General features: G+C 36.9%; 5 protein-coding genes, 2 long non-coding RNA genes and 2 pseudogenes across 11 annotated transcripts; 5 read left to right on the plus strand and 4 right to left on the minus strand.

The window, feature by feature from the left end:
• The first annotated feature begins 272 nt into the window (after positions 1-272).
• On the plus strand, positions 273-12,350 carry LOC147517818 (branched-chain-amino-acid aminotransferase-like protein 1). The gene is made up of 19 exons (XM_086589890.1): positions 273-536; positions 2,177-2,275; positions 2,939-3,010; positions 3,568-3,660; positions 3,886-4,023; positions 5,001-5,059; positions 5,244-5,346; positions 6,117-6,305; positions 6,384-6,484; positions 6,697-6,751; positions 6,922-7,008; positions 7,455-7,506; positions 7,949-8,034; positions 8,753-8,806; positions 9,182-9,265; positions 9,827-9,898; positions 10,709-10,789; positions 11,622-11,657; positions 12,161-12,350. The coding sequence occupies exons 1-19, from the start codon at positions 447-449 to the stop codon at positions 12,287-12,289; spliced, it is 1,680 nt and encodes a 559-aa protein (XP_086446016.1). The 5' UTR covers positions 273-446; the 3' UTR covers positions 12,290-12,350.
• Positions 12,351-12,978: 628 nt separating this feature from the next.
• LOC147517819 (glutamine synthetase leaf isozyme, chloroplastic) lies at positions 12,979-17,438 on the minus strand. Of its 4 annotated transcripts, none has more exons than XM_086589892.1 (15): positions 17,314-17,438; positions 16,976-17,065; positions 16,126-16,391; positions 15,571-15,610; positions 15,343-15,446; positions 15,199-15,247; positions 14,974-15,080; positions 14,677-14,764; positions 14,446-14,574; positions 14,272-14,346; positions 14,093-14,146; positions 13,964-14,001; positions 13,607-13,766; positions 13,457-13,517; positions 12,979-13,341 (listed from the first exon to the last, which is right to left on the minus strand). In XM_086589892.1, exons 3-15 carry the CDS (start codon positions 16,374-16,376, stop codon positions 13,202-13,204), a joined length of 1,296 nt encoding a protein of 431 aa, XP_086446018.1. In that variant the 5' UTR covers positions 16,377-16,391; positions 16,976-17,065; positions 17,314-17,438; the 3' UTR covers positions 12,979-13,201. The 4 variants fall into 4 exon arrangements, with proteins under 4 accessions (XP_086446018.1, XP_086446020.1, XP_086446019.1 ...); XM_086589894.1 differs by having other exon boundaries at positions 16,126-16,382; positions 17,314-17,358; XM_086589893.1 differs by lacking the exon at positions 17,314-17,438 and having other exon boundaries at positions 16,126-16,382; positions 16,976-17,272.
• A 4,539-nt stretch (positions 17,439-21,977) lies between these two features.
• Positions 21,978-22,535, plus strand: LOC147517820 (uncharacterized). The gene has a single exon (XM_086593721.1). The coding sequence runs from the start codon at positions 21,978-21,980 to the stop codon at positions 22,533-22,535; it is 558 nt and encodes a 185-aa protein (XP_086449847.1).
• A 2,803-nt stretch (positions 22,536-25,338) lies between these two features.
• On the plus strand, positions 25,339-26,112 carry LOC147517821 (uncharacterized). Its single transcript, XM_086593724.1, has one exon. It carries the CDS (start codon positions 25,339-25,341, stop codon positions 26,110-26,112), a length of 774 nt encoding a protein of 257 aa, XP_086449850.1.
• Positions 26,113-33,143: 7,031 nt separating this feature from the next.
• Positions 33,144-34,241, minus strand: LOC147517822 (uncharacterized). Its single transcript, XR_015211569.1, has 2 exons — positions 34,192-34,241; positions 33,144-34,039 (listed from the first exon to the last, which is right to left on the minus strand). It is a non-coding gene; the product is annotated as an uncharacterized LOC147517822 (long non-coding RNA).
• Positions 34,242-34,761: 520 nt separating this feature from the next.
• On the minus strand, positions 34,762-35,624 carry LOC147517823 (uncharacterized). Its single transcript, XR_015213948.1, has 3 exons — positions 35,343-35,624; positions 34,982-35,031; positions 34,762-34,856 (listed from the first exon to the last, which is right to left on the minus strand). It is a non-coding gene; the product is annotated as an uncharacterized LOC147517823 (long non-coding RNA).
• Positions 35,625-35,693: 69 nt separating this feature from the next.
• On the plus strand, positions 35,694-42,257 carry LOC147517824 (GTP binding Elongation factor Tu family protein). The gene is made up of 12 exons (XM_086589895.1): positions 35,694-36,083; positions 36,381-36,456; positions 36,567-36,659; positions 36,815-36,889; positions 38,348-38,452; positions 38,571-38,661; positions 38,748-38,953; positions 39,883-39,966; positions 40,482-40,547; positions 40,663-40,725; positions 40,964-41,204; positions 41,881-42,257. The coding sequence occupies exons 1-12, from the start codon at positions 35,917-35,919 to the stop codon at positions 41,949-41,951; spliced, it is 1,338 nt and encodes a 445-aa protein (XP_086446021.1). The 5' UTR covers positions 35,694-35,916; the 3' UTR covers positions 41,952-42,257.
• Positions 42,258-46,889: 4,632 nt separating this feature from the next.
• LOC147517825 (uncharacterized) lies at positions 46,890-48,821 on the plus strand (annotated as a pseudogene). Its single transcript, XR_015213091.1, has 8 exons — positions 46,890-46,895; positions 47,665-47,718; positions 47,835-47,965; positions 48,054-48,098; positions 48,197-48,323; positions 48,411-48,495; positions 48,588-48,644; positions 48,753-48,821. The product of XR_015213091.1 is annotated as an uncharacterized LOC147517825 (transcript).
• A 1,820-nt stretch (positions 48,822-50,641) lies between these two features.
• Positions 50,642-52,439, minus strand: LOC147517826 (fructose-bisphosphate aldolase 1, cytoplasmic pseudogene; annotated as a pseudogene).
• Between the last annotated feature and the right edge of the window lie 18,322 nt (positions 52,440-70,761).

Genomic DNA, 70,761 nt, shown 5'->3' on the forward strand with positions numbered 1-70,761 from the left:
CCTTAAATATATATAGACACGATGGGTTTAAAAATAGCCACAGGTCGGGCTGCATGGCTAGTAATCTTTTACTAATTTAATTTAAAAATCTTGACTCTAAGTTACAGTCCTGCTACAGTATTATAATATTTGTTTATTTTGTAATTTGTGACTCTTGGTCACACTTTTTAGGACTGTTTTGCACATATTATTTTTCTATATTTACGATATTATCGTCATTGTGTTAGTCATTTGATTTGTGGATAAAAACTCCGTGTGCTTCAGGACAGCACATGCATCATACTAGTAATGTATTAATAATTGAGAAGTCAACTAAAAACTAAAGTGATCACATTGAGACACTTCGACAAGTGTGCCAGCAACAAACACAACACGATATATCATCAACTTGTAGATAAAAAGAAGCTGTGTCTCAAAGCTAGTAAAAGCTCAGAATCATCGAAAAAATGGAAAATGAAAAACTAAAAATTGAAGTGATCCATTCTTGGTCAGCTCCTAGATCACTTAGTACCAGTCTCATGTACTCTTTTGCTCAGGTACTTATTTCTCTGCTCTGCAATATCTTGCTAGTTTTTACTTCTGCTTTAAACTGTATATTAATGAAGAAGTGAGTGTGTAAGTGAAATATAGTTATGCATGTTGGTTTATGAGTAATGGGTATCTTTTGGAAGTAGCTTTGGTTTACTTGTAATGAAGTCCTTGAGTTGAGTTTGACTTATTCCCCTGTTTGAACTTTATGTGGATCATAACTCTTGTTTAGTAGTGTTCTTTGATTGAATGAATGGTCTGTAAGTAATTTTTTACGGGATGCTAAAAATGGGGTTTCTATGCATGAAGAAATTGAGTTTATGACTGATGTATGTTCTTGCATGTTGATAGTTGAGTAATCATGGGTGAGTTCTAGAGCTTGTTTTGGTCTACTAGAGCTGAATTCTTGAGTTGGGTAAACTTTTAGTTCCCCTGTTTTGAGTTGTCAAAACTCAAACAAGACATTCTGTGGACGTGCATTTAACTTTAAAGAACTAATATTGGATGTATGAAATTTAGAAGTTCACATTTGAGAAAGTCTAGGAAGGAAAGGATGATTTTCATCTTTGTATATATAGGATATTCAATAAAAGGTTTTCTGATACCTGTACAGAATACAAACTTGGTGGGTTTCGCTAAATGGTTGTTTTGAGAAAGTACAATTAGTAACAGAAACTCTAGATTGTGTTTGAATATTTTTAATTATTAAAACTATGGTAAAAAGTGAATGTTGCACAGAAGCTGCTGTCTTGATTCCTTGTCCACTAGAAAAAGTTTCCCCTGCAATTACGATTTTTGACAACATTTCACTAGAGCTAAGAACAATTCTGTAGCTAGCATGACTGCCTGCAACTCTACGTTAATGAGCTCCACACATCTCTCGTAGACTAGGATATCAATAGAAAGATATGGTTTCTTCTTAGCCGTTTATAGACAATGTCGTGTGTGCTTGAAGCGTGAAAGGTATAATACTCAACCAACCATTTGTTAATCTTGTTAGGACTTCTGATCTACGAGGTAGACTATCATATTGTCATGTAGGTGATTTAGGCTTATACTTTGTGGCATTCCGGTTGGTCTCGTTGATGTTGTGTGTGTGGACCAGATTGTGAATAGTCCCACATTGCGTAGGAAAGAAGCTACACTCCAATTGATAAAGTGGGCTCTCACCCTTAATAGCACCATTGCCTTTTGAGTTAAAACCCCAGGCTCAGTGGTGGCTAAGGTTGGGGATAATATTGGGCTTGGGTGAGATCTGTGAGGGCACCATGTGTGGGCGCTAGGCTAGGCTGGCGGTCAGGCCTGACAGTGAACTTCCTCTCCATACTAATTGGTCTTCGTGTCTTCAAAATAGAAGAGTTATATAGATTGTTTCAATATGCATATTAAAATAATAAAATAGGAATGAATTTTGTGGTGGGTTGTTTTTGAAATATCAAATATGTGCGTGTTCTGTTGAAGTGTTTCTTGTAGTTTTCTTTATATTAGTTTCACTGTTACTTCTTCTTCACTATTGAAACTTTGACAGTTATTTATAAGTGCTTTGTTTTCCTCCATTGAGATATGATTCATATTGATGTTTTATTTCTAGCTATTGGTGTCTGACCCTAATGTCAATTGTGTTAATCTCATTGTTGCTTTTGTCTAGAGGGACGATACAGAAGTGTTCGATGAACCTCTATATGCGAATTTCCTTCGGGTGACGGGTGTAGAAAGGCCATATCGGGAAGAGCTTCTTTCTAAAATGGTAAATGGTAGACCAGAACACAAATCTTATTTTCTGCTGTGTTGTTTTTTCTTCCTCATAATATTCTGCATCTTATGTGTGATAAACGGTAGACAAAACACATAAAGTCCATTGGATGAGACAAAAGAATACATTTTCAGTGGTGAAGTCATGTTATACACTTGTACAGATAATTGTAGTGATCCTGCCTTCCTGAAAAGATTGCCAACAGTAATAGGTTTTACATTGTCAAAAGCATGACTAGCAAGAGAACAAAGTCAGTCTTTCACAATTAGGTGTGGAGTAAGCATTTGGGATGAGGACAGGATTTTGTCAGCCAACCCTCAACATTAGGGATGAGGCACTTTTGTTTTTGTTGTTCTTATATTGATCATCTATAATCATAAGAAATTCCATCTACAGAAAATGTGAGAAAGCACAAGGCCTTTCCTACTATATATTTTAGCCTGCAGTATTAAGATCTCAGGCTGCCTGCACTCCCATGCAAAATAGTAAACAGATAAAGTAGCTTCTTATTTTGTCTTTGTTTTTCAATGTTTGAGTGTGTTTTTTCCACTTCTCCTTCTACTTCGGGTTCTTTCAATGCACATTGTGTAGCTCTATCATCATCTTGTATTTTTGGATATGCTTATTTTTTAATCATCAAATGCTTGAAATAATTAGGATGCTGATGGCGATAGAGTTGTAAAAGATGTGATTTTCGGCGCAGGAGATCAGAAATATCGATATTGCAAGGTACCTTTTAAGCTCCTACCATGCAGATGTGTAGACATTTGTAGTGATAATGTAATATACATACTCAAACTTTGTTTGCACTTTTGCGGTGTAGTCTAAGTGTGTTGCAGTGGGGTTGGGTTCAGGCAAGATCAGTTTGAACCCCTTTAGATTGAACTCTTTACTAGCAGTCAAACAGTGGGTCTGCAGCCCTTCTAACCACAGATGAAAATCCTGACCGGCTATAAATCAGATATTTCTTAAATGAAAAGCTTTCAGACATCCAAAAGTGCAATGAAATGTTTGAGGAGATTCCTAATCTCCATTCCAGAACTTACGCAGTTCATATTTCTTTGAGCTAGCTAGTAAGAAGATATACCCATATAATTCAGATCCATAACTCCACAAGTATGTCAGTATGCTTTGGTGAGGTGTTGTGCAAGTGTGCTTCCCATGTGCATGCATATGTGCGTATACATTATTTGCAATAGGTGGTATTGCTCTTGTTATCTTTGGAATACAACTGTTTGGTTATGATACTTATTTGTTTGTTTCTTATGTATGTATTTCCTTTACAGCATATTGCAAAACAAAGGGTACCTGGATTGACAGATGATTTGATGAAGAGAGGGAAGCACTTCATATTGATACGAAATCCTCTTGATATCTTGGTAAAATAATTTTGAAACTGACATTTGAGTTATAAACTTTAACATGGTGTACCTGAAGGTCAAGATGAGACCTGATTTAAAAAGGTGTAAGAAATTTTATATCTGATTGGTGAAAACCATTCTATCAATTTATGTCAGAAGTGGATTAATCTGGGTATCTGGGTCTACCTTTCCTCTTGATGCTGACTTAATGTTTACATTTTTCTTTCTTGGTGTTGGTTTCAGCCATCCTTTGAAAAAGTTGTACCACCGTCCTTTGTTGAGCTAGGTTTGGCAGGCCTGGTTTCAATATATAGTGAACTCTGTGAACTTGGGAAGGCTCCTCCTGTCATAGATGCGGCAGACCTGCAAGAAGATCCCGAGGTTATATATAACTCTCTCCCTGAAGTAGAATGTGCTTGAATACATATACTTGAGTTATCTACTTAAAGCATGGTGTCCTTGTGTTTAACCGTTTCCGCTGTTGGTTATGACATTCCATATCTAGCATAGGCGTGCATTAATATGGACATAGTCTATCTTCGCTCTATTTGGATGGAACAATGACGGAAACAAAAGAATGAAACTTGCTCACTATCTCTAGTAAATAGTTTGAAAGAAACATTGCTATATGCGTTTTAATTATCATGCTGTTGGTCATTTTCATTTGTTTAAGTGTTTGTGGTAATTGATATTCAACCAGGTTTGTGACTTAGTATAATATACTTAAGTAGTACATTTATACTTCACATTCAGCCCAGAAATTAGAGCCCTGAGTGTAAATATTTGAAACCCTAGCCAATTTACTGATATTCATAAAATACTATAGTTTAATTAGAAATCAACATATTCTGAGGTCTGTTTCAGTTTCTACATTCTGTTTTGCTTTATATCAACATCAGTACCATGCAGTGCCAACCAGATAGGTCTAATACTTAATAAGTTGACTTTACTACTGAGTGGTCTGGTCCTTGATTAACGCAATTGTTTCAATGATAATTTCATCACAGGTCTTCTTTATTAAGTTAAAGCCTTAATGTCCTTGCACCTTCTAGGTATATTGGTTCTGTTTGTGCTTCTTTGTAATCTCATTAAGTTATTTAGTTTCACTAGCTTGAAGAAATGATCTTGCTCAGAGATTCGGTAGGAGGAATGGACTGTGATGTTTGAGCTCCTTGATTTTGTGGAATAACCTTTTTTATTTTGGCTATGAAGTATAAACTATATAGAATCATAATGCCTTTCAAACAGGTCAGTGTAATCAAGATATGTTGACTATCTCCTTTTAACCATGCTTTCCATGTATGCAGGCTGTCTCTCGTGTTTTTGTTTTTTTTATATATATATTTTTTCGTATGCAGGCTGTCTTGCGTGGTCTTTGTGAAGATTTGGGCATTCCTTTTCAAGAAGCAATGCTGAAGTATGCAAAACTGACCCCCTTTGTTTATTAAGGATATTTATGTTCAAATTAGTTTCACTTTGTCCATATTCTAAGCTGTGTTAAGTCATAGCAAGTCTGTTCCTGAAAATGTGGGTGGCGACATGTCTACATATTGCTTCGCTTTAATTACTTTTACACTTTTTCTGCATTCCAACTTTTTCAGATGGGAAGCTGGTCCAAAATCAGTTGATGGAATTTGGGCTCCATGGTGGTATGACAGTGTACACAAGTCAACATGTTTCACATCAGCGAGAGAGTACCCCCTGGTACGTTTTATGTAATGAACTGACAAAATAAATCTCTAAACCAAAATGTGATAGCCTAATAGGAAAACTTATATATTGAAAGCCATAAAAATCCAAAATTTTGGTGTGGACCATAATCAGATAGGGGCATTAAGAGATGGGGCCTTAGTCACAAGTTCTATAGATTCAGTTATTTTGGTGCTATGATGGATTAAAAAATAGCTAAGTTACATTGACATGGATACGTGTGCTGTATCATATTAGGATACAAAGTTTATGACATGGCGAAATATAAAAAAATGAGGTATATCACATACAATAGGTAAACTTTGTAAGTCTTACATTCTTAACTTTGTATCTCTTGAATGTAAGAGTATCTGTTACAAATACTCTAATTTTGATAAAATGCACAAACTCCTAGAGGCGTTATCTAATTTTTTGTGGAAATGATCTATAAAATGAGCTGATAGCATACCGCCAAAAATAAGCAAAATCCTAAAGATTTAAGTTCTCCCAGCGATCATGACTTTGTTTGTGTCAAGTTTCCATGTGTCCGCAATCCATCCCATAAGTTTATACCATATACTATTATGTCGATTTAGAAGTTACTAGGGAAAACAATATGGTTAGTTACACAATTGTCCACAAAATAAAAAGAAAAAGAAAGCCAGAAGGCAAAATGGGTTAGGGATTTTTCCACACACACAGATGGAGAGACAGAGTACGGAGAGAGAGAAATAGAGAGAGGACATTGTGGACTTAACATTTCATTATCTTGTTATTCTCTTCAGACTCTTCCCACTTCTCTATATGATTTGCTGGAGCAAAGTCTTCCTTTCTACAACATGCTAAGGCGCAATACTAGGCGCATATCATCAATTACAAGGTCCCCTTTACCTACTCCCAGTCTTCCTGTTCCTGAAAATGAAAAGATTCTCGTTTGGGTTGGTGACGAAATTGTACCCCGTGACACTGCAAAGGTACTTATGAGTAGAACATTTTTAGACTATTTTCTGTAAGAGTTTGATGCTAGTTTATGGTTATGTGTTTGCCTATAGGTTTCAGTTTTTGATTCGGTTGTCCAAGGTGGTGATGCAGTTTGGGAAGGACTTCGGGTTTACAGTGGAAAAGTTTTCAAGCTTGATGAGCACCTAGATCGGTAAGTAATAACAGCAAAGAACATTTCATGGCGTTTGATTCATGCCACAATTTTCATACAATTGTGGCTTGTGGGCATCAAATTTCCTCTGTTAAAATTAACTAGGGAGAAAGGGACTTTATGTTTGTCAGTAACACATATCTACTTATTGTTTTCTGTAAAAAACGTCCATCCATTCATTGTCAGCTCAAAGTAGGGTTTTTCTTTGCCAGGTTGTTTGACTCAGCAAAAGCTTTGGCTTTCATTAATGTCCCAACTCGTAAAGAGGTGAAATTTTTAAAATGATTTACCAATAGTTGTGTACATGTGACGCATTTGTTCCTCTTGATTTTATGGGGTGTGAACTGGTGAAAAGTCAATCCCGTATTCTTCTTCTGGGTGCTTGGAGTTTTTCACTGCATTTAAACAATTCATGTCTTCCTTTGTCAACATTGCAGATCAAGGGAGCTATTTTCAAAACTCTAATTTCGAATGGCATGTTTGATAATGCACACATCCGACTAACTTTAACACGCGGTAAAAAGGTTATTCTCTTAGAACTTTCTAACATATTAACATCAATATAGATGCTCTAAGTCCCTGAATTGCAAATTACACCCATAGGTCTTTCTATTCGTACATTACACAAGCTTGTGATTATATTCTTCATGAGATAAAAGAATATGTTGGTCTAAACGTACTTATAGGGATGGGGTTATTAACCGTTTGACAGTGTAATATAATTTATTGTGTTTTTCATATCCATCATGGTGATGATTTAACTTCAATTTATCAATGTGTCATAATCCTGACTGGTGTCCAAACTTGTAACTCACTCCTTTGCTATGTGGGTGTGAAGTGGGGAAGGGACACTGTTTGTCACGCTTCTATCTTTTCTTTCAAAAGCCAACCTAATGAAGTACATGATGACTGTATGACGGATTTGATATCTCTGTTAAGATTACCAAATATGCATTTCTTCTTTCGTCAGGTCACTTCTGGCATGAGCCCTGGATTCAATCTTTATGGATGCACCCTAATTGGTAACTAACTGTTATAATCTCCTGCTCTTATTTGTCAATTGAACATTTGCTTTTTGGTTTTTGATACGTGAGTGGGAAGTTGACCAGATTCTCCAAGAGGTAGGACGCCACAAGAAAAAATAGTCCAGAGATTGACTCCTACCATACACAACTGAGGAAATTTTTAATGATGAGCTTTCTTTAGCTTCCTAAGGTTACGTATGGTAACAATATGCTCAAAATAAGCACAGTAGGCAAAAGAGAAAGTTTGGAAGGAACTTCGGATCCCTGGATAGTTGGATAAGAAAAATTAGAAATCAGGAACAAGTATTTGGAGGCGAGTAAGCAAGAGAGATTGCTAAAGTTGTAAGGAATAGAGCCATTCTTGCCTGGGATTCACACTCACTTATCACATTTGTGCACTATAATTTAAAAGTCTTACTCTCTCTTTTGGGAACTGCAGTACTTGCAGAATGGAAACCACCAGTTTATGACAACACGGGTGGCATAACTCTGGTGACCGCCACCACACGTCGGAACTCACCAAATGTAAGATTTGCCATGTTTTGAAACTTCTTTATGACTTGTCAATGATACAGAAGAAATACAAGGAGCTAAATTTTGGGTGGAAAGTCTATTCTTCGCTTAGAATCATTGTACTTTGGTTCCTAATGTGACATTCTCGGTCACCCTAGTAAAATTTTGTTTTGCTTTAAAAAAGAACCCGTAAAAGAAATAGCACGGGGATAGCATCACAAGAAGAAGAGATAAGGGAAGAACTATAATTATCATTATCAAAGTAAAATTTTGATGACATAATTGAAGACTCTCTTTAACCCTACACCCAGTCACTCATTGTGCTATCATTAGTTGATCAACTCTTGTATGAAACGTAAACCCGGAAGAAGAGCAGCTACTCACTTAACATGTTCTTGGTTTAAATTTTGGCTGAGAGGGGTTGTTTTTAAATTGAGAACTGGCCATAAAAGGTTCACTACCATTATTATCTCTGTAGCTTTGTTTGTAACACCTTACATTGGCCAGGCTTGAAGTCCATCTATCTGTAGCTATCAGTTTTAGAAACACAAGAAAGGATAATGTATAGAACTGTGCTCAGCTTAAAAGGTTTCTAACAGACATTATTTTACGGTGTGGGTCTACAAGTATTTATGAAAAATAAAGAATAATAAGTGATATAATTTCCATGTTGTTTTGTCATTTTCTTAATCTGTGAATTGATCTTTTTTTGTATTTTTTGTTCCCACAGAATCTGGATTCAAAGATTCACCACAACAATCTTCTGAACAACATACTTGCAAAGGTTTTTCACTATATTTTACATGCCAACCATTTACTGTTAACTAACTGTTCAAAATTTCAAATTGAAACGAAGAGTAGGAATGGGAGTATTAGGTGTTGCCAACCAGCAACTTTTATTGTTGCTTTACCTCACTCTGTAGGTCATGAAGAAGTTCTTCAAGCCTTTCCAATAGGGATGCTAGAACGTCGATTTTCCAGTCCTGCAAAACCCTGGAAACAGAATGTTAAATAGTGGAGGAGATAAATAATTAGGGGCTCCCTAATTCATGGGTCGGTGATTGAGGTTGCTTAATCAGCTGCTGTCCTGATCCGGACCCTTCAAGAGAAAATCCAACAGCAGTTGTATACATTTGATTTGTTTGAGTTGCTTTTGCAGGTAGAAGGGAATTTGGCGAAAGCAGATGATGCAATTATGCTAGACAAAGATGGTTATGTGTCAGAAACAAATGCTACTAACATTGTGAGTCTATGCCTTTGGCTTTCTTTGACCATTTACATAACTTATAAGCTTGTGATTGATAGAAAATATATGCTTACAAACAGATTCGTGGTGCGTAGGGTCCTCCTGTCTTACAAGAGGACCACTGATGTAGGAAAGGAAGGCCCAGTTTGAGCAATTATTAATTATTAATTTATTTCTAGTACTTAGAGGGTTTAGTAATTAATAATTGCTAAAACCGGACCGTTGTTTTTCCTACATCATCCATTCACTTATGAGATTAAATGAGCATAATAAGAAGTCAACAAAAAACTGTTTTCTATTTTTCTGGGGAAAAAAGGTCTTAAAAAGAGATGGTTGTGAAGAAATAATCATCATGAAACTTCGTAATACCGAGCGAAAAAGAAAAGAAACTTTGCTATGAGGCACATCCAAAGATTTGACCACCTACTTGCACAACAATAATATGTCCAGGGTAATGTTAGACCAGCCTTATGGCTTATCATGAAGAACATTGTATTGAAGTTGCATAGATTCATATTTTGCGAACACAAGATTTGAAATGCGTGCTTCGTTATGCAGTTCTTGGTGAAGAAAGGGCATGTGGTGACACCTCATGCTGATTACTGTCTTCCTGGCATAACTCGGGCCACGGTAAGCTGTACATATGTGCCTTAATTCTGTATGGGTTTTCAGTGTATTAAGAGCAAATATTGGATTGTCTTCTTCTTGGAATGTATAGTGAAAAATCTTCATTACCAAATGTGAAACAAGCTAAGACATAAATGGTGAAGTAATCTGTGTAACTGTGTTACTCAAGCAGACTGATTTTAGAAATAGGTTTCACAGCCAATGATATAGCCTGTTAAACTGTGGATCTGATATAAACTTCAATAATAATACCAAACAAAAGGTTTTCAATAGTAATTCTGCAAAAAGTGAAAACAAGTTAAGGGAACTCTGCCATTAAGATACTGTTGAGATGTTTGTTGTAGTACCACATGGGAAGTGTGAAGCCTTGCAGTATAGTAAAAATGTTCATGGGCTTCTCCAATTGACACCAATTAATTTTAAGTTGGATGCTTATAATGTTTAACATGGTATCAGAACAGGCTATTGTGTTTCACCCAAAAGGGCACGTTTACTCTATGTTACCCAATGTATTGTCTACTTGTTAGGCTCAAGTAGTGCCACACGTGAGTCGTGTTGAGTTGTTTGTTATAGTCCCTCGTGGGATGTGTGAAGCCTTGCTGTATATTATAAATATTCTTGGGCCTCTCCACTTATCACCAATTGGTTTTAAGTTGGATGCTCATGATGTTTAATAGATACAATATTAAGGGTAAGATTATACTATCTACCTGTATTCTTACCCTTACCAGTTAGTTCTTTTGCAATTGCAGTCATAAAATCATGTATATATTGGTAATGGAGTTTATGCATCCTTTCCTTGCATTGGTGCAGGTCATGGACCTGGTGGTAAAAGAAGATTTGGTCTTGCAGGAGCGAAGAATAAGTCTATCAGAGTTTCATACTGCAGATGAGGTCATTATTGACCCTAAACTAGCAAGAACTAAATAAGGACTTTCGGATGTGAAGTAATGAAAATACTATGAGAATACGTCTACAGTTGATAGAATGTTATAGGTGTTGAGATTTATAATCCCATATCGGATATCCAAAGTGTTGCTATATATATTATAAATCCTAGGGCCTCTCCAACTCATTGCCAATTTGGTTGGAGAGGTCCAACCACTTATATAAAACCATGTAAGGCTTTGAATGTTACTGATCATCTCATTCACCCTTTCAAGTGTGGCTTTACTTGAGAGTCTATCACATGGACAAACATTACTGGGATTATAAATCTCAACAATAGGATTACAACATCTTAAAGTGGCTTTTATGACACCCAAGATTCTGAGAAAGCTCTCCCAGGGTGATATAACTCCATTGGATTTATTGTTTCCTTTGACTACCCCCCCTCCTGGAATCAAACATTCCAGTGGACAAGCAGCAAAATACCGATTCTTAATTTTGGACATGCAAAAGAATACCTTCCAGAAGGAAGTCAAATAGTCAATGTATTGCTTGGATGGTATCATCCAAATGGATTGTCATTTGCCATAGTCTAACTATGCCATGCATATGTGCCATGGTTACCACTCAGCAAGTTATTTAACTGTCCTGATGCTTTGATTGTATATGCACCTTGTGCTGTTCATTCACCCAACCTCCTAATTACAGATGATGAGTTACCTTAGGTATATTAAGTGGATGGTTAGATGTACAATGTGTTCCTTATCCCTAGAACTTTGGTATGTTGTTAGTTTCTGCCAACTGTATCTTTAAGTAACGAAATGTATTTGTTTTTTAGGTGTGGACGACGGGGACAATGGGAGAACTCACGCCGGTTAGTTCCATTTGAATAGAGAACATAAAGTTTATTGTAATTTGTATAGTTTCCATTGCCCTTTCTCTTCAACTTTGCCAAAAGGATTATAGAACGTGAAAAGGACTAGATGAGCATCAATCATGCTCATATTCAATATTCAGACACCCTATTTCCGGAATTGAAATTAAATATTCAAATTGGAAATCTTGAATGCTTGGAGTGGGTGATACTGGTAACCTTATAATATATAATAATTATAACAACAGCCAAGTTACACATGGGTGTAAAATCTTATAGGATTCCATTAGATAACAGATGTATATAATTTGACCCATTCAGAGACACCTTAGTCCTTTGTTAGGTCTTAACTATAAGATTGCGCTTCTGATCCCTTATTCATACTCATTGCACTATCTTTGTTTTGGTACGTCGCCCACATATTAAGATTAAGATGCTACTTGCAACATATACTTTCTCTTGATGACAATTGTTGTCTTATTAAAGGAAGTTCTATTTACTAGGTTGTCAAGATTGACGGACGCGTTATTGGCGACGGAAAAGTTGGACCTGTAACTCGGCAGGTGCAAAATGCATACAAAAACCTGACGGCGGAACTAGGGGAGTCTATACCCATGTATTGTAAGACTTAGAGATATTACTGCAGTAGATGTATTTAAGCTTGAAATTCTTATAAAATATGATTTGCAGCTATTAGAATGGCACTCCATTTTTAAACAGTATAAAATTCAGTTAACAAAGGTCATCAGAAATAGCAATATTCTTAACTACAAACTATAAAGGGCAGATTAATCCATTTCGACCACCATGTTCACCCATCTGATCCTGTTTTCAGAGCCATTGATAATCAAACGATATCAGACATCTCTCTATTTCGGCCCCCCTCCCCATGCGCGTTCTTTTCTTCCATACAATGGATCGGCCAACTAGAATGATGATTCCAAGAGAAGAAAAACTAGCTTATAAGCATGAAATAAACAAACGTGAACAAAGCATGATTTTTATTGCCAGAAAGAACTATCAGCTCGTGCCTCTAGGGTCATCAAAATAATTATCCGGAGGCAATCTTCAGGAACAATTTTTAGGATAGATAAGAGTGACTCGTCATGCCGTTAAAAGGAACAAAATTTGTGATCCTTGAGAAGGGACTTGTATCTAGGCATGAAGAAGAGATTTGTTATTGGTCACATTGGATGTTTGCGTAGTCAAGTAGAAGCTGTCATATATGTCCGCATTACTGTTTACTCAAAACTTGCCTTGTCGCTGTCTTTCTGACATAGAATGTGAGAAAATGGCTAAAATGTTCAGAAAACTCAAGGTGTAGCAAAATGTGAATTTCCGTAGAAAGAAAAATGTTCCTAAAGTCATCTTTTGTGGTTAGTTTCCAATCTTGGATACCCTGCAATTATTTACACAAGAATCTCTAGAAACCATAAGAAGTAGAAAAGTGAATGGAGGCAATGAAAAGAAGAGGGGCTGCATCTGTCTGGCGTTATCCCAAGTGACCATGCTTCAAATCCATTTGAACAATCTCAATCAAGGTTTCAGACTTTCAATGCCAACTTTTGAGCAGCAAGAGCTTCGGCCTCGAGAGTTGGTTCCCACAATAAAGTAGTTTCTGCTAGCAATGCGGTCACAACATATGGGTCCATGTTTGAAGCTGGACGACGATCTTCCAAGTAACCTTCAGAAAAAAGAATACAGTATAAAGGATCAGCAAGGCTATAAACGTCTTGACTCTGCCTAGAAAATGATACATTTAAGACCTATTAGTAATGGCAGTAAGAGAGAATACACACCTTTGCCTTCTTTCTCTGTGTCTCGCCCCACACGTACTGAGCATCCACGGTTAGCCACTCCCTGCAGATTACAATCACAAATTTGTCAGGATTTTTAAGGGGGAAAGGATCTTTTGGACTAATAAAAGGTGTTTGTGTTCTGAAGCATACCCAAGAGAATGAGTTAATGTCAGCTGTTTCATGTTTTCCTGTCAACCTTCGCTCATTTCCTTCTCCGTAGGCACTGATATGGTCCTGGTGGCGAAGCGACATATTCAGAATTGCCTTCTTTATCACATCAAAACCTCCCTCCTCTCTCATGCTCTTAGTACTGCAGCCGAATTAACCATTTTTATGTATAAGTCATAAACAAATACAACTCAATTAGTCTGTTAGACGATTCTATCTATCGATAGGTACACACTTCGATCTGTAAGATACTTCTTATATTAGACGATACAGATCTTGAGATCTCAGGGTCGTAAATAATATGCTTACATGTTGAATACTAAATATAACTCAAATTACCTGAAGTTTGTGTGACATCCTGCACCATTCCAGTCACCCTGTCAAACACGAAGCCAGGACATTTTAGTCTTAGATCGCCCAAATGGATACTACACAGACAATAAAAAGGGAACCAGGGATGTAAAGTACCTCTATTGGTTTTGGATCAAGAGACAGTACAACACCAGCTTGCTCAGTAATTCTCTGAAAGAAAAACAGCTGAAGAATCAGAAGCAATAACTCAACAGAGAATATTTAGTTTGGGACTTCCTATTTATCTTTCCAATCTTCGTTATCTAACACTTAAAACCTAGACAGAAGTAAATTACCTCAAGAAGGTATCTAGAACACCAGACATGGTCACCAGCTTCAATGCCTACACTTGGACCCACTTGATATTCCCACTGCATCGCGATTTCAAACTTGATGATGAATAAGATGAGCAATGTAACATGGATACACCGACTAACTTGTACGCAAATGAATAAGGAAGAGAAGACAACCTGTCCAGGCATAACTTCTCCATTAGTGCCACTAATATTGATACCAGCATATAAGCAAGCCTTATAGTGAGCATCTGATATGTCACGCCCAAACGACTTGTCCGCTCCCGCAGCACAATAGTACGGACCCTAAAATATTAGAAAAAGAAATTTAGACGACTTGATTTGATAAAAATATCACCCAAAAACAAGAAAAAAGAAAAACGTGTATGGGGCTTGTAACAGGGATACCTGGGGACCAGGATAGCCTCCCACAGGCCACCCCAGTGGCCACTTCACATTTGTTTGAAGCAATGTGTACTCCTGCTCTATTCCAAACCTGGTTTAAAACATTCATGAAACATAAGCAAATCTATTTCTGAACTTCACGCAATATTTGGATCCATAAAAATTACTCAACAAGCTCTGGAAGAGGATTGTCTTGTTTGCTAATTAATGCTGTTACTTCATAATAGCATTAGCTAGATACATGTATATGTCATGAACATATAAGCAATACAAGTATGCTTAAGCTTGTAACAAACCTACCATGGAACTTCACTAATGACCTTTTCATTACTAAATATTTGAGCAGCCCTGTGGCGTTTGTTTGTTGGGATAGGCTCTCCTGCTGGCGTGTATGCATCGCAAATTACCTTCACAAGGAAAAAGGTAAAACTTCAATAAGAAACAGAGGTCCAAGCCATTCCCATTACTAATTCACAAAAGCACAGTACTATGTAGTCTCTAGTTTCCATGGTAGCTTAGACTCACCAAGATATTCTTACCACCTCGGAAAGGATCCTTGAAAATTGCTTGAGGACTGTTGAACATCAAGAAAAGACAATAAGTAACTATTACAAAGAGTACAATCTATGTCATGATATGGAAATTGATAATTTTCTGCCAAGTTCTTACTATAGAATTACTTCACTGTCTTCCCCTGGTGCTTGCCCAGTGCTTGATCCATCATAGTTCCACTTGGGAAGCTCAGAAGGGTGTTCAACCGGCTTTGAGATTGTCTGACATGAAAAAAAAAACGTAACACATAAGTGCTAAGGAAGGGGAGGAGAGAGGGGTTGTGTGTGGCGCAACAGAAGGGTGTATATCATGAAAAGTCGGATTAAAGGAATGTCATCTACATACCCTTGATTTGCTACGTACATCAATCCCAGTACCTCCAATCCTGGTTCAGAATATGTTTCTATTGTTAATATCTAGGCAAATATACAACTGTTCAATTGGGGTTTTGCGCATTGATATGCCAATGCAGTCAGTGGCCTATCTCTTCAACTGACTACGCACAGAACTTATATTACATACCCACAAGATCCTAATCTTCTGACTAATAACCTATTTAAAATTATGCATTGCATGTTGACCACCTAATATGCTATGGTGTCACTGGTCAGACACCTTTAACCATTACTTAGATTTTCAACTTGTTGCCATTACATTACTTAGGCTAGACACTGACCAATCAAATTTATTTCTGCAACTTTTTTTGTGTTCACTTTTCATGTATCTTCTCGTAATTTCTTTTTCCAGAATTATAATTGAGTTTTCTACAGTAGTCAAGAGAACCTACATGAAAATTCTACAGTTCCACCTGCTATTACAGTAATGCAGTACTGTTTCATTGGTTTAAGCAGATATAATCCTTCATAAGAACAATGAAGATAGATATATAAAGAAATGTACCAGATGTATTCAGCTATGATTTTATCGGTATAGGGTGTGACATCCAAATTTAGCAAATCTTCCATCCTGTTTATGGTGCCATTATCCGACTTAACAGCATATACTCTAAATTTGGTGCTTCTAGCCATCCCTTTTCTCTTTGGATTCAATACTAAGGAGTTCCACATCTTTGCTGTCAATGGACTTGCAATTGTTGAATTTTTCATAATTTTCATCTGCCATTGCATTGACGGTGCCAATATTTGCGCCATCTTCACCTATCCAAACTGAAATGTCATGTATAAACAATCTGAAAAATAGAACCAAATCTTGTTTTCTTCATGGCCGAAGCAAGTGTTATCCAAAGACAGGGTATGGTATAAGGAAATCGTCGTAGATTGATATGGATGTACAGGACATTCTATTTATAATGGAAAATTTTGAGTCCTATTATAGGAATCCTATATGCATGAATCAGGATTCACTTTAAGTATCTACATATTAAATATTGCTGTGTACTGAAAGTTTAAGTGACACTGATGCAGTGTATCGGTATCAGACACGTGTACCAAGTATCTGACACAGTGAAATACCAAAATACATGACTAGGGACTATATATGTTGTCAAACAATTCTTCAACATGCAAATGGCCCAAAACCTCCTATATTCATTTTGACAACCCCTGAGAGAGTCCACACCTGACAAAGAAGTTAAACTAATATGTGGTTGAGCCAAATGATCAGTGTGCTAATACATTATTTTCCAAGTTATAAACAACAAAACTAGATATAGCAGCAACTATTCAACTTAAAACATTTCTCTTCTTATTGCAAAGAAAACACCACAATGATAAAATATGAGAGTTCTTACCAGAAATGTGGGGGATAGCCGGAAACTCAAAGAAAGAAAAGTGGTACAGTAGGTTGTCCTGATGCCCTTGAGGTTACACTACAAAGAGCACTAAGAGAAACAGGGAAGATAGTGTAAGAGAAAAAGGTTTCAAAGAGTTATATGGTGTTATAGTACTAGGTGGAAAAGATTAAATTTATACTGGCTTTTGCTTAGTAGATAGGGATGTGCTATGTGTGGAGGAAAATAGTTTTTCAACTCTTTGAGGACATTAAAAGAGCATAGAACTCCATAGAACAATAAGATAACCATTTCTCTATCTAGAACAAGGAGACTTTTGTATTTATCTAAGCACTTACACAGAGAACACAAAGTATTGCCAGAAAGTTGTCGAAAATATTTTGGACAACCTTTTTGTATGTATAGTAGTATATGATTCTTAGAACAATGTCAATGAGATAAATGTTTTATATAGTATATTGATTCTCTGAGTTGATTCTGCAGTGTTTAACCCTTTAGTATTTTGTCGCATGAGGCAAGATTTAATTATGATGAGTCATCCTTGTTGGTTCTATATGGCATATATTCCACCTTTTTGAAGTTGATGTTTAACAACATGAAACCTTAATGAATGGTTGGTGAAAACTACCTCCATTTTACGCTTCGATCGGGTCCATTGGATAAGAAAGTGGGAGAGAGATGTAGACATATTTTATGACTGGTTTAAGCTTTAAATCGACGGCTAAGAAAAATTGTAACGTTGTTTAATATATTGCTCAAGTACTCGTTTTTTACAACCATGAAATCGTTCTCCCCATTCATCTCAAATTGAGAATATATTATAAGAAACAATTTGGATTATAGCTGTGCTCAAATTAATTAAAGGCCAAATTGTGGAATTATGGGCAGTATATATATAAGCCGTCGACAATAAAAATTTGAGTTTTCTACCCTTTGGAAAGTTAGAGATTTTGAACATGCATTAGCAAGTATCAAAGCAGCCATGCAGCAACAACAGCTCAATAACTGGAGAAAGTACTATTTTTATTTATTTATCAGTTTTTTAGCTTTACCCTCCAGAACTTAGGCCAATTAGCTTTACTCCCAGTTCTTTCATCTAGAGGTTTACCCCCCTCCCCCCAGATCACATCATATCTAAGTCAACTGTTATCTTTTTGGTCAATGCATGTAAAAAGACTTTATTGCCCTTTGTCCTTTTAATAGTTTTCTAGCTTTATCTCCCATAACTTAGGCCAATTAGTTTTACCCTCCAGTTCTTTCATCTAAAGGTTTACCCCCCAGAATTTAGGCCAATTAGCTTTACCCCCCCTAGTTCTTTCATTTAGAGGTTTACCCCCCAAGACCACAACACATCCAAGTCAAATGAGTTTGACCGTAATGTATTTGGTCAAGACAAATGAAAAGACTCTAATGCCCTTTTCTAGGTATAATTATATAAATATCCTGTGACTTTGACAAATACAAAATTATAATTCAAATCATCTATGACACATGTCATTATCTTGTGAACTCTATCTGACAGTCATACACTACTCTAAGGGTGTGGATGTCATTTAATAAGAATTGGTATATAACAAAATATATAAAATATATAATTTATTTATTTATTTTTTATTGTATAAAATATTATATAAAATCATAAACTAATAATATAAAATTGTAATAACAAAATAATAATAATAAATGATAAATATATATATTTATACTAGTTTTTATAGTGGTAAAATGAATTATTCAAAGCAAATAAAATTTTAATTAATTTTAATTTTCAGATCGGATATTATCCGAAATCGGATTCGAATAAATTTTTTAATATTCATCGGATTCGGATACGGGTTCGGATATCGGTATAAATTTTCGGATTCGAATTCGGATACAACCATATCCGAATCCGAACTTATCCGTTTGCACCCCTAGATTGTAGTGATGGTGTATAGCCATCGGATATAGTTCACAAGATCGTGACATGTGTCCTAGATGATTTGAATTCCAATTTTGTATTTGCCAAAGTCACGGGGTATTTATGTAATTATACCTAGAAAAGGGCATTAGAGTCTTTTCATTTGTCTTGACCAAAAACATTACGGTCAAACTCAGTTGACTTTGATGTGTTGTGGTCTTGGGGGGGTAAACTTCTAAAAGAAAGAACTAAGGGGGGTAAAGCTAATTGGCATAAGTTCTGGGGGGTAAACCTTTAGATGAAAGAACTGGGAGGTAAACCTAATTGGCTTAAGTTGGGGGGGTAAAGCTAGTAAACTATTAAAAGGGCAAAGGGTAATAAAGTCTTTTTACAACTCTGTCCCACCCGGTTGCAGTGGCCAACTACCAGTATCCAACTGCTTTTTTCAAGTTTGTTAAACCTGTACGAAGCTCTCCTGCGGCTGAAAGCAGTTTTTTCCTTTGATAGTTTTCCCCCTCTTATCTTTTCAAAATTTGAATTTGAATTGAGAATCACAGATTTAGTCTGGAACTACCACTCACTCTCATTTATACTACTTATCATATAGTTTGTGACCAAGCCTGTTGTCTTCATACCATCAAAAGCCATCAAAAGTCAGTAGTTCTAACAAGTTTTAGAGAATAATTTCTAAAGTCTCAACTCCTGTTGGAGCTTGATTAGGCCTCGGGCACTCCACCACTCTGGGTTGGCTGAGCTGCTGGGCTGCTGGAAGGGGATGGAGGAGATACACAGGGAAGGGATGAGGGAGGAAGAAGACATACAAGAGAGTTCCAAACAGAAAATAGAAAAACTCCAGGCAGACATGCGGAATTTGTTTTGCCAAAAGGAAAAAAAGATGGTTGCGATAGGTTGTAAAAACATGGTGGTGGATCCAAAAGAGAACACGACGCTGGTAGGGAAATTGTTTGGGGGCAAGCACATACCTTTGTCAGTCTTTGCGGAAGAGGTCCACAGGAACTGGCAAACGAAAGGAGAGACAAGCATAGAAATGATCGCAAAAGGGATGTACAAGCTGGTTTTCGACAATGTGAATGAATATAATCACGTCAGACAGAATGGGCCTTGGTTGATACAAGGGTTCATTTTGTCCATCAAACAAGGAAAATATGTAGATCTTTTGGAAGATGATCGGAAGTTTGATAAAGTGGATTTCTGGATCCAAATTTATGGCCTTCCAAGAGATCGGATAAATGAGGAGAACATAACTATTATAGGGATGAATCTAGGCAAGGTAAAGGGAGTAGATCTTTGCTGCTCATCTGAGTTCAAACACCCAGTGGCTAGAGTTAGAGTGAGGATGGATATCAAAGAAAGATTACTGAAAGGAATAGAGTTATGCACAGAGTTGGGGGAAGTTCTTCCAGTGACCTTCAAATATGAAAAACTGGATATTTTCTGCTACTTTTGTGGGTGCATTGGACATGATCTGCATTATTGTGCCTTAAGAGAAAAACTCTGTGTAGAAATGAGGGGTCTGGGAAGATCTCCTATAGACATAAAAAATAATTTTTCCTTCTTGTTAAGGGCCAATGTGTTCTTTAATGGATTGGCTTCAACCTCTCTGGCTATTATTACCATTTCAGGGACCCCTAAAAAGCCTAGATTAGATCAGATACCTGCTAAGGACAGAAGCTCGCTGGGAAGAAGATTCTGGCAAGGGGCAGGGACCCTTACTACACCATCAAGAACATCTAAGGTGGAGGAAGGGGAAGTGCACAGGACAAAGGAGGCGGAGGAGCAACGGTCTGATCTGACAGAAACCAAAAAAGATGGGTCAGTGGAAAGAACCACAGTGTCAGTAGCCGTTGGGAAGGCTGACATGGAAAACCAGCATGGGGCCGAAAGAACCCAAATGATGGTAAGCCAGATCCAAGCCCAAGAGAAAGGACTGATGGAAGCCCAAGGAAACAGGCTTGGCTCGGACCAGGAAATGGGCCATAAGGAACAGGCTTTAATAATTTGGGGGCTGGCTACTATGGAAATGGACCTGGATACCCTGAAGGGACATAAGGTGGATGGATCGGGTCAAGCCCAAGAGGCCAAAGGTAAATATCTGGAAAGCACCAACAGAGAGCTAGAGCATCTAGCTGTGAAAGAGGAATCTTCGGGAATAGGAAGTAGATCTGGGGAGAAGCAGGCCACGCCGTATTGTCCCTCATCTGTCTCCACAGCTATCATAACTTGTCTAGAGAAGCCCAACCACGAGGAGATCTCTCAAAAAAATCCTACAGATGGAAATGAAGCACCTTTTTTCAGATTTGCTGGGTTATCAACACGTGGGAGGGGGTTCAAGACAGTGGTGTCTCGTGGAAGGCGTCAAGGGTCAGCAAAGAGAAGAGCTGCCCTAGTAAATGGGATAGGAGAAGGAAAAAAACGAAAAACTATCTCAAGATCTGAAAGAAAGGAAGGAAAAATGGATGAAGCTGAATGGGAAGAATATTGTCTAAGGAAGGCAGAAAGAGAATCAAAACGAGCAAAAAGAGAGGCTGATGAGCTAAAGGCTAGAGGGCTTGGACACTTGCTGATCCCGGAAGAAGCACCTATTATCAGCATCTCCAGTGATTCTATGGTTTCAACTGAACCATCGAACTCGAATAGATCTTTGGATTCTACCATCCCTTCTAACTTCTCGGGACACTCGTTTCCAGAAGACTAGATCCCCTCATATGCGTTCACAGAATGGAGGGAAGAGGAGCAATCCCTAGAAGGTGGGAGGCCAGAGGAAGTGTCTAAAGGAAATGTGCCTGGGGATCTAGTTCAAGGTAGTTTGGAAGGTGATGGATATGAATCAGAGGAGAGCATATCTCAGGTGCTGGTCTCACAACCAAAACCCATTGCGGTTGATGACTCCTTAGTGGTGAACAAGGGAGCTTTAAAAATCAAGCAACAGTACAAAGGGGAATGTTCAAGAAAGGCAAGAGAGAATGAGGGGAGTGGTAGAACTGGAAATGGAAACAGTGGAGGTAGTAATGAATGTCCGAAAAATGGGGTCCGGTGTCTCCCGGGGTTCGGCGGTGTCCCCAACAAAGAACCTCGACAACTATGATACAAGCCTGGAATTGCCGGGGAATAAGTTCCTCCACGGCAATTCAGAACCTAAAGGACTTAATAGGGAAGTTTGATCCGGATATTATCTGTCTGTCTGAAACAAAGGTTGGTGAAGATAGGATGCAAGGTATTAGTAGAAGGATTAAATATAGGGGCTGCTTTTGTGTTCCAGCTGTGGGCCGGAGTGGAGGACTTGCTGTTCTCTGGAAAGAAGGGGTGGACCTGGAAATCTTGGGGGCTACTAGGAATCAAGTCACAGGTAAACTGAATAATTATTTCTGTACTAAATCTTGGTTTTTTTCTTTTGTGTATGGTGAACCTGTTGCTTGTAATAGACATCGAGTTTGGGCTGAGCTCAGGGATATGGCCCCCCTGATTCCTGGCCCTTGGTATCTGTTTGGGGATTTCAATGCCATTACTTCGCTTAATGAAAAAATAGGGGGTAGGAGTATTTTTGATAGAAGTATGGTAGAATTCAATGGGCTGATTAATGAACTTGGGCTTATTGACCTAGGGTTTAAAGGCCCTATGTATACTTGGAGTAATAACTGAGCACCCCATGACCATATCTTAGAGAGACTAGATAGAGCCCGGCTAATGATGCACAGGTGGTCCCGCTTTCCGACATGCATATGGAGAATGTAGTTAATGCTAGTTCTGATCACTTGTCTATTATGATAAATCTAAAAGCTAAGGATGAGAATAGGACTAAGCATGAGAAACCTTTTCGCTTTTACAATATGTGGTTGTCAAACAATACCTGTATGCCTGTTATAGAGACAGCTTGGAAGGCTATCTCATGAGTTGCCTTATATTAATGTGGTGCTAAAACATAAGATGACTCAGCACCATCTATCTATATGGAATAAGAAGGTGTTTGGCAACATCTTCATGAATCTGAATAAGGTTAATAAAGAGCTGGAAGAGGTCCTTAAGAAACCTTTCTCTCTTGCCAACTATGAGAAAGCAAAGGGCTTAAAGGCTGACTTGCTTGAGTGGTTGGTGAAGGAGGAAAGTTTCTGGAAACAGAAATCCACTGTTCACTGGCTGAAGGATGGGGGAAAAAACACTAGATTTTTCCATTTATCCACCATCTTCAGAAGACAGAAGAACAGTATTGAGAAGCTGCAGAAGGAAGGGGGTGAATGGTGTAAGGGGAGGCCTGAACTGGGAGTTAACATTAACTCTTATTTCAATGCTCTCTTCAAATCTGATAAACCTCAGGAAAATGATAGCATCCTCAACCTGTTTACTCCATGTATTACCGATAGAGAAAATGAGATGCTTACTGCTACCCCTTCTTCTGAGGATATTTGGAGAGTGGTTCAAAAGATGGGAAGCCTGAAGGCTCCTGGGCCTGATGGCTTCCAAGGGTGTTTCTACCAAAACACTTGGGAGATAGTGGGTAGTAGTATTGTGGCTTTTGTGAAGGATTTTTTTCATAAAGGGGTGTTGAACCCTTCCTTTAATGAAACCTATATTGCTCTTATTCCAAAGACTAATAATCCTGAGACTGTAGCACAGTTTAGGCCTATCAGTCTTTGCAACTTTAGTTATAAAGTCATCTCTAAGATCCTAGCAAATAGGCTTAAGCAGCACTTGAATAAGATTGTTTCACCCTTCCAAGGGGCTTTTGTCAAAGGCAGAAACATAGGAGATAATACGGGGCTCGCATGTGAGCTTTTCCACCATATGAAAAACATGAAAGATAAACATCATGGCTGGGTAGCCTTGAAGATGGATATGGCTAAAGCTTATGATAGAGTAGAATGGACCCTGGTTGATAATATCTTTGATAGATTAGGGTTTAGTCAGAGATGGAGAGATCTGATTAAGCAGTGCATTTCCACTGTTTCCTTTCAAGTTTTGCTGAATGGGAGCCCTCTCAATAAGATCATCCCTGAAAGAGGCCTCAGACAGGGTGATCCTCTTTCACCATATCTCTTCATCATCATGTCTGAGGCCCTGTCTAGGATGATCGCAAAAGCTGAGGCAGAGGAAAAAGTCCATGGGATTAAGATCCGGAGGGCTTCTCCTCCCATCTCTCACCTCCTATATGCGGATGACCTGATTTTGTTCACCAGAGGAAATCTTGAGGATGGGAGGCATCTTAAAGATATCCTCCAAGACTACTGTCATGCTTCTGGCCAGCTGATTAACTTTGACAAATCGAGTATCTTTTACAGTCGAAACATCAAGTTTCGTAATAAAATAAAGTTAAAAAGATTCTGGAAAATGAGGCTTTTTTATCCAAAGGACAAATATTTGGGCATTCCAATCATGTTATCAAAAAAGAAGGCTGAGGATTTTGAATTTTTAGTCGACAAAATCCATAAAAAAATAAAAGGTTGGAAGGCAAAGGTACTTTCACAGGCTGGAAGGGCTACCCTGATCCAGTCTGTGGTCCAAGCCACTCCGCTTTATGCTATGTCTACCTACATGCTTCCCATGTCTACTTGTAACAAAATAGACAAAGCATGTCGAGATTTCTTTTGGCATGGGGCTGAAAACTCAAGAAGTGTCCACACCATTGGGTGGGACAAGTTATGCAAAACTAAATCAGAAGGGGGATTGGGGTTTAGAAAGATGAGAGATATCAATGTAGCCATGCTAGCTAAGCTCTCTTGGAAAGCTGCTACAGATACTGAATCTGTTTGGACAAGAACTCTTGCTAGCATATATAGCAAAAACTGGATAGGGGATGTTTGGAAGCCACCTGGACATGCCTCCTTCTTTTGGAAAGGTATACACAACACATTCAATCTTATCAATGGAGGGCTTGCCTGGGGGATACATAGTGGTAACACCACTTCTGCTCTGGATGACCCCTGGGTGATATGTAATGGGAAACCTCAGACTCTGAGAGAGTTAGGGGTGGAGGATCCCAGACTTGAAGGCCTCCATGTGGCTCACCTCTTTCTTGAGGATAGGACTGGATGGGATGAAGCCAAGCTACAAGGCTTCTTCCCCCCATTCCTAGAAACTAGAATTAAAGAGATTATGATAAGACCTATGGGCTTTGGAAAGGATAGGCTGATCTGGAGTGGAGAGAAAACTGGGAGATTTACTGTAAAATCTGCCTACAGGTTTCTAACAAAGAAAGATGAAGAAGGACAGAGCTCCAGCTTCAGTGCAAAAACAGTCAAGAGCATTTGGAAGGCTAAAATACCAGCCAATATCCAAATGTTCATATGGAAAGCATATATAAATGCCTTACCTATGGGAGAAAGGCTGATTTCCTGGAAAGTGGGGAATATTCCCGCCCTTGGTGTTATCGAACCGGAAACAGATAGTCACTGTTTTTGAATGTAACTGGACCAGAACTTTGTGGTTCACCTCAAGCTTGGGGTTAAGAATGGAGACTCAGGGAAGGAACAATACTAAAGAATGGATTTCCAAATTCATTAGGTGGAGCAGAAACAAGAGCCAACAGATAGCTCAGGCAGGAGTTCAGGCGTGTTATATCCTTTACAACATTTGGAAAGCAAGGAATGAGGCCAAGTTTGAACAATGGCTACCTAACAGAGAAAGAATTCTCAGAAGAAGTGAGATGGAGGCAAACAATTGTTACAAGGGCCTTGCTACAGCCAACAACCAGACTGAGCACTCTATCCCCTCTGAAATTAATACTGATCATAATAGCTATGATTTTGATTCTCTGTTCCCTGTGATCCCAAATGAGTGTATTAATATGAGGTATGATGCTGCATTTCAGGTTATAACAGGAGAGGCAGCTGCTGGAACAATAGCTTGGGACTCGGAAGGCAAAGTGGTAGGGGCAGGCACCAGACGGTTTCAGGCCAGGTCTGCAGAGGAAGCCGAGATGGTTGCTGCAGAGGTGGCACTAGAGCTGGCAAAGCATCATGGATGGAAAGCTGTGAATGTTGAAGGGGATTGTTCAGAGGTTGTAAAGGCACTTAATGGCCTAACTTGTTCTTGGCAGTCTGAGAGTCTGCGCGACTATGTAATTAAGTTAAGCTCCGAATTTGATTTCTGTAAGTTTAAATGGGTGAACAGAAGAGCTAATGGAGAGGCACATGGGCTAGCACAATGGGCCATCCATCACCTACAAATGGAGCGACTACCCTTTTGTGTTCAGGCAGACAAGATTATCCCTGTTCTGATTTAATGGTTATTAATAATATATTTGGTATTAGCAAAAAAAAAAAAAAATCTTTTTACATGCATTGACCAAAAAGATAACAGTTGACTTGGATGTGGTATGATCTTGGGGAGGGTAAACCTCTAGATGAAAGAACTGGGGGGGGGGGGCGTAAAGCTAATTGGCCTAAATTCTGGTGGGTAAAGCTAGAAAACTATTTATTTATTACTAGCAAAAGGCACGTACTACGCACGTATTCAACTATGGGTAGCCGTTGTTTAACTTTCTCAAGTGATGAGGAGACCCACCAATGAAGACAAATGGCAAAGTTTTGATATTCAAAAAGAAAGGAAAGTTACAATTATACCCTTATAACGTATGTGAAAAAAAACTATTTTACCCCTATTTGTTTGACTTTTCCAAACATAAGGAGATCTCCAATGGGGGGTGTAAACTGTATAAAGTGGAAATTTTACAACCCAAATGTCAAAAAACTCTTTCCAATGGGGGTGTTATATCGTAGGTAATAAAGTATTAGTTGATAAAGAGGGTGGAAAATTCCCCCTCTCGTTATCAGCTAATAAAAAGCCCGGGTGACACTCGAATAGACATCTGGGTAAAAAAAAATTCGGACGTCACTTGAAATGTCATCCCTATCTATTTCTAAAGTCATAATTTGAAAATTTTAAACTCGGACGACACTTGAAGTGACGTCCCACTTTAATTTAAAGAGGGACGTTACTTGAAGTGTCATCCGAATTTAAAATTGAACTTTTTTACACTTTTCCATTGGGAACAATAGAGACTGGATATTTATGGATTCTACAATAATTTACAATTGGAGTTATAAAATCCTAATGGCACCTATGTGACGCTTATGTGGAGGTATAATTTTACACCCCCCATTGGAGATGCCCTAAGGCCCATTATGATTAGAAATTAATTTTAAAAACTATAAAACTACAATTTTGCCCCTACAAAATGACAACAAAAAGTAAAAAATAAAAGAGAATGTGAAATTACCAAACTGCCCATGTGACATACGTGAAAACACTATTCATCATACCCTATATTTTTCTATATAGTAAGATTCTGTTTATTTTTATTTTTATTTTTTGGATAAACAAATGCCACTACACTATGAATAACATACGAGTATACCATCTTAGCTTGGCATGAAGTTAGACCGAAAAAATGAGAGTCAGTATTGACAGGGCCAGCTTTGAGGTTTGGGTGGCCCTAGGCAAGCCTCCTCAAAATGGATCCTTTTTCTTAGGAAACAAAAAAATAAATAAAATTGGGCTAATGAACCAAATAGGCCTAATCAGATTTTTAAATAATAATAATAATATGGACATGGATAGTGGGTATGTAGCCCATTGGGGGCCCTAAATATTAGCAATAAATTGGGGCCCTAGACGGTGGCCTATGCTGCATATCCCTCAAAGCAGCCCCTGAGTATTGGGGTTAAGTATTAAGAGTCAACGCCTACAACTTTTTAAAATTCTCATTTATCCTCTTTCTGGAGATTTCTTTTGCTCTTGGAGTCTCACTCTACATATTTCTTTGAGTATAAATTTAATTTTAAAATAAGTTTCACTCTAGAATCTTCTTTACTAGTGAATGCCCATGCCAGTAGGCATTCTAGACACAATGTTTGTGCTTGTGCTTCTTTTTCGTGAAATAACTCCCCCAATGACCATCTCCATTGGTAGTAGGGGATCCATGTTATTACTCATTGATTAGGATATGTACTATGTAGTATATCTCCAGTAGTTTTATACTTCATAACCATTTCTCGCGCACACTCAAGTTGGCTTATAGCAATCTTATATATACATTTCATTTCTCATAAGCCAACTCATGGCACCTATTGCTTAACTGTATAGTTTCCTAAAAGATATATATGTGTGTTTAACAATGTTAGATAAACTTAATTTTAGAATAAATAAACAATTTTTTTTTTGAAACATTGTGTAGTAGATTAACAATCTAGATATACATATTACCCTTTTGCTTGAACTAAATCCATAAAGGTTCGAGTCTTGCATTGGAAAACCTGTTCCCTTTATCATAAATTGCAGGTCATAAAACCAAGAAAATTTCATAGTGTCTATTGTACTGACACCATGTCTCCATCGATTACTACTTCTCGACTATCAACCATGTCAAATTGTCAAGGAGCACTTGAGTACACATTCGAATACTACATGAAAGTGCAATGCCATATGTCAAAATCTGCAGAGGTTGAACAGGGGGTCTCATCTCTAATAACACCCTCAAATAGGAACATGACTAGCATCGAACCAGCACTATTAAGGTTCAACAGGGAGGTAGCATGTTAAGAAAGCCACGAATCAGAACATGGCTTATACCCACTTGGACAGTGAACTGGTTTGTTTAAGGCATGTGTTTGTTTGAGGCAACTTCCTCTGCTGACATACCAAGCACCTGCTTCGGAACTCATAACCATGCTAGTCATTGCATAAACAGAGACCGAGGCCAGTAATGACAATGCCTCACCAGCAGGCACCATATGCATGGATCATGAAATAGAAAAATTCTTGGATGATGTCCTACTTGATCTAGCTCTCAAGCTTGTTAGGACCTTAGCGATGCCAAATAGATGCTTCCCTCTCATCCTACCACTATTATCTTGAAGGAATGATTAACTCCGCCCCACTCCAATCAATTGTACATTTGTACCCATACCCTATATAGTAGCAAACCCTACAAAAATTTCTTCAAATGAACCTCAAGTCGTTGTCTCCCATTCAAACACAACAATCAACAGTGCTACAAAAACTCAAGAATGGTGGTTCAAAGCAACAAATGTAAGGGATTGAACCTTTTAATTTTCCTTTGCCTCCTGAAGTAGGTTTTGTGTTTCTCAGTAGAACTTCGAGTGTTAAAATCCTTAAAGGAGTTATAGCAATACCGAAATATAAAATAATCGAATTGGAAGGGGGAAATTGAAAATAATCAAATTGCGTAGATACCTCAAGTGTTTGACAATGATTTGTGAGTTTCGTAATGGCAAATAAAAGTAAGTTTCGACAAATAAAAGTGATGTTTCGTCAGAAATTTTAATGGAAATCTCAGCAAAATAAATTTTGGACTGCAGCTCCCAACCCCTGGTTAAAATTTTCCACGTTCCAATAATCACAGAAAGCTTAAAGCTTATCAGATCAATAAGTCCTAGCATCCTATGTTTGGTTGGACTCGACTAATTCTTCACTATTAAAGGGTGCGGCAAACAACAATACCTCCTCGGATTTGGGGGATTCCCAGAAGACCAGATTGTGATGAAACCAATTCAACCTCCATGCTTTTGAATGAAACAATCAACACAGTGTAATCAATTTATTTTCACGCCCAAAAACTTTACAAACTTATTAGTCCTTAAATACATAAAGACCCACAATCCCACAATCTATAACTCAATAAGAAAAAGGAAAACTCTACGCGAAGTAATGCTCTTTTCGATAGCAAACATGACACCTTCTTTAGTCTTCAAAGCAATTGCAGTAGAACCCAACTACGCAAAAGACACATAAAAATCAAAATCCAAATCCGACAACCCCATTTCTTAAACAATGAAAATTACGGTTATATATAATTTGATTGCTTCAATTGCATATTCAACTCGAAACAACCGTCCTGCTTGAAAGAATATGTTAACCCCTTAGTCCAAACTTTAAGACAAACCCCATATTTTTGGGAGTATTTGAGATCGATTGAACTAATAAGAATGTGAAATCGGAAGATCTGGGTTTTTGGGAGTATTCTTGTTTTTGAAATCGGAAGAGATCCAACCCAAAAAAATTAAAAGTTCGTGATGTGATGAGTCGAACTCGTGACCTGATAGAAACAAAGCCCCGAAAAAGTAAGTGTCTCAATTCTAACAATTAAAATCAGTGCACAGCAACCATTTGATTTCTATCAAATCGATCTGGACCGTCTTTTGTTGTTATTTTGTCATGTAGTGCGAAAAAAAAAACCCTATCTTATTATATATCTTATTATATAGATATATTTTCTATTTTACGTAGATATTTATTTCATATACCAACATATAACATGTATAAATAGGAATTGAGACCCCCACTTGCCGGCATGGGAAAAATACGTGGGTGTGAGTGTTTATGAGGTTCTAAGGAGAGTGTTTGAAGTGTGATGGATTATCATGGTAAAGCCTTCAATACTAAAAGTATGTAACGATGAAAAGAAAATTTAAACTATTTAAAAGTTGGAAAAGAATTGAAGTTTGCTATCCGGTAATAGCAGAAACACTTCAGTTTGTTTATGTTCACCACTTACCCATTTGGTATGCTTAACACTTCAGTTTGTTTATTGAGAATCATAATAAAGCTAAGGCTCTCAAAGCCACCTTGTTAGAGTGGTATGTGAAGGAAGAATCCTACTGGAAACAAAAATCTACAAATCATTAGATAAAGGAAGGAGGGAAAAATACTAGGTTTTTCCATCTTTCTATTATAGAAGGAGAAAAAATAGGATTGAGAGCATCAAAGACAATTATGGTAACTGGCAGATTGGAAGAACTAATGTGGGTAAGGCTGTCAATGAATATTTTGAGAATATTTTTTCTTTTGATTGCCCTGATGATAATAACAACATTTTGGAGCTGTTTAAGCCTGTTATTAATGATAGAGAGAATGAATTGCTCACTGCTGTACCATCTGCTGATGATATCTGGCAAGTGGTGGGAAAGATGGGGAAGCTCAAGGCTCCTGGGCCTGATGGATTCCAAGGTATCTTCTATCATGACTGCTGGGATATTATAGGAGATAGTATCATTGCTTTTGTTCAAGATTTTTTTGCTTCTGGTAGACTGCATCCTAGCTTTAATGAAACTTTTATAGCTTTGATTCCCAAAGTGTCTAACCCAGATCACATGGCCAAGTTCAGACCTATTAGCCTGTACAATTTTAGTTACAAGATTATTTATAAGATTATGGCTAATAGGCTGAAATGCCACATCAATAAGATTGTGTCCCATTTTCAAGGAGCCTTTATTAAGGGGAGGAGTATAGGGGATAACATTGGGTTGGCGTGTGAGGCTTTCCATAACATGAAATGTATGAAAACAACAAAAAATGGATGGATGGCTCTAAAAATGGATATGGCAAAAGCCTATGATAGGGTGGAGTGGTCCTTCCTTAATGACATTTTTAAAAAACTGGGTTTTAGTGATTCTTGGAGAAATCTGGTTTTGCAATGTCTTTCTACTATTTCTTTCAAGGTTGTGTTGAATGGATCTCCTCTTGAAAAAATTATACCTGAAAGAGGTCTTAGACAGGGGGATCCATTGTCACCATATTTGTTTATTCTGGTTTTTGAGGCCTTATCAAGGATGCTTGTACAAGCTGAGAATAGGGGGGAGATCCAAGGTATCAAAATCAGAAGGAACTCTCCAGCTATTTCTCATCTTTTGTATGCAGATGATCTGATTATTTTTTCTAAAGCTACTCCTGAAGATAGTAGTCATCTTAAGGCTATCTTACAAGAGTAATGTGAGGCCTCTGGTAATTTGATTAACTATGACAAATCTAGCATTTTTTTCAACAGAAATGTTAGATTTCGAGTTAAGTTCAAACAGAAAAGATTCTGGATAATGAAGTTGTTTGATACAAAGGACAAATATCTGGGAGTCCCAATCATGTTATCTAGGAAAAAAGCTGAGGACTTTGATTACCTTGTAGATAAGATTCATGGCAAGGTTAAGGGGTGGAAAGCTAAGGTGCTCTCCCATGCAGGGAGAGCAACCCTCATACAAGCTATGGCTCAGGCTACCCCCCCTATATGCTATGTCTACTTACCTTCTTCCTGTCTCTACTTGCGACAAGATTGACAAAGCCTGTAGAGATTTTTTTTTGGGATGGGTCTCATAAGTCTAATAGTGTCCACACCATTGGGTGGGGGCAGCTGTGTAAGCCTAAACAAGTGGGAGGTTTAGGGTTTCGCAAAGCTAGGGACATGAATATAGCCATGCTTGCTAATTTACCTTGGAAATCTGCTACTGACTTAGAGTCTTTATGGACCAAAGTCTTTACCATTATTTATAATAAAAACTGGATTGGGGATGTGTTAAAACCTCTTGGGACAACTTCATACTTCTGGAAAGGGGTTCATAAGGTGTTTAACCTTATAAGTGAGGGGATTATTTGGAGGATTGAAAATGGTTTAACCACTTCAATTCTTCAAGACCCCTGGCTCTGCAAAGGAAGCAAACCTATCACCTTACAAGAATTGGGAATTGACCACCCAGATCTTAAACTTGCTCATGTAGCTGACTTGTTCCTTCCCAGTGGCAGTGGGTGGGATGTTCACATGTTGAATCAGCTATTTCCACCTCTTGTCAGCAGACATATTCAAGAGGTGGTGGTGAGGCCAATTGGTGCTCAAAAAGACAAGATGGTTTGGTCTGGGGATGGAAACGGGGTTTTTACTGTGAAGACTGCCTATAAGTATTTAACCCAAAAGAGTTGGGAAGGACAGTCCTCCAGTTTCAGCCAAAGAACTATCTCTAGAATTTGGAGATCAAGTCTCCCAACCAATATTTAAATGTTCCTATGGAAAGTCTATAAAAGAGCCCATGGGGGATATACTAATGGAAAAGAATCTACATGGGGACTTTGCATGCCCTTTCTGCTAGTAGACCATGGAATCAGATACACATCTCTTCTTTGGATGTGATTAGATCAGGGGTGTGGAACTCATTTAAACAACGTCCCATGAAAAACTCATTTTCTTTGTGGAACTTCTGATCCTTCCGAATGGGGAAAAATAAAAATAAAAAACAAAAAGAAAAATAAAAATAAAAACTCTGTTAGAGTTTATCTTACCAGGTTCGAAGAGCGGTTGAGGCTCAGTCCGATTTTTCCAGATTCTAATATGATATTTTTCCGAATTTGACAATGATATCTGTGATCTGATATCCGATTTTTCCGAAAAATAATTGGATCGGAATTGGATGTATTTTCAAAATCCGATCCGATCTAATTTCCGATTAATTTCTGAATTTTCTAACATATAGTTGTCTATTTCATATAATTACTAAATTAAAACTACATATAGTTTACAAACCAAATAAAAACCCTAGAGAAGTAGAACATTGTTTCTCTCACAATTTCAAGAAATCAATATTGTCATTCTAGTATAAATCTCTTTTTCTCCTATCTTCCTATTTACTGTATTAATTCATTAACACGAAGAAAAAACTTGTTGAATGAATGTGTCAAAAGGTCTAAGTTGTTTATTGAATTAATACATTTCAAAATGATTACTAAATGAATATATTAACTGGATAAAAAAAATGGTTATCCTAAAAGAGAATTCGATTATATAATTCAAATTTCCGATTTACTTTCGAATTTTGCTGATTTCGAAATTTCCAAAAAATTTCTGATTTTCCAAATTTTCTGAATTCGGAAAAGAAATTTTCATCCGAAAAAATAATTAGATCGGATTTGGAAAGGATATTTCCATCCGAAAAAAAATTAGAAATTTTTCTGAAAGCCCTTTATCCAATCCGATCTAAAGTCACCCCTAATTAGAACAGATATACACCTCAAAAAGTAAAAACCTATGGTTTAATAGTTACATAAACGTATCATAGCCCGAAGCCAGAGAAGGTCTTAGAAATGAAAATGAGACAATGACATAGTGCTTGAAGAGATTTACCAACAATCTCGCAGTTCGAGCTCTGATCCTCTTAAGTATGAGTGATTGGCTTCAAGCATCACATGCAGCTCTGTCATTGTCACATGCTTTTGAAGATCATCTTGTATTGCCCACAACTTTTTGCTCTGAGCTTCCAGCTTACTTTTCAGATCAGATTTATTTGGTACATCCCCGACAGGAACATGTTCTTCAGATTTATGGACTTTTGATTTTTGACCATCACTGGTACTAATTTTGCGTTTCATTCCACCTTTGGAAGGTTTTTTCAAAAGTTCATCATCCACATGTGCCTCAGAATTCAAATTTGAAGAGGGCACTTAAGTTTTAGTAAACTCAAATGATGAAGCCTCAAACTTTAAACTAACATTAGCAATACTTTCACAAAATTGGATGAATTCATACCGTTTTTGTTGGTGGAACATCCCTTCCTAGTCAAGGAACTAACAACTTCCCCGATCCGAAGCGAAAGGATCTCCCACCCTAATAACTTCATTCTCTACTTGGGTAGATGGAGATGATTCCATAAAATAGCTTGCATTGTGCCATGCCACCCCCCTTGCACCTTGCCCTTCTGGCTTGGTTGATATGCGAACCTAAAAAAAAACAATAAACCATCTCAAAAGAATGGTAAAGAAGACAATTGAAATATATGGATACTTATGAAACCTCTTAAGGTCTACTAAACCTTCCTTTTCGAGCTTTTGAGTACATTTAGTACCAATCATATCGGACACTAAACCCTATTACCATAAACATATACTACAATGAATCCTTTTCAACTTTCGGTACCCTAAGAAGTAGGTCCTTTTTTATCTGTGACTTTCTAAGATCAAGACTAATTATGGTTTTTATTGTCGGGGAAAATATGACTTACCTCTCCCTTCATAATTTTTCATTTGCATCTCCACGCAAGTAGCACCGGGGAGTTTGTAAAACCTCGACACCACCTACATTAGCGCAAAGAATAAAGTGGTAATATTTGAGGAAGACATACCACCCTCTATATACTTCCTTATCATTTCCGATCTTCCCATCCAAGTGAGTTTATGCCTTGAACATCATCAAGGCTGAGATTATAATGAGGGCAAAGTCAATTACATAAAGGACAATCAAGCATGGAAATCCCATTTATTCATTTTATTTTTAAATAGAGATTCCTACTTAATTGGAAATCACCGCAAATTATACTTACGATTTGATCCGGTTTGTTGTCTTCAATATGCAAGTAGCATGATTCCACATCTGCATCAAAATAGAGATATAACTCAATGTTTTTTTTACGGGACTCGTGATTTAACACGTCGAATGCATGTCCCTTGAAAGAATAAAGACCGGTCGCGGTGAAAATGATGTGATCATTAAGAAAAATATGACGAATCAAACTTCAATGAAAAAATATAAAATAGAAAAATGGCGGAGTTGAAGGAAAAAGTTTATTAGAGGCTTTAAGCCCATCGAACTTGAGGGTGAACCATTTTACCAAAATAAAGTTTATAAAACCCAACGAAGGAAAATTAACAATTTAAAAAATTAAATAAACAAATAAATCGTACCTGTAATCAATTGAAGGAACTTCAGCAGATTTGAATTTTGAATTTATCTTTTTGGAGAGACTGACAAACTCGCTAGTTTTTTTTTGTTCTTTGCGAGTAGGTAAAAGGCGAAAAAGAGACAGAAAGAATAGTGTGCTGAGTGTTTTTGATTAGGGAATGGTTTTTATTTTGTTTAGTTTGAGGAACCATAGAAAATTAAAAATAAATTAGGGAGCTTTAAACAAAGTTGAGGAGGTGTCACTAATTATTATTCTATCCAATTTTTTAGGAGCCAATTATATTATTTGGGTTGAAAAATGGAGCAATATGGTGAGGAGAGAGAATGTGCGCGAGCTTTTATATATATATATAGATTTCAGACGTGGAGGTTTGGGCTGAAGCCTTTTTGAGCCCATAAAACTCGAAATTATTACCCAATCTCATATCTCACGTGATCTCTTCTAAAACCCTTTTCTCAAAAAAAAAAAAAACATTTCACAAACCTCAAAACCCTTGTCACATGAAACTCTGCTTCTACCCATTCTAGGGTTCCCACTCTTAATCTCATTTCACTACATTAAATCTTTAAATCTCAATGGCTTCATTTATTATCAGAAATCCTAATTCAAAACGCCTTTTATCATTCTCCCCTTGCTGTAGGCGTGGACCCATTTCCACTCATGTCTCATTCTTTGAATCAGGAAATGATCAAGTTTCTGAATTTGGATCGCTGTGGAGATCTATGGCCACTTTTACTAGAACGTTAGCATTCTTGTTTTTATAAAGTTTCCATTTTTACATGAAATTCATCTATTGTTTTATTAGTGTATATTGAAAATGAATGTTCGGGTTGTATTGATAATAGTTACGTTACTTTGATAAACACTGCCATTAGTTGAGTCTGTTTTGTGTAATATTTTCACGACTAGTAATGTTTGGCATTTTATTTTTCTTTCTTAGACGAGTGTTTGTTTTGTGTGCTAATTTTAGTTATGTTATTACCTTATTAATTGTTAGCTTATGCAATTGATAGTCTTATTTTGTTTACCTTTACTGCAGAAAACCTCATGTTAATGTGGGCACTATTGGACATGTCGATCATGGGAAAACTACTCTGACTGCGGCAATTACAAAGGTTCGTAATCAATTAGCTTATTGAGACTTTTCACCATGGTTGTTTTTCTTGATCATTTTTGTTTTCTTGCATCTTTCTCAAGATTTTTGTTTCATTTTGTTCCCCCTCAGGTATTAGCAGATGAAGGAAAGGCTAAGGCCATTGCTTTTGATGAGATTGACAAGGCTCCTGAGGAGAAGAGGAGAGGAATTACCATTGCAACGGTATGTTATCAGTGTGCTCTTTTTTGCTTATTATTATTATTTTATATAGATATACACACACTGAGGTTCGCATAGTTTAACGGTCTCTTTTGTCAAACAATATTATCCTTTCGGCATACAGTTGAGCCTACTTCACTTTCCTATGTGTTCAACAGGCGCACGTGGAGTATGAGACTGTTAAGCGGCATTATGCACATGTAGATTGCCCAGGACATGCAGATTATGTGAAAGTGAGCTGTCTATAATTCCAGTTCTAACACATTGCAGATATTAATTTATCAAGTGAATAAATGAAAGAAAATATTCATGTGTAGGTTTTAAGTTTTAACTATTCAAAGCATAAATATCCCTTACTTCCCATCTTACTAATAGACCAAAACTTAAATATCCCTTATTTCTGTTAGCAATAAGGCCACGATTAAGGATCTACTTTCCGCTAGTAAAAACGTTTTGTTCCTTTGATCCCATGATGTAGAACCCTATGCACGGATACGGGTACAGGTACCGATACGGCGATACCGGTACGGGGTACGATACGGCTTTTTTGAAATATTAGGATACGGGTACAGCCTATGGTTACGGCTAATTAATATGAATACTTTAAAATATATGTGTATTCTGAAAATTATATTAGTAGTTTTTTGAGTAAAGTTAGTCAAGAACATGTGAAAAACTATTAGAACACATGTCAAAGTCAATACAGCTTGAAGCCTCAAGAACAATTTACATTTCAATGGAGTAGAACTATCGGATCAGGTCTATTTCAGGGATTCCAGTACCCGTCGTACCCGACCGATACGGGTGCAATGACATTTTAGGAGTATCCGTGCATCATATGTAGAACCTTCTTCAAGTGCATGTGGAGAGCTTTAGTAATGACTTTATAGGTACCTTATTGATAGGTGTATAGTGTGAAAGACTTGTAGTTTCTTTCTTTTTTTGGTAGCAAGGAATTGAAAGTGTTGTTAGCCTCTAAATCAGGAAATTTCAGTTTTCGCGTTCTTTTGCCACGTTGAGAATATCCTCTCCCAAAAGCTCCTACAGCTTTTATCAAACTCCATAGGAAATCCATTGGTACCCGGGGAGTTATTTCCGCATAGAGTGTTAAGAGCACCTCATGGTTCTTTGAATGTAAAAGAATTTTGAAGACATTCTTATCTTCAAAAGGGATGACGTTGAATGGAAGGTCCTGAAACTTTGTTGTCCACGAATAGGTATTTTTCTAGAGTGACTTATAAAATTCAACTGCATTCTTCGTAATAGATCTTTAACTCACCAAACCAAATATGATTAAAAGTAATTAACTCGTTGGACCATCTTCTTTCATTAGCTTGTAAAGTAGTTCTTGCAGATGTTTTTTTCCTTTTACTTTATGTTGTGCTTGTAGGTTTTCTTGACCTACGCTAATGAAAATTTTCACTTTACTGACCCGAAAATAAACTTCTTACATTAGCAACTTTTTGAAATAGCTTTTGTCTTCCACCATTTTTTTTTCTCTTTTTTCTTTTATTTTCTTTCTTGAAGTTCCCTATTGCATTTGTGATTGCTCATATAGTCATATGTATGGATGAAAAAGAAAAGAAAAGGCTGTTTCTGTCTCTCTCTCTCTCACACACACACATGCACCATATGTTATCTTATTAATTAGTCTTAATTTCTCTCTTTCTAATAAAATTATTGATTTTCAGAACATGATCACTGGAGCTGCCCAAATGGATGGTGGCATTCTAGTAGTATCAGCGCCGGATGGACCCATGCCACAAACAAAGGAACATATTCTACTTGCACGTCAGGTGGGGTATATGCCATGGAATTAGTCATTTATGATTAATCTTGTATGTTCTAGAGTTCTCCAGCATGTCATTGATTTGCTTTTTATAGGTCTAATGTTTATATCTTTTACATGATCAGGTTGGCGTTCCTTCGTTGGTGTGCTTTTTAAATAAAGTTGATGCTGTTGATGATCCAGAACTATTGGAGCTTGTGGAAATGGAGCTCAGGGGTATGATGGAAATTGAGTAATATTATTTTTTGCTCTCATTTGATTTTGGGTAGTGTGAAATGGTTACTCTGAATTGTTTGTGGCAGAGCTGCTTAGCTTCTACAAATTTCCTGGGGATGAAATTCCAATTATTAGGGGTTCAGCTCTGTCAGCACTGAAGGGGGAAAATGATGAAATTGGTAAACAGGCTATATTAAAATTGATGGATGCTGTTGACTCATACATACCTGATCCTGTACGTCAGCTTGACAAGCCTTTCTTGATGCCAATTGAAGATGTTTTTTCAATTCAGGTGAGTTTTTCAATAAATACATGAACATAGAGAAATATTAACGGGTTGAAGTATGGATTTGTGATTCTGTGCCTGATACTTGAATTTTTATGTACTCTGTAGATGCTGATTTATTTATAGGTTTGAGTTAACCCACATGTGAAGTAATTATCGTCAAGGCAAAGTAACTATTTAAAGTAAATATATTAGCATAGTTATAACTATATGTAATTGATTCCTAATTATTATATATCTTTTACCTATAAAAAAGACAAGATACCATTCAAAATCTCTTCTTGCCTTTAGATATGCGTAATTACCAATACTTTTGTTTTTGCTAAGGAAACCAATTATTTTATTGCCTTTTAATTCAAAATCTGTTAAGTTTTTGTCAGCATTTATTCTATATTTCTATATAATGGTTAAATCATCCTACTCCACCTTTTGATTAATTGATTATATATGTGCGCTAATAGTATCGTTGCATGAAACAGCTACTGAATACTGGCACATCTTTGTTTGGAAGTCTTCATTCACCTTATTGCAACAAACTGGTCTACAGTTTGAAAGTTATCATGAAAATTTGAATAAAAACCAATTCACTGTGACGATAGCATATGTGCGACATGTGCACACTAACCTGTAGACTAGTTGATTGATATAGCATGGAATGTTTTTTCTAATATTGTTTATAGTATGGAAAAATAGTGGACTTCTAGGACGCTCTTTTGGTCAGTCTAGTACTCTAGGAAATTGCAGACACGTGAAATTGGTTATTTTGGAATGGCAAATTTAATGTCAACACTAAGAGTTCTTTTTCTTTTTTGATCGGTCAGACAAAGCATTCTTTGACAAGTGTATATGAGTTATTCATGAATTGTCTAGCCATTTGGTGAAACAATGCATTAGTGATTTACGACAAATTTCATGATTTATACTTCTTTTTATAGGGACGTGGAACTGTTGTCACTGGCCGTGTTGAGCAAGGGACTATTAAAACTGGAGAAGATGTTGAGATTCAGGGATTGATGCAGGTACTCTTGAGTATTCGATTTTACTGTATTAAAGTTTGTACTCTATATTTGAACGTCTATTTTTTTTTCATGATCTTCTAATATGATACTTCAGTCCTATGAGGAAGTATAGCCACGGATAGGCTTCCAACTTTTGAGTCTTTTTGAAATCCACTGGACCCAGGACAAGAGGTTAACTAGTTTAAGGTTTAGAATGTAAATGACATATACCTTTGGTGTCCCCCCAGACACCACATGAGGATTGGTTTGGGAACTCAAACCAATTGATCATGATGGGCCATCTTTGGGACATTCAAAAGGTGTATGTCGACAAATTTGCTTTCGATGTTCTACGAAAAAATGTCTTGCACTTAGTGCAGGCTAGGGGATGAAAAGCTATACAATGGAGCATTAGTGCCTTACTGTGAATGCTTGGATGTGAATGCATAAACTTTCACAATGATTTATGTAATGTTACTACCTGTATCTGGTAAACTTATGTTTGATCCTGATTTGTGTCTTTTTTGTTGTTGTAGGGGGGTCCTCTAAAGAGCACTGTAACTGGCGTAGAAATGTTCAAGAAGATCTTGGATCACGGAGAGGTGAGTATTTTGTTTCCTTATTTATTATTTTCAAAAAAAACTTCTTTATGTATTGATTGTATTCCAAGCTATTAGATATTTGAAAGGGGGGTCTCACTGTTTCCTTTCTTTGTAGGCTGGTGACAATGTTGGTCTTCTTCTACGTGGTTTAAAACGTGATGATGTACAACGAGGACAAGTGAGTGATTTTAACCAAGTGTCATGTCGGAATGATTTGGAATACTCTAATCCGTATCACTTAACATCGTTAATTTTAGCACTTCTGTAAACCACTATCAGTAAAAAGAATAACTCATTGTTAGAACACTAAATAACTTGAGATCATCATTTATAGAATAAGATTAAACTTCCTTTTGTGCTCCTTATGGTAATGGTTTTATCCTGCTGTTCTATAATCTGCAATGTAATGATTACAGGTGGTCTCTAAACCCGGTACCATAAAAACTTTCAAGAGGTTTGAAGCAGAGATATATGTCCTCACTAAGGACGAAGGTGGTCGCCACACCGCATTCTTTTCGAACTACAGGCCTCAATTTTATTTGAGAACTGCAGATATTACTGGGAAGGTGGAATTACCTGAAAATGTTAAGATGGTGATGCCTGGCGACAATGTGACCGCTATTTTTGAGCTCATATCATCTGTGCCTCTTGAAGCAGGTTTTCCCCCTCACTTGAACCTATTTAGTAGAACATACATATTCTTGAAATGCTTGGATTTATTTGTGTTTGATCTCTATTTATTAGAAACGTTATTTTTTTACTATAAAATGGTGACAAGAGTTTTTGCTAGACTTTTCAGTTGTTCTATTCCATTTTCTTCTTCTATAAGGTTATATATATGAGCACTTTGAGCACTTTAACTCCTGTTTATGTGCCTTTTTATACCCGGGGAAATATGAGCATCATTTGAGTTAAATTACACTGAAACTTCTTCTGTATGAAACGTTACACCCCAGTTGTGTGGAAAGGCATCTGTGCCAGTTGAGAGAGTGATTGTTTGGGTTGGTGATCGGAAGTGGATCACTGATTGTTTGAGTATGACATTTCAATCTCTTAAGGATGTTTTAAATATCTTGTAGAGTTCAAGTATCTTCTATGGCTCATATTTTTAGCTAATGTTATCATTAAGGTTTTTTCAAGGCCAAAGGATGTATACTCTCCCTATTACGGAACAAAATATGTTTTAAACCTTGGTTTACAATTCTCGTGTCATACCACCATGCATCCAGTCCAGTGTGGGACCACATTTAGAGACTGACAATAGCTCTTTCTTGTTGAAGATTATTGGAGCTTGACCACATGCTAAGTTTTTATTTTCTTTTGGCTCTAACAGGACAAAGATTTGCCTTGAGGGAGGGAGGAAGGACTGTTGGTGCAGGAGTAGTTTCAAAGGTGATCAGCTGAGATTGTCCAACAGTGCCTAATATTTTTCAATGTTTTATTTTTTATTCTGTTCACTGCAAAGAAGAACAACACATTACTAGGGCGCCACTTACTGAAGAATTCCTTGTGGTAACATGCAACAGTCTGAGTTGATGTTTGATTTCAGCATTTTCGGAATTGAAATAACAGTGACATAGATTTTTCGAGTTAATGTTGAAGTAGGTTTTTCCTGTATGTCTTCCAATTGCGAAACATTCAATGCCGTCAAGATTGTTCTGTGAAATTCCTATCTGTATTTGAATAAAGAGATTTGCATGTTCAGTATTATGAAGTAGACATTAGACAGGTTATGTTATATATTCTCAGGACTATTCATGGTGGGTATATATATATACTAGCAATCGTGCACATGCGTTGCATGTGAATCTCAACATAAGTAAAGCAAATTAACCAGCATCTTTCCCTTATGATTCAACAGTCTATATTTGCGTACAAAATTACAAACATAGTTCAAGAAAACTATACAACAGCAAAGCATGCAGACACGGATAATTTTCTCTAAATTTCATAAGTTCCAAAGCACAGAACAGAAAACTAGTTGCATCTGTAAATGATATTATATACTTTTTTCCAACTAAGTAAAACTAATATGTTGTGGTAATGAGTTTCTGAAAACCAACCGTGTTTTGAAAACGAATCTACCACAAATCAGCACACAAAAAATGTATGGTTTAGCAACACCAGACACGTCATCATTTCATGCAGAAAGAGTACTGGATTTCACAATTGCTTCTGCTCAGCACAAAAGAGTACATTGTATTCTTAAATGTATATCCTTATCAAGTAGATCAATCACCCAGCAAGCGTAAACCACAATAACTATGGATATTTCTAAATATCCACAAAGGTGTCACAGACCATAAGTCAGTAGCACGACATTATTTTTCAGTATTTGGGCGATGCACGGTTTCACAATTTACCGTTCTTTAGAAATCTCACAATCCGTCAAAGGAATGAAGCTTAGAATCAGCAGGCGCACTCACTCAAACGGCATACCTTTTGCATGATGGGTCAGCGAGGAAATGAGAACAGCGGTCACTTCTGCATAAGCACTGTGACCATTAAACCCAAGAAAAAAATTAGAATTTCATTGAGTTTGATTTCTAGACTATTGATAAAATACAAAGATTCAATACTATGAAGCCAAATTCAAAGTGTTTTTTGTTTCAGCATGCTATTGCCTTTCAGTCTATAATCAATTTTTTGTTGCTCAAAAGTAAGTGCACACTATCTGATTGTCCTAGAAAATTAAATTGTGGTTCATCTCTTCAAGCATCTCATAACAGGGTAATCAGCAAGCTTGCAAAATGCTTGCAACCATCAAGGCAGACCCCTGCAATTACAATGACAAATAACCCAAATACAACAATTATAATTACGTTACTCCGTAAGACTGAACTTTAGAGGGAGGCTCATATTCAATCATATCCAAAGAACAAAAAAACTCACTTATGATGCGAGGGGCTATCAATCATCTAGCTCTCAAGAGCAATCCAACTAACTCTAATCCCCCTAACCTAAGCAACAAATAAGTTATGCACTGCAAAGAATTCTAGAAATAAACCAAAATGCATCAGAAATTTAACAATCAAGAAAAATAGCAAGTACAAAGCATAATGAATTCTCATAATAGTTGATTAATACCAACTTAAGTTCCCAAACTTTTAAGTGGTAAATCAACTCATATTGACTTTTTTTAGGAACCACAGGAAAACTTACACAGGTAGAAAGTTGAGAAGGACAATAACACGGGAAGAAGCAACGCTGAGGTACTTATAATTATTGAATTTACATATCAAGTAGATAACAAATCCTAAGATAACTCCATTAATAAATTGCAGGTATAACAAAAGGGGGGCCGAAAACTTGTAAACAATAATAGATTACATTATAACTATACAATGAACACATAATTCTTTCATAATAAATATTCACTATAGTATTTCTTAATGCACATAGCCACACAAGATATCTATTAACAAACAGAAGCTTCTTTGTAGTGGAAATAAAATTGCATTTATAAGCAGAGTGTAGATAGTCCTTTATACTATCATGTTGTTTACTTATCTCATACTAATATCCGCTGTATGAGATCTGTAAATACTGGAAAACCGAAACATATAGTGGCCAATTTCATGTAGTAAGCTGCACAAAAAACTAACCCTAGCAAATATTCTGATTGACGCCTAAATACCTAAGATAAATTCATCTCCAATGTGACACAATGGTTTTCTAGTACAAAACACTCTGATGGTTTCCGGAAAAATATGCTTTTAGAAAATCCAAATTTGATAAGAAAACAAACTTTTTGTCTCTCCGCCAAAATTTAACCCAATAGCAATGCAACAACCTTGAATTGGTTCTTGGTGCCAAAGGTCAAAATCTCGTCACTCACCTCTCAGATATTTCTGCACATATCGCCGAAACATTGTGATGACACCATGATGGAACACCAGTAAACTAAATGGACTTGGTTAATCAATCGGAATATTAAGCTGCTACTGGAATTTACCTGACTTCAACACTTATGGAAGAAGGTGGACTTTCTCAAGGCACTAATTCTACAACTCTCGTAAAGGAGGCCACATGCTATTAGTTGTGGACTTGTGGCTATGAGGAGAAGACTAAATGGGGGCAAAGAGGTGATTGTATTTTATATTCTATTTGTGTGTGGCATATTGACATGCATACTTTAGTTGCAATGACACTGAGTTGCATAAAGTACTTCATCCAACGCAGGCAGGGGCGGACCTAGGAGAGGGCTGGACCAGGCTTCAACCCAGGGTCCTTTTGCTGAAAAAAAAAATCCTATGCTACCTAAATATAACCCAGGTGAGAAAATAAAACTTTGTTGTATTTAGACCATTTCATAACTAGGTAGCTAGGGTCTGACAATACTGATAGATCATATTTACTATGCATTCTCTCATCGTTCTTTTAGCTGGCCGACTTCCACTCACATGGTTTCCACAAGATTACAAGAATACGTAACCAAGCTCCTCATAACTTCAATGCAACTCGGACAAGATACTGCAAAGGGTTATCTTGGATGAACATATAAGTTAGTTCTACAACGGAAATGCCATCTTTGCTTTTGGCCATGGATTGAGCTACACCACATTCAATTACAATAGCATTTCAGTGACTCCTAAGTTTATTTCACTTGAATGACAGTTATCGATGAGATGCAAACAAGTCGGGTCTTTAAATTGCATTGCTTGATTTGGTGGAATGTAGGCTTTAGATATGTGAAAATTGAAATGTTGATATGGTTCGTTGGTTATGAAATTTTGTATGTTATGTGTGAATGTGTCGTCGTGTCGAGATGTACTGTTTTTCTTTTTTGGATTTGAATTTTGGTGCTTGTTAGAATCGAAATTGTGGAAAGAAATGATTTTGACGCCCGCAAGACCTGTAAAATACCGTTTAAGTAGTTTTACTTTTTAAATAGATTTGTAGTCGAACTTGATTAGATATTTTGATGAATTAGTATATATTTGGCTACTTGTGAATTATGGTGTTTCAATTGTTTATTTGGAATGTGTCTATTATTTTTTTTTGTTTAAGACTCTTGCTATCGTTGTTTAGCCCGGAGAGAGTTGAAATGCTAGATCCGCCCCTGAACGCAGGTTATCGGAGTTGCCGAGTTGGTTAATCACGCCATATGTTTCTTATGAGTAATCTACGTTCTTAAATTCTTTCCATTTACTAAAAGTTGCAAACTAAAGATAATCTAATTGCATAGTATATTTGACATTGATTTTAGCTCAAAGCCTAAAAAAAAGTACTTATATAAACTACAAAGTACCTTAATGTAGATTGTCAAAGTACAAAGCAACTTGCTCACTACTGATCACTAATACAAAGCAAAGTGGTGAGAACTGACCATAGACCGTACTAACTGTAATGAATCACAAAATGATAGAACATCAATTAACGCAAGAGAACGAAGAAGGAAAGACAGAGAAATACCTGTTGACTAATTCCTTATTATCCCATTCTTCAACCATTCTACAGGAAACTCACCACCTGAATCAAACCAGAAATATAATTTACACAAATATTACAACAAACCTATACTGAAAATGCAATAAATCAAATACTTAACAACGTTATATAACAGAATAACATAAATTTCAATAAAATTCATCAAAAACAAACTGAAAATCTCAACTTATCTTAAAATTTAAGCTTACGACGCAATGCCCAAATTGTAAAAACCAAACTTACCTTCGAAAACCATGATGGAACTGATCTCCCTTGAAAAGCTTGCTGAGAACACCATGACGTTTGGGTTTCCAATTGGTTTGATGCTTAATTGATTATGTCCGAAGAGAAATAGATTGAATTCTAATCCTAATTGAGAGAGAGAGAGAGAGAGAGAGAGAGAGAGAGAGAGAGAGAGAGAGAGAGAGAGAGAGAGAGAGAGAGAGAGAGAGTTTTGTTAAGTGACGGAAATGATGAAAATGCCCCTGTGATGGACACAACGTGACACCAAATCACTATTCCTCATACCCCATATTTTTCTAATATAGTAATATTTCAGTGACTGTAAACTATTACTATTCTTATAAATGGTAATAGTCGAATGCTTGAGTTGGCATGAACATTAGAGAATGCAACATGTTGCATCTCTAAATACCTTTTGTATTTTGTTCTTTTTCTTTTAATACATTTTAACTTAGAAAAAAAAAAAAAAAAAAAAAAAAAAAAAAAAAAAAAAAAAATATATATATATATATATATATATATATATATATATATATATATATATACGGTTTGTCTAGAGTGCCACTCTTATAGTGACACTCTTATCTCACACTCCTCTTGAACCGTCGGATTACATCCTGATCTCAAAGGATCTAAAAGCTAAAAATCTTTGGCCCAATACAAAAACAAATGGGGGTATATCGGTCATTTCGTACAAAAATCTCAAATCCAAAATTTTGGTCGACTTCTTCTCCAGCCCAACCCTTCTTCTCCAGCAAAATTTGGATCTCTCTCTCCCCCATCTTCTTCTCCTCACTCACTCGCTCACTCCCTCCTCACAAAAATTTGGATCTAAAAGCTAAAAACGATCTCCAAATCCAAACCCATAGAAAATTGAAAATCGAAACCGAAACCGAAAATGGAAAATGGAAACCGAAAATTGAAATCAACAATAAAACACTGTCTATGGTAAGATCTAATGTTTTTTATTTTATTTTTTATTTAGATCTGTTGTAAAATGTTCAAGATATTAAATTTATATTGATTTAGATCTTTTGTAAACTGTTTAATATGTTAGTAGTAGTTGGAAGAATGTGGAATTTTTTATGATATAAGTTAGTACAATTAGGATTTGATCTGACTTTGGATGGTTTTAGATTGAGTCGAGCGATTATGAATCCATTCAGCTATCTAAGGGTTCAATTCCTTCTATTTTTATGTTGTATCATGATGAATATGTAAAGTTGTGAACCATAATTTAGTTTCGCATTTCATTCATTTAATTTCATTTAATGTATAAATTTGAACACTCAATCCGATTTTAGCCAAAGCGTCCAGTTAACTATTTAGTCAGTAACTGATATATTCTTTCTCCCTTGGTACATGTCATTTGCGACCTCCTTCACACTTGTGTAGTGCCTTATGCTGCTGATAAAGTCCTCTTTGTTCATTAGCTTACTAGCAGTGGCAGAATCTAGACAAGGCTATAGCCTCATCAAATGATCAATTTGATTTTGAGGTTTCCTTCCCTTCACTGCTTCGATCTCATTGTTGTATTGCTATTTTACTTAGTTACATTTCAATGGATAACTAGACTATATTTTACAGGTTAGTTACATTTTCTACGATAACGAGACTATATTTTACAGTCGGTGGCACCCTTATTTCCTGAATCCTTGACTCCAAAAGAAGGTGTTGTTAAGAAAGTTCATTCTGAGGAGAAATTTGGACCTCAATCTGAAAAGAATAAAAGCTCGAATGGTGAGGTTTTTCTTCCGTTCTTTTTTATCTATATATCTTGTGTGTTTCTTTGGTCCAATGCATTTGGTGTTAATGAGGTTTTGAATCATGTAGGTGTTCCGTGGTCATGGTCTTGACTCACGATGTGGATGGGCTCACGTAAGCTTGAATCAAACTTTAATTCCAATCGTTACAAATAGATGAATCAAGAAACCTGTTGCTAAATTAACATTGAATCGATATGCTTAAATATGTAGGGGAAACACTTTAGATAACCACGGACTCATAACATTTTGCAGGGCATCGGGGTTACGATAAGCAAAATGCTCTTGTGGAGGAGTTGCACCTCGGCTATTTCACCCAGGGGAAGTATATAGGAGACAAGTGCTCATTCGTGATCATAGGCCCGACAATGGTTTGCAGTTTTTATTTTAGAAATATTAACAGTGTGACTCTTTGTAACTGATGCAGGGAGTTTCTTGTAGAAGCTGCTAAAAAGGTTGGAATAGAAGGAGCAGCGGAGTTTCTTGATGACCCTAATAAGGGAGTCCAAGAGGTCTATTCTCCATAAACAAATAGGTTTTTTCTTACATTTACACTTATTATTTTCTTTTTAAAACTGACATTCTTCTTGGTGGTTATCTGAAGGTTTACGCTGAACTTGAGAAGTACTCCGACCACATAACAGGCGTTCCATACTATGTGGTATGTGCTCCATCTCATCATTATTCTCACTAAGAAGTAAAAGAAAATTTTCCTTCTGTTGATATTATGGATTTTTTTTTTGCCTTACTAAGACGATTCTTCTGACAGATCAATGGAAAAAACAAGCTCAGTGGCGGCCAACCCCCTGAGGTCTTCGCAAGAGCTTTTCGGCGGTGACTAAATCAATGTAACTAGGGTGCATTTGTTGGAGATTTGTACCTTACCTTTGTTCAGCTTTGAAAAATAAATTGGTTTGGATTCGAGGACGCAGTTGTTTATGTACTCTATTGATCTGTCCCCGGGCATATTATGTATTCTATTGAAGCATTCTGTCTCCGGGCATATTATGTATTCTATTGGAGCATTATGTCTCTGAGCATATTGAAACGGACTGCGCATTTTGGTATGTAATGGTGATTTTAACATGACATTTGTCTATTGTGATATAGTAGCTAACCATAATTCTTAACTTAAATTTAGTCAACTTAAAGATCTTCGGTTCGCATTAAGCCAAGCAAATACAAATTGAACTGCACTGCCGACGAGCTGATATAATGTCATTGATGGCCACTTACGTTCCTGAGAGGATTGTGATTCCAGTGTACACTTCGCAACTACCAAATAGTGCGTGTAATAAAAATTTGAAGGATGTACATGAATGCCCATTGAGCGCCAAGTCCAGAATTGAATAATCTTAGGATGTGTTTGATTTGTAGGAATATAGTTCCGTGGGGGAACTGCCATTTTATATGTTTCGTTTGATTCAGAAACTCAGAGATACAGGACAGAGAAACCATGCTCAAAAATTGCATTTTGCCAAGTTCGACTGTTGAAAACACGTATTTTTTACAATCCATATGCACACTTCGTTTGAGACCAACTTAGTTGACAATGTTATTTATCTTGGATATTCACAAATTGTACAATTTTTTCACTTCCCCTTCAGTTTTCTTTACCCGTTGGTCTTTCCGCGGCCATGCCGTTTGGGACTAAGTCCAAACGGTGTGGCCACACCGTTTGGGACAAAGTTCAAACAGACACGCCATTTTTTTTGCAAGTTCAAAGTCCAAACGGCATGGCCACACCGTTTGGCCTTAGTCTCAAACGGCATGGCCACACCGTTCGGCCTTAGTACCAAACGGTATGGCCATGCCGTTTGGGACTAAGTCCAACGGTGTGGCCATGCCGCTTAGGACAAAGTCCAAACAGACACGCCATTTTTTTTTGCAAGTTCAAAGTCCAAACGGCATGGCCACACCGTTTGGACTTAGTTCCAAACGGCATGGCCACACCGTTTGGCCTTTGTCCCAAACGGCATGGCCACACCGTTTGGACTTAGTTCCAAACGGCATGGCCACACCGTTTGGCCTTTGTCCCAAACGGCATGGCGTGTCTGTTTGGACTTAGTCCCAAACGGCATGGCCACACCGTTTGGCCTTAGTCCCAAACGGCATGGCCACACCGTTTGGCCTTAGTACCAAACGGTGTGGCCATGCCGTTTGGGACAAAGTCCAAACAGACACGCCATATTTTTTGCAAGTTCAAAGTCCAAACGGCATGGCCACACCGTTTGGCCTTAGTCTCAAACGGTGTGGCCATGCCGTTTGGAACTAAGTCCAAACGGTGTGGCCATGCCGTTTGGGACTAAGTCCAAACAGACACGCCATGCCGTTTGGGACAAAGTCCAAACAGACACGCCATTTTTTTTGCAAGTTCAAATCCAAACGATATGGCCACACCGTTTGGGACTTAACCACACCGTTCAAGAAGCAAAAAAATAGATCTTTTGTGTTTTGGCAAAAACATTGCGTACTGCATTAGATTTTTGTGTTTTGGTAAATAACATTGGGATTTTTGTTGATAACATTGGGATTTTTGTGTTCTGCATTAGAGATACTAATAGAGATAACATTGGGACAATGTTCTGCATTAGATTATTAATAGAGATACTTCGATGTGACAAATTAAAATGCGCAAATTGTTGGAGAGCACAACAGTCAACACATACACTATAAAGAGGTTCAAAAAAGAGCAAAACATAAAATTCATCAGAGAAAGCATTAAAACAAGACAAATCACTTGGAGAGAAACATTCGAACTCAACAAACATGCCCCCCAAAATTATTAAATCAGCCTCACTCAACTATGCAGGAAAAAAGATCTAAACACTAAGCCTTAAAGACAGACTTTATCTCCAAATTTTTCCCTCATATCTACTCATAAAATCGCAATACTAAAACACAAAACTTCATCAGTACTTGTAATCCTTGACATGAAGGCCTTTTGAAGCACCATCTCCAACAGCTGCATCACCCTTGTAGGTACCAAGGGTGGCCTCTGAGTTTGCCTTACACCTTGATAGGAAGGCAGCCTGCGCCTTCTCCACATTTTCCACTTTTCCAGACCATGCCTTGAGAGTACTTTGCTGGAGAGCACGTCCAAAGGAGAATGAGAGTGACCATGGCTTCTTTCCTTTGAGCTGGTTCATTGCATTAAGGTTAATTGTGGCTGCTCTTCATTCTCGTCACCGACAAGAACACCACCGCAGAACGGTTTGGGGGCATTGTTTGTCGCAAGGGCACACTGCGGTATTCAAAGAATGACTGGGGCTACCTTCTTGGCATCGAACCGGGAGTCACCATGTTGGGCTTCAATAGAGTTCCCTTGAGCAGAACCTTGTGGTCATTCAATGCCTTGTAACAGGCAGCAAGTACTCGCTTCACCACATTAGCACAACGGTCAATGTCATGAGATCCATCAACCAAGATCTCTCGGCTCAACGATTGGAACCAAACCATTTTCTTTGACGGATGATGGCATACCTGGCCAAACCATTAGCATTCTCATTAATTGATCTTTGGATAGGCGCTTCCTAATTGTTCCAAAGTAGACTCATCAGAAGAAGGATACCCCTTCCAGGTGTACATTGGCAATGAGTTCATCTACAAGATTAGAAAAAGGAGGATTATTAAAAAATTCAGAAAGGCACAAATTAATGGATATATAATCATAGCCTAAAACCTTAAAAAAAGTAAATAAATATTTACAACTCGATTGATTAGAAACAAACGAAATCACCGATTAGCAAACAAAATAAACACTTTGCATCATTTCTTCTATGGATAAATTGGAGAAAAAAAATAAAAACAAATCAAGCCAAACAAGAACTTGCGCAACCAAAGAAAAAGACATTCAACCTACACCTCGAAGCCACTAATAACAACTTAAAAAGCAGGCTATCTGAAATTTGCACATATTCAAGTTTGCAAATTTCCATTTTATATTAGTAACAATAAATAAAATGTGGATGACTATGGAAATAACAATAGATAAAGATGGTCAAATCAACGTTTGCAAATGAACTCTCACAATAATCACTTAAAATTCCACATTCTTCCAACTACTACTAACATATTAAACAGTTTACAAAAGATCTAAATTATAAATTTAATATCTTGAACATTTTACAACAGATCTAAATAAAAATAAAATAAAAACATTAGATCTTACCATAGAGATGGTGTTTTATTGTTGATTTCAATTTTCGGTTTCCATTTTCCATTTTCGGGTTTCGGTTTTGATTTTCAATTTTCTATGGGTTTGGATTTGGAGATCGTTTTTAGCTTTTAGATCCAAATTTTTGTGAGGAGGGAGGAGCGAAAGTGAGTGAGGAGAAGAAGATGGGGGAGAGAGAGATCCAAATTATCTTTGGAGAAGAAGGGTTGGGTTTGGAGAAGAAGTCGACCAAAATTTTGGATTTGAGATTTTTATGCGAAATGACCGATATACCCCCATTTGTTTTGTATTGGGCCAAAGATTTTTAGCTTTTAGATCCTTTGAGATCAGGATGTAATCCGACGGTTCAAGAGGAGTGTGAGATAAGAGTGTCACTATAAGAGTGGCACTCTAGACAAACCGATATATATATATATATATATGGGGTCAATGGCTACCTTGGAGCGGCTCAATTGACAAACTTATCTTGACAACTCGTCCACGTCCGTTTGATCACAACCCATCCAACGCCCAAGAACTATTCCTTATCAAACAAAGAATTCATGGTGGGTATAATGGTCATTTTGATTTTCTATTCATAAAAACAAAAACCCAACAAAACACTCGAGACTTCTTCTTCCTCTCTTCCTCCTCACTCTCTCTCAAGCAGATAAACCCCACCGGTTTCTTCTTCACAAAAGATCACCCGACTATTCAATTGGAGCCCATTATCTTTCTTTTTCACAAAAAATCACTATACTATTTTTTTTGGAATTAGCCATCTCTATAAACCAAGGTAAGTTAATCTTATTTTATCGTTCTTTTGGTTTTTCCAATTTGTAAGAAGTTAATATTCTTTGCTTTGATATTGTCCTTTTGAACTTAAGTGCTTTCTTTTCGAATTAGAATTCTTAGTTGTTTGTTCTCGAAGAATTGCTCTATAGCCCTCTTTTATACCATAATCGTTTTTGCTAATTAGAATAGGCGTTAAAATTGTCAATTTAATATATGGGAGTCATTAATATCTATTTTCGTCATTTGATATTTTCTCTGTTTCTTTTTGCTAGAAATGGAAGAAAATGTTAGAGCTTTGTTGGCACTTCTTCTTGTTGTAATTGATTCTCAAAGTAATGGCGTTAATAAATTAGTTGCTCCACACTTAGGTATGAAATTTAATAGTGTTGATGAAGCAAAGACTTACTACGAGAGTTTGGTAAACGGGGGAGGGATTTGAGATTAGGTGTTCGGACTACGGATAAAAAACAAACGGGTGTGGAATTGCCTTCTAGTTGTCTATTGGTTTGCTCACGCGAGGGGTCCATAACAAGAAAGAAGAAATTGAAGGTGTAGCTTCGAGAAGTACTTCGACTATTAGATGTGGTTGCCAAGCTAGAATGCGAGTTACAAAAAGAAAACTTGAAGATATATATGATGTGAGTTTGGCTGAAAATCGCCATAGCCATGGTTTAAATCACTCCATCAAAGAGACAATATATGAAAGGTAACAAAAATATGCTTGAAGCTGCAAAAAGAGTTTGTGAGAGGTTTTTCATGACAACGGTATACCTGTAGGGAAAGTGGCAGACGTTTTCCATGGGGATGAGATTGGGTTTCGGAGAAAGCATTGTTGGAACCACCATTATGGTTTGACGAGAAAAATGCCTAAAGATAATGATGCAACAGCCGTGCTTCACTATTTTAGGCAGAAGAGTGCTGAAAATCCTCAGTTCTACTATGGCGTTCAATTAGATACAAAAGGTGTAGTAGTAAATTTCTTTTGGGTTGATGGAAGGTCCCGTGTCCAATATGAGTACTTTGGGGATGTCGTATCTTTTGATACAACATATAGAACTAATGTTTACGGTATGCCGTTTGCCCCTTTTACTGGAGTCAACCACCACATGCAGTCCATTCAGTTTGGTTGTGCCCTGCTACTTGATGAGACAGAAGAGACATTTGTGTGGTTGTTTCAGACATGGCTTGCAGCTATGGGTGGTCGTCCACCAACTTCAATACTTCGACCAAGATTTAGCGATGACGCAGCAGGTTAGAAGAGTTTTCCCTACTATTCGACATCGATTTTGTCTTTGGCACATTATGCAGAAATTTTCGTGAGAAGTTGTCATTTGTTTACCATAGGCTCGATGCTTTGTGTTGAGCTTACATATATTATTTGGAAGTCATATAGGATTGTTGATTTTGAAAGCAGGTGGTCCGCACTACATTGTTGAAGTATAACTTGGTGAAAATACTTGGTTGACAGAAATATATAAAACCGTGACGTCTTGGGTTCCGGCTTATCACAATGATTTTTTTTTTGGGTATGCATAATGACCGGGCGAAGTGAATCAATGAATTCTCATTATGATCAATTCGTTAGTTCGACGACTACACTTATGGAATTTGTCCATGGTAATGAGAGGTCTTTGGAATCGATAGCCGAGGGAATGAAAGGGAATCTGATTACCGTACCGAACATACTTCTCGCATTGTGGCTAAGGATGCTTTCCTCCTCAAGCATGCAGGTAAAGTTTATACCATTAGTGCTTTCAATAAATTCAAGAAACATTTAGAAAAGGCTAAGATGAAGTATAGAATTGTTGGAGAAGAGATAGACATACATGGAACAGGAATTTATCACGGTGAAGACAAGAGACATTAAGCAAACTTCAATTTGGAAAGTGACTTTTAATAGAGGAACTTTGGAGGGTATTTGTGAATGTAAGAATTTTCAGTTCGAAGGATTACTTTGTGCTCACATTTTAAAGCTTTTTCAAGCGTTATGACATCGAAGAGATTCCAAATCATTTTATTTTGAAACGGTGGGATTTAAAAGGCAAACACATACAGAGCGGTGTTTGATGGTGGACTAGTGGCGGTCATGAAGACCATGAGCCATTAAGAGTTGCCCATTGTATCAAGGTTGCTACTCAATTGGCTTATGATGCATCAACTAGTGTTGAGACATATGCATATTTTATTCAGAAGATGAGTGAAATGTCTATTGGAGTTTCGGAGCTTAAGGAAACTATCAACAAAACGGATGCAATGAATAATGAAGCACCTCCAGTTGAAGAGCCTATAGTTGATACCTCACAGGTAATTTATTTAGTTTTTTTTTTTTTTATCTTTGCAATGATAAAAATCTTATTTGATTTTAACTCTTAAATCTTCTTTTCAGCTCTTGGTTTTAAATCCCAACATTTCTCAAACGAAGGGGAGGAAGAAGAAAACGGAGAGAATGAAAGGCCCCAGGGAGGAAGCCTTAGAGAATCCAGGAAGAATGTGTAAATCTTGTAATAAGATTGCTAAGCACTCGACTCAGAAATTGTCGAGAAAAATTAAAAAACAAGAGTGTGGAATGACATGCTTGTTGAGTGTGGAAGGACCGTTGGTTATGTTCTTACTGTCTTGTTTTTTTGGGTGTTTTTTTTTCTAATTGTAAGAATTATAAAACTATCCAATTTTTTGGGAGCTTACACCAATGATTTCGGTTTTTTTTTATGTCGGATAATTGATACTAGAAAAATGGCATGAGGCAGCTGATCCTAGGTTGTCGAAATCATTGGTGTAAGCTCCCAAAAAATTGGATAGTTTTATAATTCTTACAATTAGAAAAAAAAACACCAATGATTTCTAATTAGCAATTCAAACAATTCAAACAATTCAAAAAATTCAAACAATTCAAAAAATTATTTCGTGTTCGTGGTGGCACTTCGTTCCAATTTTTTGAATTGTTTGAATTTTAAATTGACTATCCAGTTTTTTGGGAGCTTACAGTGTGGAAGGACCGTCATTTTAAACATGCCTCCACGAACACGAGTAGGATTAAGCACCCAAACCCGAAAAAGAAAATGTAACGAAGTGCCACCAATTCCCATTGTTTATGAACCCAATGAAGAAATCGCAAAATCAACAATGAACACTTAATGTTCATACTCTTGTTGGACTATGAACATTCAGTGTTCATACTCCTAGTGGACTATGAACATTGAATGTTCATACTCTTGTTAGACTATGAACATTCAGTGTTCATAGTTGATGCAATACAGTTTGCCAATGATGTCAATGAAGTTGGCATATGATGTGTATGTCAATGAAGTTGACATACGTCAATGAACTTGGAAAAGGGGTAACAAAGTCGGAAAGACATGGACGTGCCCATATTTGATTGGAAATGTCAAAATAAGCATAACCCACAGCTTTGTTGTGGGCACCACCCTCTCGGTCCCTAAATCCATCATTTAGGCCTTCAAAAATCCATCATTCTTCAAAAACAAAGAATGTTCATAGCTCATGACTATGAACATTGATTGTTCATAGTACAGTATGGACTATGAACAATCAATGTTCATAGTCATGAGCAATGAACAATTTATGTTCATAGTCATCACGAAAAGAACTAGAGGGAGTTTTGATAATGTTCATAGCTATTGAGAAAGGTCGTTACTTTTGTCCGCGCATAATGCTACTGGCTTTCAATGAGTATACTGTATTCAGTGATATAGGTAATTTATACAGTTTCTCTCCTACCGATAATTCATACAAATTTCATCTGCCATATATTCGACCAACAATGTGTTTTGGATCTTTTAATGGACTAGTGATATTATTGGATAGTATTTCGGGCGATATTTATCTATGGAATCAATGACAGGAGGCCAAATTTCATTACCATCACTTTCGGATGATATTGCAACATGTGTAAACAAGGTTATGGTATCCTCAAGTTCGAATTGTAGTGATGATTATGTGGTTTTCGTAACTTTTGTGGGAGTGAATGCTTTATATTTCAGCAAATTGAGTGATGAGGAATGGAGTGAATGGACTATGTTTGAAACTTGTTCTAATATAATAGTACAAGCGACTTGCTATAAAAACAAGATTTATGCTCTTTTACATTGGGGACTTTTTGAAGTTTACGATCTTGAATGTCCTAATAATGGTCCAATTCAAATCATTGGTACCACCACACGCCTTTGTACCAGCTTTTTATACTTTCAAAAACGATGATACACGGTTGGAGAAGAAGGTAGGCCAAGAGCTTATGATAACAGACTCGGAATATATCGTAAATACTACTTGGTAAGGACACCAGATGAAGTATTGATGATCATTAGATATGTGCAGTATATAGGGAAATGGACATAAATTTGGTGTTGGGGAAGTTTGGCAATCGATGGCGGTAATGATGTTATCAACGAAAAAGAACTAGAGGGAGTTTTGATAATGTGTTTGGGAATTGGTCGCCCCCCGGATTATTTGCCTTTTGAGTTTAGAGCTCTTGAGGTTGCACTTGAGGCTGCTTGTACATTTCTTGATGCTCAGGTGAGTTATATATAATTTTGTAATGCATGTTCCCAAAAAAGTAATTCAAAGAAGGAAACATCAATTCTTGTTTCTCTACTACATATGCTAGGAAACTGAGCAACTTAGTGGAATAATTCTCTGGTGTAGCAGAGATTATATGACCTGAATGCCGTCATCTATTCCAAACTGTATAAAACAAATGCTAAATATAGCATAAAGTTTAGCGGAACGAAACTTCTAAGCAATGCTCTAATTCTCCAAACATACAATAATATGAATATTAGTTAAACGCCTAAAAGTGCTTCATTTAATATTCCCTTGAAAGTTTATGTTGTTCTTAGAGATACAACATTCATCGTTTTCTTATTTAATTATTGCTATACTGGGTAGATTATTTCCTAGGTCTTATTTTTTTTTTTTGGAAAGGAGAATTTTATTAAATGTATCAAAGATACAAAAATGTCACCAAACAAAGTAATCAGTTGAGAGAGGACCTCACTTACGGGACCCGCAAGTTCCGACATGTAAAACAAAAGACCATATAATGCATTACGAGGAGGATTAAGCACCCAAACCAAAAAAAAAAAAAATGTAACGGTGCCACCAATTCCCATTGTTTATGAACCCAATGAAGAAATCGTAAAATCAACAATGAACACTTAATGTTCATACTCTTGTTGGACTATGAACATTCAGTGTTCATACTCCTAGTGGATTATGAACATTGAATGTTCATACTCTTGTTAGACTATGAACATTCAGTGTTCATAGTTGATGCAATACAGTTTGCCAATGATGTCAATGAAGTTGGCATATGATGTGTATGTCAATGAAGTTGACATCGCCAATGAACCTGAAAAGCGGGTAACAAAGTCGGAAAGACATGGACGTGCCCATATTTGATTGGAAATGTCAAAATAAGCATAACCCACAGCTTTGTTGTGGGCACCACCCTCTCGGTCCCTAAATCCATCATTTAGGCCTTCAAAATCATGTTTTTGCCGTTTTAGGAAAGTTTTGTTTTTGCTATATCTTTTGATAGGAGATTCCGTTTTCGATTTGGTCAATTGGGTTAATTCTATTTTGATTAGTAGTTTCTTAATATATGGTTATCCCAAAACTTTCCATTTTTGGAAAATTTTGAGTTTTGTGGAAATTATGGTATTTCGCCTATATAAAGGCTGGTAGTTTGTATTAAAGTTTTCAGTTTTGGTTTTGAGTTAATCATATTAAAAGTTACGACAATTGGACTATGAACAGTGATATTAAGAGTTAATCATATTATGGGCTATAAACATTCTTTGTTCATATCACAATTGGACTATGAACAGTGATTGTTCATAGTTCGGTAGCTATGAACACTCATTGTCCATAGCTATGAACTATGAACATAGCTATGAACAATGAGTGTTCATAGTCCATATTGTACGTACTATGAACAATCATAGTCCAATTGTAGTATGCACAAAGAATATTCATAGCTCATGACTATGAACATTGATTGTTTATAATAACGCATCAAGTATGGACTATGAACACTCTCACCGTTCATAGTTCAATTGTGATATGAACAAAAATGTTCATAGCTCATGACTGTGGTATGAACAAAGAATGGTTAATTTGAGATACCCCTTGTTTTGCGGTGAGAGGAGTGATTTTTTCCGATAATAATATCATCTTTATTTTTGTTTTGGTAAACGGTTGAGATTAGATCATCTCATTTATTTTAGATCGGTGGTCGAGATTAGATCTAACCATTTTGGTAGTCTTCCACACGTGTGCAGCTTATACATTGTTGTATATAAACTTTCTCGTTATATAGTGTTGTACACACAATTTTTATATAGTGAGGTATGAACATTGATTGTTCATACCCCAAATATGAACAATGAATGTTCATATGAACAATGAGTGTTCATAGCTCATATTGGGGTATGAACAGTGATTGTTCATACCCCAAATAAGAGAGGGTACAATGGTCATTTGACTTTCTATTCAAAAAAAAAAAAAAAAATAGATCCACAAAAATCCACGACCCCCATTCTTCTTCCTCCTAACAAAAGCCATCTCTGCATAAAATTTCATAGTTGGGTATTGATTTGTGTATAATTCTTCAATTTGGAGATGGGTTTAATTTACCTTGGAGTTATCCTCATAAATATGAAGTGGGTGATCGGTTATCTGTTGAAGTGAATTCTTTGACTTCCATTGAATCATTGATAAAGAAATACCTTATATAGTTATGACACATTTTTTTATGTAAACCATTGGAAGGAATTAAAGATATGGATGGTTGAGTTGAGAATCTTGGTGAGTTTTTGTATCTCTTTGATTCTATTGTTGAGCAGGAGGTAATCAATTTTCAAATGAGTTCTTCAAACTTGATTGAGTTGGGTTTCAAGGATTCAACTTTAATTATATTTTCCTTTTGATTCTTAAGATTTGATTATGGGTTAACCGGTTCCATTGAGTTTCCAGGCAGAGTTTTCATGAAAAAAACATGGTAGTGGGTTTCTCTCGAAAACTTGGTGGTGGGTGTCCCCCAGTGAGGAGAGAGAAAGAGGATGAGGAAGAAGAAAGAGGCGTCAGTTTTTATCCAATTTTCTAATCTAATTTGTGAAAGAAAAATAAAATGACTATTGTACCCTCTCATATTTGCTTTGTGAAATTAGTGCAAGATCTGGACGTTGGATCGGGTATAATCGAATGGACGTGATGAGTCATTAAGATGGTGGTTTGTCATTTTAAAAGTCATCAAGTTAGCAATTTGTGAGGGTATATATATATATAGTACAGTTTTGCTCTCAATGCAGACTGTTAAGTTATATACTTGGAGCAGACTCAAACTCAAAAGGAAAGTCACACTTCTAATTTAGTATTTATTATTCTTTCATTAAATATAACTAAATTGGATCCCACAAATATATTCACATGATTCTCTTTTTTAATTCTCTCTCTCTCCTCACTCTCTCTCCAAAAATAAACACACGCTCTCTCCTACTCCTCACTTTCTCTCCTTATTTGACTTCAATTAATCTATTTTTTCTCACCTCTCTCCTACCTATCTCTCTCCACTTTTTGCTTCTCACGTACTCTTCTCTATTTCCAACCCTCTTCTCTATTTCCCACCCCACACACATAGTCTCTCACCTCAATCTCGTTTTTCAGCGTTCCCGTGTCGGTATGTTCAATTTTTTTTTTTTTAGCTTTTTTTTGCTCAATTTGTTTTTATTAAATGGTTATTACGTATACTCCCTATTCAGGGTCTCGTAGTGTTATAGTCAATTTATTTACAATTTAATTTTTCAATAATTCTTATTAAATGTTAATTAATTATAATTTTATTTATGTGTAGTATCTATTGAATGAATATGGAGTTTGAGCAATTGAACTCAGATGAAGAAGAACAATCTGATATGGTTTATATGCCTGAAATAAAAGAAAACTACAAACCGAAAATAGGACAAGAATTTCAGTCTTTGGATGAAGCTTATGAATTTTACAAAAATTATGCAAAAGTGGTTGGGTTTAGTATACGAATTAGTTTTACTAAGAAGGATAAAGAAGATAATGAAATAACTAGGAAGGAGTACTGTTGTTTCAAAGAGAGGAAACCTAAACAGAAAAATGAGAAAGAAAAAAAAAAGGCGTCGGGGATTGTTCGTGAGGGTTGCAAGGCAAAATTGTCAGTTTTGAAGAGATCGGGTTACATTGTTAGCCAGTTTATTGAGGGTCACAACCATTCTCTTTCAACCCCTCATAAAGTACATATGTTGAGATCCCACCCCGGCGTATCTTAAACAAAAAAGTCATTGTGTTGTTTACGGCGTATAAATATATTTTTTTATACGTGATTTTCAGATTATTTCCACAAGTGTCAATGGTTTGTGACCTCAAAGGCAAACAAGCGATGCCAGAAGCTGCTCCTCATCCGATACGCGTTAATCTATTTTTTGTTATAAATCCGCCCGGTACCTTGTCTCTAGTTTAAATGTTAAGAGCTAACAATGTGGTAAATTATGATTTAGTGCTCATCAACTTTTGAGGACATATTACTGTATATATATATATATCCACTAATCCACCCAATACAAAGCAAGGTGTGAAGTTGAGGTTTATACTTTGGGTGCCGAGAGGTGGAGAGCGGCACGTATGAATATTCCTTACATTGCCATGATGAAAAAATCTTTTGTGTTGGTGAATAACCTTCTTTATTGGCTAGGTGTTACACAAGTCTCGCTTCTCTTGTCATTTTCTCGTTCAATATGGTTACTGAAGATTTCGACATTATATAGTGTCCCCCAAATATTCAAAACATCATAGACCAAATGTATGGAAAAGCCTTAGTAGTAGGGTTTGAGGGTCTGATGGTATTAAAAAATCACCTCTGCCTTTTCCACAAGGGGTTTCATAAGAATGGGTTGGAGCTATGGGTGTTCAAAGAAGCACAAGTCTGTTGGGGGATGGTACATGTTTTAGTAAAACAAGTTGTAAAATGTTGTGGAACTAAAGCACAGTGGGCTCTTCTTACTTCATAATGTTGGAGAGCTTGGTTATTATGACATCCAAGAAAAAATATTTCATCCTATCAAGATACACAATCTCATGAATGAGCCTTTACAATTTATTGAAAAATAAATATTTTTCAAGTTTTCACCCAACAGTGTTGGTCAGCACTAAAGAGGTACAATATCTACTCGGATGTTCCTTCATGTGTTATATTCTGTCCCATCAAGATTTATGCTATTAACTTACGCGCCCACCTAAAGTAAATGTTTTTCGCTGAAGTTAATTTTTTTTTGTAGATATAATTTGCTGTTGTTTATGCTGTTTGACAGTCAAGTACATTATGCTAATTATTGGGCTAGTTTTTTGCTGAGTTCATTTAATCAGTATACTTGATTTCTCTAGTTTGTGAATCTTGCACAGTTTTATGCATGTTGTTTTTTTTCCCATGTCAATTTTTGTAGTTATGGTGAATCTCAAAAAAATTCTGGTGAAATTCAAATTCAGTTGCGTGCTGTAATTCATATTTCCTTTGAGATTATCCGTCTGCGAGACTCTTCAAGTGTTATGTAGTTTAGTACTTGATAATTCGTGTAGTATACTAGGAAAAGATTGCAATTTCTCTGGTTCATATGGAAGATGAGGGTTCACTCTCCAGTGCAGAGAGGTGTAAGTGTCAGGATTTTAAACCAGGTTGTGGAGGTGGTGAATTATTAGGAATTTCTTGGAGACAAAAGCTGGGTTTCTGAGGTTGCACGATACAAAGATATGTCAATTTTCTGAGATAATACTCAGGTTTTTCTAGATTGGCGTTGGTGACTTTGGATCTGCCGTTTTGATGGTAATATACTATTGGCAGCACCAAAGTTATTCAAGACTGAAGGAGAGCAGGTGAGGGGAAGAACAAGTGAAGCCAGTTTCGGAGGGTGGATAGAGCTTGGTAAAAAAAACCAATCATGGGGCTCTTTGTATCCTACTCGGCTTGTTGGGGACTTGGGGCCACTATAGCTGTTGACTGTTGCTAACAAGAGGGACTTTCTAGTGCCACTGTTGAAGTAGTTATATAAGTTCACCGTTGAACCGCTCAAATAGGAAAGATAAAACACTGTATGGCAATGACCTTGAGGAGTTCGTTTCTTGGTTTCTGGCTCTTACGCCATGCTAATTGATTGTGGAGTTGTAGTGAAAAACCAATTTGGTCTGTAAAAATGCTGAAGAATCAAAATAACCAAATGCAGAGACAAAACACCGGTTAGCCATTACAAAACAAGTGATATCACCCACGATCAAGCCCTGAAGAATAAGCAACGGAAAGTTCTCACTCTTATGTGTTGAGATCTTGGGATAAGGATCTTGGGTGGACCGTGGACGTATGTTTGTTGAGCTTGCACACAATATTTCTGTGGAAAAGAGCTTGTGAATAAGCATTTTGCACCTGTCATGTATAGATTGTCAAAAAGTTGATGAATGCCAGGGGAGATGGAATTTGAGCTAACATTCGTTCACCCACTGGAATACGAATTTTCCTTTCCATTTTTCCTTTTCATCTTTGTAATTCAGGTGATTGCATATGTGTTTTGATACAAAAGTTTCTCAATCCTTATTTGTAAAACATGGTGAATTTGAGAGAGATTGCTTGGTGACAAAAATCGGGTGCCCAGGTGTACACATAATTTTTTTGGAATTGACATTGGTGAGTTTGAATCTGCTGTCGTAAGGGTAAAATACCCCTGGAAGCACCAAGATTTTCCAAGACCTAATGAGCTAGTGATGAAACAGAGAATGAGTTGATCAAGTTTATTTGGGAGGGATAGAGGTTGGGACGTGGGACTCTATTTACCCGGTTTGTGGGGACCAGCATGTAGCATGGCTGTTGCTGTGTGTGTGTGTGTTGGGGGGGGTGGGGGTGGGGGTCGGGGCGGGCGGTGGCTAATGACACTGGTGTAGCAGCATTAATAGAAGTTCAAATTGACATCCGTGAGGGTACTTCACCATTGAGCCACAGATAGGAGACATCAAACACCAGACGGTCATAGGCTCGAGGACATTGTTTCTTGTTTTCTGGCTCTTATGTCGTGCTCCTTGGCTACTTTAGCTATAGCTATGGTGCCCATGCTAAAGCTCATACGTTCTCACTCTTCTGTCATGAAAACTTGGGATATGGATATCGAGTGGACATGCTCGTGTTGTTGAACTTTGCACAAAAAATTTCAATGGATGTGTGACATATCTCCTACTTCTGAAATTTAGCTAACTCCTGTTAGTCGCCAGGAAATGTAGGTAAAGGGGGCACATATAATGTTAGGTTCACATACTAAGCTTCTCATCTTATTCTTATTTGATTATGATAGTAATTATCATTTATATGTATTTGATTGTTGTTTTATGTTTCATTTCTGTGGTGGTTTTTCTGTTTGAGCAGTCATGTCAAATGAATTTAGAAGAAGTACGAGAAGAAGACTAACGCATGGGGGTAGTAGCATGGAAACAATTTGGTACCTGTATGTCCAGTTACATTGTCACATTGCTGGTAAATGTGGTCTGTCTCCTTTTAGAATGTCTTCAGTTGTTGTTTGTGTCATGTTGGAGTCTTTGAGTGTTAATGGAACATGTACGTCTGTAATATTCTACTGCTGCAGCTTTAACCGACCAACCTTTTACATTGCTATGCATTCACCATTAGAATTTTCATACCTGTTCTGTCATAGTTCGTGAAAACCACTTAGAAGCTCTCTAACTCTTACAAATTATCTTTAGATTCAACTGCACTGCTGAAAATTGCTATCATGGATTTCCCACTAGCCTCCTCACAGTATGTGTTCCGTTGAGGAACCCATTACAAAATCTAAATTCATTGGTGTTGAATCATCTAGTAGTAGAACTGCAAGAAGCTCTGATGCTGACAACCTTCCCATTTTTATGGGTACAAGGGAGACAATAAACACTGTCCGTTGTCCTGCCTGAAATGCAGTTGTCAACAGAGCTCAACTCTATTTTCTTGGCGGGTTTGGTGTCATTTTATTCAAGAGTCGGGGTTTCTTGGGTGTGTCCGGTTTCGGTGACGATGTTATTAGCCTCATGGGACTTGAGAGTCCACTATGAGAAGGGGAGACAACTTTGGAGCATATTGCCTTTTGGGATTCTGTGGGACATTTGGTTGGAGAGGAATCAAAGACACTTTGAGGGAGCAACAACGCCTATGGAGAAAGTTGTGTTGGCAATCAAACCTCTTTTATGTTTCTGGTCAAAGGTGCATATTGAGACATGAGACATACCTTTTGAAGTGTTTGTGTTTCGATGGGAGTCCATAATGAGATGATCAGGCTAAGAGACTTGTCACCTGTGTTGCATGGGTACGGGACGGAGTGTCTGGTTTGGACACGGGTACGATGATTTGGACACGGCGAGATCTGAGAATTAGGGTCTGTTTTGCTTGTGTCCGGGTGTCCGTGTCCGTGTCCGCATTCAAGGTGTCCTTAGAGGACATGGGTACGCCGATCTGAGGAGGAAATTAGGGCGTACCCATGCAACAGAGCTTGTCACTTTATGTTTTTTCATTTCTTTTCTTTTTCTATATATCTTATATATAATGGAAAACTTGCCGACGTTCATTAGTCCCTGTATTCTCGGTTTTAACCCAATCTTTTGGTCCAAAAGGGTACCCGAAAGTTTCACCTACAAAATTTTCTACACTGCGACGTTCAAAGGTAAATCAGTCATTGCGAGTTTCCAACACTTAAAACTCACGAAAGTTTCGAAATTCTAGACCAATAGACACACCGCTTCGCCTACAATTTTCATGAATAAACAGACAATCCACCCCCTTTCAGAATTCGAAAAAGGGCCTACCGTTCGTTGCCCTTTCTCCATATTCATACACTTCTGTTTCAGAGAAAAACCTTCAATCCATCTTTGAATTCTCAGTTTTAATATATCCCTCTAATCCTCCTCTTCTCTTCCTTTCAAATGAATTGTTACGGCTTTTTTTTTTTAATGTTTCAAGTTTTCATCATTTTAGTTCTTTCTTGGTTAATGTGTTATTTGCTTTGTTTAGCCAACAACGTGCGTAGTATTAGAGACAGGAATAGATATCAGAGGCGATTTCGAGCACCTCATTTGTCTCCTACAGAAGGTATTGAGTATTGACATTGCCTATATTGTTACTTAATTTTCTTCCTGTTTTTGGGTATTTAATTTCCCCTGCATAAATTCTTTCCAGCCAATAATTTAATTTCCAACCAATAAAAAAGCAAACACTTAACCAAATTTGTTCGTCTTATTCTTCTAATTGTTCATCTTCTTCGCTACCAAAATAACGAATCTCCACCGCTGATGATAATATGTGAAATGGGTTTAAGGTAATTTTTGTTTCATATTCATATTTTTGTTTTCTTTTTTAATGCATTAATCACTTTTTATATTGGAACTTCCCTTTCATTCCATTTTATTATTTGCTTTAATCATGGCTCCAATTATTTCGGGTGGTTCATTTAATCTACCCTTTTTTTTTCAATCAGAAAGCTCAGAGTACCTATTGGCATTGATGCTGAATCGTGTGGGAAATCTAGGTGAAAGTGTATTGGTTGGTAGCTCTGTTAAAGTAAATATATGCATAGTAGTATTACAAAATGTATTAATTGATGAAAGTCTTTGGTAGAAGTAAATCACCAATTGAGCGGACAAGAAATTCTATCGCAGGCATTTGTGATTTCTCAACTGTATTGAGATTGGAAATATATCTATAATCTTCACTTTGAAGGAATGATCAGGTCTCTTACATTGGTCACAATAGCTTCAGGACTTAGGGTGGTGTCGACTATCAATTTGAAGTAAGTCTATCTGAGATTACAAGAGCCGTGCTACTATTACCTCTGCTGGAGCCTCCAAGCAAACAAATCTCACTCTACCACCATAGCTCCCTAATTCATACTCTGGGTCTGCCGTTCTCAGAATCTCTATACTTCTACGTAGCCTTGAGAACATCCAAGAATAACTATTTTAAAATTGACAATGTTTGCTCTGAGAACGGCACTCAAGGTTTCAAGCCATCGAATTCGGTCTTCTTATGAAAGAGGGATACCGTTGCCCATTTAATCTACCTTTATTATGTTAGTTGCAGTAAATTATGTTTAACGGAATCACTACTGTGCAACTTCAATGGAAGATGTGAGTTCAACGAGTTTTTATTCTTACTGTTCATAAATTCAACCTTCTGATTTATTTATGCTTATGCTACAAATTTTGGATATGCTTCCAGAATTTTTATTCTTACTGTTCCTAAACATGTGGTTGCACTCTTAGTTGAATATTTTGTTTTATTTTTAATTGACACTCCAGTGCTTTGAAAACATTTAAGTTTCTAAGAACAGTTTTCTTTGAGGTGATATCATTCTATATTTCTGTGTAAGGTTAAGTCAGATATGCATGCTAAGCTTGGAGAACAAGGCCAAAAGGAGTGACGATTGACAGAAGGAGGGTGGTGATGAGAGAAGGTTAAAAATGAAAATTTGTCTATTGAGAGGAGAGTGAGAAGAAAAAAAAACACTTTTAATATAGAAGAGAATGGTTTAAAAAGTAGTTTCTTAGCAGGGTTGTTCCTTTGGAAAAGATCATAATCACCTTATTCTGTGTTGATTTGGACTTGGGATTAGTTTGATGACATCTTAGTTGACAAGTCTTGCGGAAACTTTTGGTGGACACAGATGAAGTTTAAGTTGGGACACTCTATTTAGGCCTAAATCATGGGGAGACTTGGGTTGCAGGAAAGCATCTAAAATGCACTAGGGATTGTTAGTCAAGCATGGCTAAGTTTAATCGACTAGACTCTTTGTGGTTAAAACTGTGGCCGCTGGTAGTAGGGGGTGGTAAACTCCTTTCTTGGGCTTCTGTCTTTTGGAGAGCGGTTCATTAGAATCACTGTATTATTCTTAATGAACTGGCCATCATATCTCTTATGCTTAAAAACAAATTTTGAAGGTTAAGGACCCTTGACAATGACATAGGTATCTTGGTTAAACCTAGACATACCCCTGATCAACTGAGATGGATGGATACATTAAACTTCATCTTTCCATCAGAAAGTAGTCAAGAGAATTTGGCTGAACTGCAATAATTTTTGAGTAAACAGAAACTTATTATGGTAGCCTCTTAACTGGGGACAAGCTTAGCCATAGAAATTTTCATGGAAACTTGATTGCTGAGGCCTTTGGTTTGCCTTCACCACTCAACTTAACTAGGTGATTGGACCATGAGAGAGTGTAGTTAACACTGATGAGAACCGGGTTGGATTGGTCGTAGGAGAGCTAGTGGCATGGAAGCTCCTTTTAAGATATTCTCCGCAGAAGCTGAACTAAGGGGACCCATTCCAAATGATGCATTTATAAAATTGTGCTATCATGTTCAGTAAACAATCATAACTGCATGTCTCCATTACATTGTAGATGCTTTAGAGAAGACTAATCCCTTAACCATCCCCGGGGCTCAAATCCGGTTGCAAACAACAATAAATTTTGAGGTAAAGGTGGACATGAACCTCATCCAACTCGGCCTGGGAAAATAGGGGCCTGAAGTGGAATGAAAAGAGCTAAAATACAGAAAAGAAAAATGAAACTCATGGCCGAAAAAACACTTGCCAACCATGCAAATTTGCTCACCACCAAATACACTCAAAGAAATAAAAAAAAGTAGCAGCCAACATTGTTAATGCAATGGCGGTGGGACCATGCTCCATCTGAGAGCAAAATCAAGCAAATTGATCGAGGTCGCCTAAGTGCGCCCAAATGAGCATAATTGCAGCAACTATGGAGCTGTACATAGCTATGGTGTTGCTTATCACGAAAATTTGGAACATAGATTTTAGTAGAAGAGTTGCCTCATCTTTGTCGGCGTCATCGTTGTTGTGACCTCTTGGTAATGTAAAACCAGCGGCAAAGGTGATGGCGACAATTAGTGTCGCCATAAGCACTAGGGTGCTAATCCTGTCCCGGAAGTTTTCCATTGTGGCTTTATCATCTGGTGCATTATCTTGAACATTCTTTTGGAAGAAGAGTCGGTGTTGGCCCCTTGGTGTATTAACATATTTAAGGGCTACTGCAGATAGAATCGGCAGAAGAGTGAAAACATATTGCTATGAGGGGCATAGTACAAAATATCAGGATATGGGTATTTATCGTTATTCAATTTCTGGATATGTATCGTGGATATATCCCTCTCTTTGGGGATATTTGACATTGTTTCATATGCAAATATCGTGGATATATCCAAAATATCGAAAAATATCGTAGATATTGTGGATATTTCTTGATATATCATGATACATTATTTATATTTATTTTAAATATAATAGTAAATATTAAATAAAATTATTATATACACAAAATATCCCCAAATATCGCAAAATATCCCCAAATATCTCCAAATATCGCAAATATCGTTGAAATATCACCGATATTTGCAGTCGTATATATCTCTGAACATATCGTGATATTTATATATCTTTTTTTGGAATATGGATAGATATCCTCAAATATCGGGATATATCGGGATATTTTGTACTATGATGAGGGGTACTGAGATATCAAACAGTACATTACATGCTTTTATGCCCAGTTAACTACTTAATGCATCTGAATGCACAGTCACGCAGTTCAAGAATAACCGATGCCTTATTCTATGTGTTTCTTTTTAATAGATAAAGGAGGACGAGATCAAATTGAACAATATACCACGTTCTGACTTCTAAGGTATAGCAAGAAGAATCCCACTTCATTTATTTTTTTCATCTTTTGATTCTTTTCTTATATATAATGGAAAAACTTGCCGCCATGTATTAGTTGGTGTATTCTCGCTTTTAACCCATTTTTTTAATAGCAGTTCTAGAGTATACCCTCAATATGGGTGCGCTAGCATCTTATCCCTTAGTTATAGACTTTGCCATGAAATACACCCTCAACTCTTGCTTATTAGAGGGCCCAGATGTGATAGTGCAGGTACAACCTGCGTACTATAGATTTTAGCTTCTTTTAAATCAAAAGAATACCCAAAAGTTTCACCTATAAAATTTTGGGATAGTACTACTTCCAAGGGTAAACACGTACTTTTGCTTATTCTTGACTTTAAAAGGAAAAACTCTTCACGAAACAAACGTACTTTGCGGTTTTCCCTACTTTACCAGATTAAGGAAGAGATTAAGGAAGAGGGTTAACTATCTCTAACAACAAAAACATCCTCCCACTGTCTCCTTCTATTTGGCTTTTTCGCTAAATTAATTCGGTCCTACACTCACGCTCTTTTTGATTAATTGTTTTTATGTGAAATTAATCTTACTTTTCGGGTTCAAATTACATTCTCTCTCCAACGTGCATCTCCTACAACCGGAATAGAATAGGTAAGTTCTGTTACTAAATTAGTTCTTGCAGTTCCTACTTTCAGTGTTCTTATTTGTTATGCTTAGAATTATATGCTCTTATTCCTATTTCAATCTTCCTATTTGTTATTTGTTCTTATTCCTACTTCAATCTTCTCATTTTCAGAGTTCTTTTAACTAAATGTTTAATATGCTCTTCAATTTATTGTTATTTTTTCCCGGTTTTTCTCAATCGTAGTTTTAGGGATTCCAAAATTCTCGCCTCATTAGTAGTTTACGAATCCGTAGTTTATTCGGAAAGTGTTAGAAACTTATAACCGATTCATGAATTGTACAAGGGCAGGGAATTACAGAAAAGTTCACATTTGAACACACAATCTTGCTTATCAGCCAAACTGATTCACAATCGTTCAATTTGTGTCTTTGAAGGTATGTTGCTCA

This window comes from Coptis chinensis, chromosome 2 (genome assembly GCF_015680905.1).
Source record: "Coptis chinensis isolate HL-2020 chromosome 2, ASM1568090v1, whole genome shotgun sequence".
NCBI lineage: Eukaryota > Viridiplantae > Streptophyta > Magnoliopsida > Ranunculales > Ranunculaceae > Coptis > Coptis chinensis.

What these genes read in the sequence shown, in the direction of transcription:
- LOC147517818 (XM_086589890.1), top strand. Translation starts at nt 447, where the DNA reads ATGGAAAATGAAAAACTAAAAATTGAAGTGATCCATTCTTGGTCAGCT. An exon ending in CTTGATGAGCACCTAGATCG is followed by an intron (nt 6,485 to 6,696) that starts GTAAGTAATAAC and finishes TTTCTTTGCCAG; the next exon opens with GTTGTTTGACTCAGCAAAAG. An exon ending in CTTTAACACGCGGTAAAAAG is followed by an intron (nt 7,009 to 7,454) that starts GTTATTCTCTTA and finishes TTCTTTCGTCAG; the next exon opens with GTCACTTCTGGCATGAGCCC.
- LOC147517819 (XM_086589892.1), bottom strand. Translation starts at nt 16,376, where the DNA reads ATGGCGCAAATATTGGCACCGTCAATGCAATGGCAGATGAAAATTATG. An exon ending in TTGATCCAAAACCAATAGAG is followed by an intron (nt 14,002 to 14,092) that starts GTACTTTACATC and finishes CGTGTTTGACAG; the next exon opens with GGTGACTGGAATGGTGCAGG. An exon ending in GGATGTCACACAAACTTCAG is followed by an intron (nt 13,767 to 13,963) that starts GTAATTTGAGTT and finishes ATTCGGCTGCAG; the next exon opens with TACTAAGAGCATGAGAGAGG.
- LOC147517820 (XM_086593721.1), top strand. Translation starts at nt 21,978, where the DNA reads ATGATACAAGCCTGGAATTGCCGGGGAATAAGTTCCTCCACGGCAATT.
- LOC147517821 (XM_086593724.1), top strand. Translation starts at nt 25,339, where the DNA reads ATGGAGACTCAGGGAAGGAACAATACTAAAGAATGGATTTCCAAATTC.
- LOC147517824 (XM_086589895.1), top strand. Translation starts at nt 35,917, where the DNA reads ATGGCTTCATTTATTATCAGAAATCCTAATTCAAAACGCCTTTTATCA. An exon ending in TGACTGCGGCAATTACAAAG is followed by an intron (nt 36,457 to 36,566) that starts GTTCGTAATCAA and finishes GTTCCCCCTCAG; the next exon opens with GTATTAGCAGATGAAGGAAA. An exon ending in AAGATGTTTTTTCAATTCAG is followed by an intron (nt 38,954 to 39,882) that starts GTGAGTTTTTCA and finishes TTCTTTTTATAG; the next exon opens with GGACGTGGAACTGTTGTCAC.